The sequence below is a fragment of the Budorcas taxicolor genome, chromosome 12 (assembly GCF_023091745.1).
Source record: "Budorcas taxicolor isolate Tak-1 chromosome 12, Takin1.1, whole genome shotgun sequence".
NCBI lineage: Eukaryota > Metazoa > Chordata > Mammalia > Artiodactyla > Bovidae > Budorcas > Budorcas taxicolor.
In genome coordinates this window covers 11,658,024-11,718,971 of record NC_068921.1, presented here as the reverse complement: position 1 = coordinate 11,718,971, position 60,948 = coordinate 11,658,024, and the positions used below count along the sequence as shown (strand labels likewise).

At 42.0% G+C, this 60,948-nt stretch overlaps 2 protein-coding genes across 2 annotated transcripts in view; both read left to right on the top strand.

The window, feature by feature from the left end:
- Nucleotides 1-510: 510 nt before the first annotated feature.
- On the top strand, nt 511-42,236 carry MTRF1 (mitochondrial translation release factor 1). The gene is made up of 10 exons (XM_052650224.1): nt 511-644; nt 3,114-3,539; nt 8,706-8,797; nt 10,577-10,658; nt 12,223-12,330; nt 20,920-21,092; nt 24,507-24,624; nt 29,261-29,397; nt 36,019-36,117; nt 42,123-42,236. Exons 2-10 carry the CDS (start codon nt 3,122-3,124, stop codon nt 42,234-42,236), a joined length of 1,341 nt encoding a protein of 446 aa, XP_052506184.1. The 5' UTR covers nt 511-644; nt 3,114-3,121.
- Nucleotides 42,237-60,490: 18,254 nt separating this feature from the next.
- The window catches only part of KBTBD7 (kelch repeat and BTB domain containing 7), a 2,083-nt gene continuing 1,625 nt past the window's right edge, over nt 60,491-60,948 (top strand). Inside the window, exon 1 of the mRNA XM_052650297.1 lies at nt 60,491-60,948. This exon is cut by the window's right edge and continues 1,625 nt beyond it. Within this exon, the coding sequence (XP_052506257.1) occupies nt 60,531-60,948 (418 nt within the window). The 5' untranslated portion in view covers nt 60,491-60,530.

The following is a 60,948-nucleotide window of genomic DNA, read 5'->3' as shown; positions in this document are numbered from 1 at the left end:
TATACATTTACAGTCTCAACTAGCCATTAGGCATTTTCTCAGGCAAGGAAAGCTGAAAAGTACAGCTATTAACGTTCAGAATCCTGTAAACTTTCGAATCCTCATTTATAAAAAAAAAATCAGGAATCCCTGCTCTAGTGGCTCCACATGTAAGGAAATTTTTGTTTATCTTCAGCTCTTAATCAGAACTGTAGAGAACTTCCCTTTTAAGCTTGCCTGGAACTGGGAAAACCGAAGCTGCAGCTTCGGCCTAGGGGGTTGGGGGCGGAGCGCCTGTCAGACATAAACTACAACTCCCAGGACTCCCCGGCCGGCGCTCCCGGGAGTCGTTCATTCAACGCGCGAGCCCGCGTTGCCCGCACACCTCCACTGTCCCGCCCCTGGCAAGCCACGCTTTGGGTTCTGACTCCAGATGAGCAAGCCCACGGCCGTCTCGGGGGAAGTTTTCTTGCTGTATCGTTTTCTCTGCTGTTTCCTCTGTTAGCTTATGTTGCGCACACTCAAGAACTCCTCTTCCGCAGAGGAGTGGAGACGCCCGAGGAGGCGGGGTCGGGCTCTAACCCAGACTGGGTGAACCCGGAGGTGAAAGGGATCCGGTGACCGATGGGCTGAAATGTAGTGGATCAAAGGAGGTTCCGACTTCAGTAAGGAAAACTAGTGTCCTTAATTTTTTTTACTACTCACAGTTCATGCCTCTTTTCTGATCGTAAAAGTCTTATTTTCTTTCTCTAGCTTTTTTCCCCCCTGGTGCCTCCCTATGGGATCATTCCTGATACCGAGTAACTCAGCGTAACTTACACGTGGTACTCTCGTGCGGGCTTAGTGTCGCTACTGATTTGCCGAGGCTGAGAGTTCCTAGAATTTCAGATTAATCTTGTTAACTGTTTGTGTGTATGGGACGAGGGGGTGAGGGGTGAAGAGAAGACTTGCAATTCTCAAGTATAGATAACCCTAGAGGGTGAAGGTCTTAGGGTTTACTTAACATTGAAGTTCATGACCTAGAGAGGTATTTTTACTTGTTCAGCCGCTTAATGGTGTCCGACTCTTCACCAGGCTTCCCCGCCCTTCACTGTCTTTGGGAGTTTGCCCAGACTCCTGCCCATTGAGTCGATGATGCCATCCAGCCATTTCATCCTCTGTCCTCTCCCTTCTACTAACTGTTCCTAAAAAGGAAGTCTAGCTAGAAGTGTTTCAACAAAAATCTTTTTGCCGTTTTTTCTCTGTCCTCTTTCAAATGGACACACCTGTGATGGAGACTAGATGTTGCTACCCATCAGGGTTCTTGGCCTCCTTAATCACTAGAAAGTGTTCAGGGGCTAGTCAGGAAATTGAAACAAGGCTTTATTGAGGCCCCTGCTACAGCAGGGGTGAGCCAGAACAAGTTTGCTTGCTTGCTCACTTGCTGGGGGTGGGGAGACAGAGGCGAGCTTGTTCGTGTCCGGGGTCGGAAGGAGGGGTAGCTTAAGTGGTTTGTCCCTCCCTTTGAGGGGTCATGCTCGGGACCATGCTTTTACGCCCAGCTCTTCAGGCTCTTGGGAGGTGGCAGGTGGGCTTTTTGGTCTCTTTGTAGCTAGGCGTCTAGAATTTGCCCCAACTGCGCATGCCCGCAGTTGGGTCCCTTATAGTTCCTTTGTGTTTTGTCGCTCCTGGAGATGTTTGTCCAGGTGCAGGCACGGTAGCCCTGCACCAGCGGGTCCCAGGCCCCAGCCCCCAGCCTGTCTCAACGTGAAGACGAGTAGTAACTCCTGCTGGAGGACTAGCGTTTGTGGCTACTGGACACTGGTGCCCTCTTTAGAATGTGATTAAGTTACATTTTGTTAGCAGAACCCTGCAAATTTTGAGTATTTTAGAGACCATTCTATTTCTTAGGAAATAATGATATGCAAGTTAGCCGACCTGCAATGATCAACTGAACTAATATATTACTATACCTAGCATAGTAGGAACACTGGAGATAATAAAGGTTGATTCTGATAAGTTTTGACCCTTACTTCAAATTCGAACCTCAGGATTCTAGGGGCAAAGTATTTTTCTCAGAACACTTTATCTTCTCCCTTTCTTATTCAATAATCACAATTGTGTACATTTGTTAGCTCTTTTGGTTATCTCTGTTAGAGGGAAGAACAGATAGTTATTGGACACAGCCAAATTCACCTAACTTGTAATTTTTTAAGTAATTTTTCCTTGACTGCAAAAATACTATGTGCTGTATGTATAGGAAATTCAGAAAACACTAAAAAGTAAGGGAAAAAGAAAAAGTATCCATAATCTCACAACGAGAGACCATAGTGTTAACATTTGGTGTTTATTTTTATCTAGTTTTCGTTTTTCAAAATAAAAATCTTCCTCACTTATGAGGGCTTATGTCCCCATAAATCCATGTATTCCATATACTGTAGAAATTTTGAAAACCTAACTGATAATATATTGTTTTTGAATCCGCTTTTTTCATTTGGTGTAATTAGCTTCATTGTCTTTTTTTAAGCCAAATTTCTACATTTTTACTGTTAATGTGTAAAGTTTTTATCTTTTGAATCTCAGCTAAAAGGGAAGCATCTCTGAAGAGAGATTGCATAGTTGGGAATGAAAAACACTGAGCTCTGAACAGGCAACTTGCATTCGCCTCAACTCTGCCTGAAACGGGTAGAATGAATAATCATGATTAAGTTACTTGGCTTGGGCATCTGGGTACCTAAAATTAAAGTATTAGACAAGGAAATAGTATTTCCGTCAAATTTAGAAATCTGGTAATATGTGAGACACCTAAGCTTGCATGGTTATTTTGTACTTATGCTTATTCACACACTCAATTTTAGATTCTGGATGTAAGAAATAGGTGATACAACTTATTCTGTTGATATATTTATTCATTATACTCTTACGCATTTGCCTTAGTTAATTATATATGATGAGTGGGTGGAAAACAGTGCTATCTTCATTTATTTTGTTTGATTCAGAGATTTGAAGAATCGTTTTCCTTTGTGGGTTATTGAATTTGGGGACTGTGTTTGGATCTGGCTGAGGCAGTGAACTGAGCTAGATTGCTTGAGGTTCCTCCCAGTTTTTCTATCTGTGGAGTTGATATTTTTCAACTTGCGCTTATTTTGTTTCAGATGCGGAGATGAATCGTCACCTATTTGCTTGGCTTTTTAGACATCTGTCTCTTAACGGTCACCTCCAGTGTCACGTCCGTCGCCATTCTCATCAGCTTACACAGATCCCTCTTGACACAAGGCTGTGGGTCTTTAGGCGAAACAGGAATCACATTCTCCATCGTCTGTCAAATAAGAATTGCTCCAGGAGATACTGTCATCAAGATACCAGCATGCTCTGGAAACATAAAGCACTACAAAAATACATGGAGGACCTGAATAAGGAGTACCAAACACTTGATCATCGTTTGCATCACGTCTCTGCCAATGAAGGGGACCGGAGGTCCTTGACGCGACGGCATGCCGAGCTGGCCCCGCTTGCGGTCATTTACAAAGAAATTCAGGAGGCTGAACAAGCCATTGAAGAATTAGAATCCATGTGTAAAAGTAGGTAAAAGATGTGTGTGTGTACAAGCACAGGATTGATTCTTTAAGTTAAAGCTGTATTGAACTCGAGCTCTTAAAAAACCAACAAGTAATAAGCCCTACAATTGGAAAGGACAGGACTCTGTACTGTAGTCTGGTGTCTGACAGCTTCTGAAGAGTAACTCCTGCATGAGACTGAGGTCCTCACAGTACTCGCCAAGATGCTGTGAAGGTCTGGGAGACTGGATACTGACCTTTTCAGAAGCTTTAATTTATTGAATAGATCTTTGTTGAGCACTGTCCTAGATGCTACATACCATGGACAAAAAAATACAATATTTACCCCATCAGAGGGCTCATGTATTGTTTCATCACCTTCAGAGGAAACCCTGCACCCTTCAGCCATTTCATCCCAATCCCGCCATCCCTACCAGCCTTACTTTCTGTCTCTACCCAGTTACTTATTTCAGGCATTTTATGTAAATGGAATCATCCAATATGTTAGCTTCTTTCATAAGCTAAGATTGGCCTCTTTCACTTAGGATATGTTTAAGGTTCAGTTTCATTGTAGCATGTTTCTGAGCTTGATTTCTTTTTATTGGTGAATTTTGTCCCATTGTATAGATATCTCGCATTTTATTTATCCATTCATCAGTTGTTGGTTATTGAGTTGTTTCCACTTTTTGGTTATTATGAACAATTCTGTTACGAATACTTGTGTACAGGTTTTTGTGTGGACATACATTGCTGTATGGTAACTCCATGTTTAATCTTTTGAGGAGCTGCCTGACAGGTGGCTGTACCATTTTACATTCCATCACCCATGTATCAGAGTTCTGGTTTCTCCACATCCTCTCCAACCTTTGTGATCCACCTTTGTAATTCTAGCCATCCTAGTGTGTGAAATGGTATCTTACTGAGATTTTGGCTTTCATTTCTCTGATGAATGTACCTATTGTATGTCACCTTTGGATAAATGACTGTTTAAATCCTTTGCCCATTTTTAAATTGAGTTGTCTTTTTTATTATTGAGTTGTAAGAGTTCTTTATGTTACAGATACAAGTTCCTTACCAGATAGATTATTTGCAAAATTTTTCTTCCATTTTGTGGGTTGTCCCTTGAAGCACCACCATTTTTAATTTTGATGAGGTTTATCTTTTTTTTTTCCCCTGTTGTTTGTGTTTTGGTACCATATCTAAGAAACCCACAGTCACAAAGATTCAGATCTGTGTTTTATTCCAAGAGTTTTATATTTTTAGCCCTTATATTTAAGTCATTGATCTATTTGAGTTAATTTTATATACATAATGTGAGAGGTGTTAATTTTCAATTTTAGTATCTCTTAATATTATTGTCTTAACATTTTTCTTTTATAAACAGTTTCCAAAATATATAGAAGTTGAGAAACAAGTATAATGGCTTAACCTGGGATTCAACACTTACTTTGCTATTAACTTTTAGTTTAGTTTATAAGCTTTATTCTGTGTATCATCGTGTTTCATTAAGTCTTAGAGATGTTAAGCAGTATTGCAGCCAGTCACAGTTACACCTGTAAAGTCCTGGATGTCCAAACCCTTACCTTTTTCTGCCTTCTATTAGTGGTCCTGTGAGTTTCTTACCTCTTTTTTTTTTCATATGCGTATGTTTTTAATTTTTTTCTGTATTTATTTTATTGTTGGCTGCACTGGGTGTTTCTTGCTGTGTGCAGTCTTTCTCTGGTTCCGGGACCACTCTCTAGTTGCGGTGAGTGGGCTTCTCATTGCAGTGGCTTCTCTTTTTGTGGAGCACAAGCCCTAGGGCTTGCAGGCTGCAGTAGTTGTGCACAAGCTTAGTTGCCCCGCAGCGTGTGGGATCTTCCCAGACCAGGGATTAACCCGTGCCCCCTGCATGGCAAGGCGGATTCTTAACCACTGGACCACCAGGGAAGCCCTTCTCACCTCTTTTAATGAGTATTATTTTTTTACTCTTTTGCATAATTCCTCTCAAATTTGTAATTATTTGGGAAAGTTGCCTGCACATATTATGCATGTTAGTCACTCAGTCGTGTCCGACTCCTTGCAACCCCATGGACTGTAGCCCACCAGGCTCCTCTGTCCATGGCATTTTCCAGGCAAGAATACTGGAGTGGGTTGCCATTCCCCTCTCCAGGGAATCTTCCCAACTCAGGAATTGAACCCTATTGCACATAATAGGAGCTTACTAAATGTCTTCCAAATTAAACTGACATAAACTCTGTCAGCCATGTTTGTATCTTGCAATATTAGTAGATTCAATTAGTAGATTGCTTCTAAAGTTTCTACTACAATTCTGCTATTTTATAATAGTGATAATAGCTACATTTACTAAGTCTTATTATGAGCCAGGCACTAAGCTAAGTATTCTGCAAATATTAATCTCATTTGAATGCTCACAATGACCTTATGAGGTAGGAATTTTTATTAATATTCCCACTTTATAGATGAAACCAAAAGGTTAAAATGCCAAAGGTCACTTAGCTGATCCAGAGAGGAGCAAGGATTTGAACCCAATCAATGAGATTCCACAGCTGCTACTCTTATTCACTGCCCAAGGATTCGAAGTCCAATGTAGAGTCTACGTCTGTAATATATCTTGTGTGAGTCTTCTCCTGTTCTTTCCACTACTTTATATCTTCGTTATAGCTCATCAAAGACACTTACAATAAATTCCCAACTTGTAGTCTCATCTCCAAGCTTTTCCAGCCTAGTGAGTGATTGCTCAGTCCTGTCCAACTCTTAGTGACCCCATGGACTATGCAGTCCATGGAATTCTCCAGGCCAGAATACTGGAGTAGGTAGCCTTTTGCTTCTCCCGGGGATCTTCCCAACCCAGGGATCAAACCCAGGTCTCCCACATTGAAGGCAGATTCTTTACCAGCTGAGCCACAAGGGAAGCCCAAGGATACTGGAGTTGGGTAGCCTTATCCCTTCTCCAGCGGATCTGCCTGACCCAGGAATCAAACCAGGGTCTTCTGCATTGCAGGCGGATTCTTTTCCAACTGAGCTATGAGAGGTTCCCAGCTTAAGTACAACCTTAACTATACTACTTTCCTGCTGTGAATTTTCAGTAAATCCCATTGCCCGTAAATATAGATTGTTTGGCTTGACATTTAAAAGTCCCCGCAGAGTGACCCCCACCTCTCTGTGTAGCCTTAATTCCCTTTGCATGTTCTATCTTCCAACCAAAATAGACCAATTTGCCATTTCCTGAATATACTCAGACCATCCCATGTCTTTGCTCGTATTCTTAACCCACCAATTTCATCTTCTTGAAATTCAGTCCACTTACAAAGTAATGGCTTGAATATCATACTTTGGCTTCACTCCGCTCTGTAAAGCAAGTATGATTACCTTTCTCTGTTTTGTATTCTAATCTCTTATGTATCTGTCTTAACTTCAGTGCCTTTCCCTGAGCCTCAAGTACAGGGCCTGTGACTTATTTCCTGCAGCACCCGTCACAGGGTATAATAGACTCTTGAATCTGTTGACATTGAATTGAATCTGGTGAAATTGAATTAGGTTGGATTTTACAGTTCAGTAATGAATCAGGTGTTTCTGGTATACCTTTGACCCCGCCGACACATTGAGTCATGGCAGCTGGCTACCGTCTGAGGCTTACGTGCACACGGCGAGGCCAGCTGTGATAATGCAATTCTGCAACAGGCCATTTATAATTAGAAATTGAGGTCAGGGGCTTCCCTGGCGGTCCAGGGGTTGAGACTTCACCTTCCAGTGCAGGCAGTGTGGGTTTGCTCCCTGGTCAGGGAGCTAAGATCACACACACAAAAGGAAGAGATTCAGTTCAGATGGTACCTTATTTAGGAATCTTCCTTAAGGGTCAAAGTCTGGGTTAGACCACCCTGTAGGCCTCAGTGGCACTACTTTTACTACCTATTGTAACCAGGTGAATGTGTCCATCTTTGCCAGCAGACTGAGCCCCTTGAGGCCTGAACCATGTCTTATTCATCCTTGGGTCCCCAGCAACTAGAGCCAGTGTTAAATGTTGAAAGACGGAAAGAGGCATAGAATTCCACCAGACCCTGATGACTTCCATGACTAGAGAAGGATTTTAAAGAGCCTTCTCTCTTTTATGAGTCTTCATTTCTAATTTTTTTAATTATTAAGAATCAAAAACGTCTACCTCATTTAGCACACATCACCACTGACAAATGGAGTCTCTAGGCATCTAATGCAATGGGGTCAAAGGTTACAGGATTCACCCTGTTTGGCCACTGTCTCACTGACAGCTTGTTTTGTGAGAGTTCCAGGATTTAATTTTCGGCTTTGAAATGTGAAAAGAACCACTCTTTCCATAAAGCAGAGGTTGCCAAGATGTGTGGGTTCTTGACCCATGTGGTGTTTTTAAAAAATGTTTACTAAGGATGAGCATTTTTAAGAACGTTCAAAATTTTAAGAGTTCTTATTTTTTACTTAAAAAAGTGGAGGTTCTAGCCATGTTAGATTACTCAGTGTGCTAACCAATTATTGCCACCTTTAGACAAGTAATCACCCCAGTTTACTCTAAAACTTAGCTTATTTGGGTCGTGAAGATGTCATCACCGATTTTTATATTTACTTATAGACATTCATATCACCAGCTCTTTGGAGCAAGATTTTACTTGTTTTCACACAAGTTTTTTGGACATACTTAGCATATACTTTGGAGAAGGAAATGGCAACCTACTCCAGTACTCTTGCTTGGAAACTCCCATAGATGGAGGAGCCTGGTAGGCTGCAGTCCATGGGGTCGCTAAGGGTCAGACACGACTGAGCGACTTCACTTTCACTTTTCACTTTCCTGCATTGGAGAAGGAAATGACAACCCACTCCAGTGTTCTTGCCTGGAGAATCCCAGGAACGGCGGAGCCTGGTGGGCTGCCGTCTATGGGGTCGCACAGAGTCAGACACGACTGAAGCGACGCAGCAGCAGCAGCAAATACTTCATTGATATTCTCTAACTATTGTTGTAATAGTTCTTTTTTATAATCCCTTGCCTTCACAAGATAAAATTTAGCAGATTGAGATTAGGTAGCTATTTAAGAGTTTCTTGGTGAGTATTTAAACATTTTTGCTATTAGATAAAACCTAGTAGATAGAGACTAGATAGCTATTTAAGAGTTTCATGTGAGTATTATTTACACATTTTTACTATTATTTGATGGTTTGCAGGTCTAAATAAACAAGATGAAAAACAGCTACAAGAACTTGCATTGGAAGAGAGGCAAACCATTGCTCAGAAAATCAACATGTTATACAGTGAGGTATGTTTGAAGAGGTAAACTAAACCTAATACTGTGAATATAAAGGGATACAGTTGTTGCTAGATTATGTTTTGGTGCTTAAAGTACTTTCTGAACACCAGTTTTATTAAGTCTTCTCTTAGGATGATTGATAATGTTGGGTTTAGTGCTGTGATTTACGACAGAATGAGATTGAGGTGAAGAGATTGTGATGGCAAAGAAAAGAACAAGCCCCCTACCTCCAGACAAAAGTATTCCAAAGCTGAATCTACTTCAACAAGGGGAGGAGGCCAGGGTTTTCAAGTCTTAGGAAAAGGGAGCAGTTCATGCTGCTTAGGTTAAATATGGAACGAGTCCAAGACTGTAGAGACAATGGGTTAATGTAAGTCTTTGGCCCTTTCTAGCTCAGTGGATGGCTTGTCCAAAAGAAAAGGGAGACCCAGCCCTGCACCTTATATTCCCGTTTGCCATGTCTGCCGTCCCCCTACCTTCAGGCTTCCCTACTCTAGGAAGCCAGTAGATGGGCTTTTGTTTTTAATTGAAGTATAGTTGATTTACAATGTTGTGTTAGTTTCAGGTGTACAGTAGTTATTCTGTTACGTACACACACACACACACACACACACACACACACACACATACATACACATATCTTCTTTCTCAGCTTCTTTTTCATTATGGGTTATTACAAAATTTTCAGTATAATTCCCTGTTTCATACAGTAGGTCCTTGTTGTTTATTTTATATATAGCAATATATATGTATATATGTTCATCCTAAACTCATAATTTATCCCTCCCCCTTTTCCCTTTGATGACCCTAAGTTTGTTTTCTATGTCTGTGCATCTATTTCTGTTTTTGTAAATAAGTTTATTTGTATCCTTTTTTTTTTTTTAGGATTCCACAGATAAGCAACAGTATATGATATATGTTTTTCTCTGTCTGGCTTACTTCACTTAGTATGATAATAATCTCTGGAGGGGCTTTTTGAAGGGTTGAGGAGGATGTGGTGGAGGTATCAATATTTTTTATCCCTGATGTAAACAGCTAGTCCAAGACAGAAGTCAGACGTCTGATTCCTAGTCTAATATTCTCTCCATCAGGCCATATCATTTCTAGCAGAGATGGACTATTTCAAAAACTGTCAGTAGGAAGAGTCATGGTACATGGGTAATTTCAGTTTGATTTGAAAGACCTTTTAGTAATAATAAAAAGAAAACTGCTTCCTAAGAGGGAAATAGGTTACTTTCTTTATTAGAATGTCCCTCTTTTTCTTATTACACTGAGAAAATATTTGAGCCTTATCTTGGGAGTCCTCAATCTACTCTTTAAACAGCAACTCTGCTGAGAAGACAGGGCATGGCCTGGCACTGGCATTTATTGCTGGAGAGAACATGTAATCATATATAAAAAGTCCTCATTTTCTCCAAATGAAGACTTTGAAAGCTTTCTTTCATTAGATGAAAGAAGCTACTGTTCAGGACTACTAGAAGCATAATCTGAAGAAAACTGAATGGAACACTGGACTTTGATCTGAACTTCTGCATTTTAGAAAATTGAGATAATCTGATAGCATTGTAGAAACTATCCCAACAAGTAACTTCATTGTTTAACATAAACTGATTGCTTATCTTAGGCCTAATTGGTGTACTTATTAAAGACAGACCTCTTTTGGGATGATCTGTGATTTTATTGGTTACTGATTTTATTAATATTTGGGAATCTCTTGTCTAAGTTCAAGTAATAACAGCATACCATGGAAACTATACACACTAATACTGATTTTTTCCCCCTTTTCAGCTTTTCCAGAGTCTACTGCCAAAGGAGAAATATGACAAAAATGATGTTATTTTAGAAGTGACATCTGGAAGAACGACTGGAGGTTAATAAAATAATTTTATTGTAAATGATCTTAAAAAAATACTTGAACATTACCTTGATCTGACACACTATAACTTTAAAAGTTTGTTAAATGTGTTTCCCTTTGGAAGTAGTTACTTCTTAACTCCTAAGGGGCCTTGTATCAATACTTAAGGAGGACTTCCCTAAAATTTCCTGGGATTTCTTCTCCTAGAAAAAGCAGAATTTTATGTTTTATTGAAATATAGTTGATTTATAGTGTTGTCTTAGTTTCTAGCATACAGTGATTCAGTTACACCTATATATATATTCTTTTTCATATTTTTTAAATTTGGTTTATTATAGGATATTGAATATATTCAATTCTAGTGTGCTATACGGTAGAACGTTGTTGTTGATCCATTATGTATACAGTATTATATATCTGCTAATTCCAGACTCCTCATTTATCCCTCCTCATCCCCTATCCTGGAGAAGGCAATGGCAACCCACTCCAGTACTCTTGCCTGGAGAATCCCATGGACGGAGGAGCCTGGTAGGCTGCAGTCCATGGGGTCATGAAGAGTCGGACATGACTGAGCGACTTCACTTTCACTTTTTCACTTCCATGCATTGGAGAAGGCACTGGCACCCCACTCCAGTACTCTTGCCTGGAGAATCCCATGGACGGAGGAGCCTGGTAGGCTGCAGTCCATGGGGTCGTGAAGAGTCGGACATGACTGAGCGACTTCACTTTCACTTTTTCACTTCCATGCATTGGAGAAGGCACTGGCACCCCACTCTAGTACTCTTGCCTGGAGAGTCCCATGGGCTGCCGTCTATGCAGCTGCACAGAGTGGGACACGACTGAAGCAACGCGGCAGCAGCAGCAGCAGCATCCCCTATCCCCTTTGGTAAACATAAATCTGATGTCTGTATCTATACGTCTGTTTCTCTTTCCTAAATAAGTTCATTTGAGTCATAGTTTTGATTCCACATAGAAGTGATAGCACTTGAAATTTGTCTTTCTTCCTTTTCTGACTCACTTCATTTTGTGAGATAATCTCTAGGTCCGTCCATATTGCTGCGCAGACGGCGTTACTTTGTTCTTTTCTAAGGCTGAGTAGTGTTCCACTGCACGTGGATGCCAGGCCTTCTTTACCCATTCATCTGTCAGTGGACATTTAGGTTGTTTCCATGTTTTGGCTAATAATGCTGCAGTGAACACTGAGGTGCATGTGTCTTTTTGTATTAAGAGTTTCCCCAGATATATGCCCAGGAATAGGATTGCTGAGTCATATGGCAATCTATTTTCAGTTTTTTAAGTAACCTCCATACTGTTTTCCATAGTGACTCTACCAGTTTACATTCCCACCAGCAATGCTGGAGGATTCCTTTCTCTCCACACATTCTTCAGCATTTGTTATTCGTAGGCTTTTTAATGGTGGCCATTCTGACCACTGTGAATCAATACCTCCTTTGTAGTTTTGATTTGCATTTCTCTAATAATTAGTGATGTTGAACATCTTCTTATGTGCCTTTTGTTCATCTGTATGTCTTTCTTTGGAAAATGTATACTGACTGAATATTTTTAAATTTTCTTTTAGGTGATATCTGCCAACAATTTACCCGAGAAATATTTGATATGTACCAAAATTATTCAAGCTACAAACACTGGAGATTTGAACTTCTGAATTATACACCAGCTGATTATGGTAGGTGTGTTTGAGGATTTTGTCCATAGATGATGCTGAAAATTATTTTTTCTCTGCTTTTGATTAGAACCATGTTGTCTTGTTTTTTAAAACATGTGGTCTATATCTACTAAATATTGTGACATGGACTTATCAATTACAGTGGCTTACCAGAGTAGAATTCTCGCTATAGAAGAAGAGAATGGGAGAGAGAGAAGCGTCCTCTTAGGAAGGAATATGTGAATTAGAAAAACTTTTCCTGTGGAGGGTTGATAAATGCCTTGCCTGGGAAATCATTGTTCTGTTATTCAAAGCCAAGATGTATTAAACTTTTTACTCTAAAGTACTTATAATGTGTTAGATGTTTATGGGAATGCAGAAAAAGTTAGTCATTTATCTTGAGTTTCAAGTTGCTCCCACTCAAGCTGGACTGATAAAAACTTAGACAACATAAACAATAAGAAACTAGTGAAGTCTTTAAAGTTTTAAATACTCAGGTATTTAAATTAGAACAGCTGATAATTCTTTTTTGTTCCATTCTTTTAATTCATCTGGAAGTTTTTTAATCTGCTTGGTTACACAAAAATACACCATGGTAGACAGAGGGCCCATGAGTAATAACCCACAAATGATCAAAGTGGGGAAAGAAGATTCACATAAGTGACACAATCCAGGGAAATGAAAACCAGTGGCAAGCATAGGAAGTGTGTGCTTGGTACAGATTTGAAGTACAGCCAGTGGTCAGGAAAGGGAAAGACCAGGCGAGCAGAGGGAAGGAGTAATCCGAGCAACGGCACGATGGTGGGGAATATCTCGCTGTGTGTGTAGAAGTGGGGAAGCCAGTTAATCGGGATATTTGTGATGAGAAGTGAGAGGAAATAGGTTTGAAAGAGTAGATCTGCCATAGACAAGAAAGCTGAAGAAGCCTTGATTATTAGGGAGCTATTAAACACTTGATTAATAAGAATATCATTTGATAAATATATATTGTAAGAAGATTAGTTTTCCTTTTTATTGAAGTAAGTTGGCTTATAATATTTTTTCAATTTTTGGTATATATCACAGTGATTCATACACACACAAACATACACATATAATTCTCTGTGCTACACCATAGGTCCTTGGTCTTCTGTTTTATGTACATGAAGTGAAAGTTACTCAGATGTGTCCAACTCTTTGCAACCTCATGGACTATACAGACCATGGAATTCTCCAGGCCAGAATACTGGGGTGGGTAGCCTTTCCCTTCTCCAGGGGGTCTTCCCAACCCAGGGGTCAAACCCCGGTTTCCCACATGGCAGGCAGATTCTTTACCAGCTAAGCCCAAGAGAAGCCCATTTTATGTATAGTAATGGCAACCCACTCCAGTACTCTGGCCTGGAAAATATCATGGACAGAGGAGCCTGGTGGGCTGCAGTCCATGGTGTCACTAAGAGTCAGGCACGACTGAGCGACTTCACTTTCACTTTTCACTTTCCTGCATTGGAGAAGGAAATGGCAACCCACTCCAGTGTTCTTGCCTGGAGAATCCCAGGGACAGAGGAGCCTAGTGGGCTGCCGTCTTGTGGTCGCACAGAGTCAGATACGACTGACACGACTTAGCAGCAGCAGCAGTGCATATATGTTAATCCAAATCTTCTAAATCTCTGCCCCTCTTTCCCCTTTGGTAAGCAAAAATTAGTTTTAAGATTATTTTGACAGCAGTGTGAAAGATGGATTGAAGAGGCTAGATTTAAGGCAGATGGCTGAGAGGTTATTAGAGTAACCAGGTGTGACTAAGAGTTAGAATTGGGAGTAGACATATGAGAGACCTTCAGTGGAAGAATGGGCAAAATCTGGTAACTGATGAGAGAAGCTATTGCTTGCCAACTGTGTCTGGCATGCAGTGTGGGTCATTTGATCCTTAAAACCCTGTGAGATGGGTATTGTTAATCCTATTTCACAGATGAAAATCTAGTAAGTAGCTAATCCAAGATCACACAATAAGTAATGGCAGTCCTGGGGTTAGATTTAAGTCCACACTATATCCCATTAGTTTATTCTGACACAAAGGAAATGAGCCACAGGGACCTAATCTTTCTAGCTGAGACGATTGCAGTATTCATTCATGCCAAATGAAATAGAAATTGGAAGGCAGACTCCACTTGGGAAGATCAGTGAAAGTGGTTTTTGCATGATTGTGTGTGTTGTTATAGTGAACATCCGTTTACAAATATCCAGGAAGTGCTGAAGTTGTGTAATCAGAGCTTTGGTGAGAGAGTAGAGTTGAGGAGAGACATTTGATAGATGTTAGAACAGAGATGGGTGCTTCCCTGGTTGCTCAGCTGGTAAAGAATCCACCTGCAGTGCAGGAGACCCTGGTTTGATTCCTGGGTTGGGAAGATCCCTTGGAGGAGGACATGGCAACCCACTCCAGGACTGTTGCCTGGAGAATCCCTACGGACAGAGGAGCCTGGCGGGCTACAGTCCGTGGGGTCATAAAGTGTCGGACATGACTGAGCAACTAAGCACAGCACAAAACAGAGATGATGTCTGATGCTGAGAAAGAATAAGTGAGGGAGAGTCTATAGAGAGGGTACCAAACCATGGAGAATGGCCACATTTAGAAAAATAGACTAGTTGGCAAAAGAAAAAAAGGAGTTAGGCAAACAGGAAAAAGAATGGGGACAGTATATATTGTGGACACAGGAGAGGAGAGAGTTGCGAGAATCAGAAACAGCATTAGAAAAGAGTGTCATCTCTGAGATGCATATTTTGAATTCAACTTTCAGCAATGAAAGGGAATTGCACTTGACATCGGGAGGAGAGATTCTGCTCCAGGGACACAGAGCAGACAAACAGTGGTTGGGAGGTCTTATATTTAGATACACTGACTCCCTAGCAAAAAAAAATAAAACACATTTTTAAAAGTACGAAGTTGAGCTTTCCTGGTGGCTCAGTGGTTAAGACATGGTTTCAATACCTGGTCTGGGAAGATCCCACGTACCACGGAGCAACTAAGCCCGTGTACCGCAAGTACTGAGCCTGTGCTCTTGAGCCCACAGGCCGCAACTCCTGAAGCCGGCATGTAGAGCCTGTCTCTACAGCAAGAGAAGCCACAGCAGTGAGAGGCCCAGCACCGCAACTAGAGAGTATCCCCTGCTCCCTACAGCTGGAGAAGGCCTGTGCCCTGCAGCAAAGACCCAGCACAGCCATGACAAAATAAATAAATCTTTAAAAAAAGAAACAGATTAATGTATACAAAACAGAAGAAAGAAAAAGGTAAAAATCCTTTTATCAAAAACAAAAAAATTGGGGGAATTCCATGGCAGTCCAGTGGTTAGGACTCTCTGCTTTCATTGCTGTGGGCCTAGCTTCAATCCCTAGTGGGGGAACTAAGATCCATGTCTCACCCGCCACCAAAAACAAAACAAAAAAAAAAAAAAAAAGGAAAAAAAATTTAATACTCTACTCATATACCTTTAAAATTAAAACCTAAGAATAAACCTTTATCCATTAAAATTATAAAATATAATTTAATTTATTTACTGTAATGAGCAGAAGACAAAGATACAGATAGGGAAAGACTAAAATAGAGATGGGGAAAAAGTATCTATCTTACAAAATATGTATGTTAAAGTATACGTATGGGGCTTCCCAGGTGGCACTAGTGGTAAAGAGCGTGCTTGCCAATATAGGAGACTTTAGAGATTCAGGCTTGGTCCCTGGGTCAGGAAGATCCCCTGGAGGAGAGCATGGCAACCCACTCCAATATTCTTGCCAGGAGAATCCCGTGGACAGGAGAGCCTGGTTGGCTACAGTCCATGGGGTCGCAAAGAGCTGGACACGACTAGAGAGACTTAGCACAGCATATACATATGTGTATGTACCTACTTGGGAGGGACTGGGGGCAGGAGGAGAAGGGGGCGGCAGAGGATGAGATGGCTGGATGGCGTCACCGACTCGATGGACATGGCTTTGGGTGGACTCCAGGAGTTGGTGATGGACAGGGAGGCCTGGCCTGCTGCAGTTCATGGGGTCGCAAAGAGTCGGACACAACTGAGTGACTGAACTGAACTGAATGTTTAATTGAAATATAGGGAACTCCCAGAGATTCACATAGCAAGATTGGGAAAAAATATACTTAAATGTAAAAATTCACATATCAAATGACTTCAAGTCTTTTAGTTTTGTGATCTTGGGACAGATAGGGAAAATCCTCAGCCGTTACACAAGTAGTCAATACTACGTGATTACAAGATTAGTCTTTGCAAGGTGGTGGCCCTTGACATGCAGTGTAGGTCATCACTGTCATTCTGTATTCCTGATTTCTAGGGGGTTGAGAAAAATGTCTTTCATATTAAAGGGGGCTTCCCTGAGTGGCTCAGTGGTAAAGAATCCACTTACCAAAGCAGGAGACTCAGGTTCAGTCCCTGGGTTGGGAAGCTCCCCTGGAGAAGGAGATAGCAACCCACTCTAGTATTCTTGCCTGGAAAGTCCCACCATGGACAGAGGAGCCTGGCAGGCTACCAGTCCACGGGGTCGCAGAAGAGTCAGACATGACTTGGTGACTGAACAACAACAACAAATGAAATTTATTATGTTCTCTCTTCCCTCCCAACCGATTAATGTTTATAATTATGTTTTGTCATTTTCTGCTCGCCAGCTAGATTCAGGGAGAGGTCATTAAAGTGATGTGGTGGTTGGGACTGCCCTGGCGGTCCAGTGGTTAGGATGCTGTGCTCCCAGGGCCAGGGGCCTGGGTCCGATCTCTGGTTGGTGAACTAAGATCCTGCAGGCCACACGTCGAGGCATAAAAAAACAACTAGCTAAATAAAAATAATGTGGTGGTTAATTTAATGTGTCCAGATATCATACTTTTCACCACAACTGTTGAGCAGTAAATTTATGAAGGGAGCCCTGGCGTCACTGAAGAGCTCTCTGGTAGCTTTCACCTGCAGCCAAGACCTCACAGTGGGAACTCTAGTAGACGAACTGGGAAACCCAAGGGCCGTTGGAGTATTTGGATCTCAAGGTAGCAGTGTTGGCACTCAGAGGCCAAAGGCAATATGGGCGTGGTTACCATAATGGACAGCAGAGTAAAAGGAGCAACTGGAATAGGCTGACTTATGCAGACAGGGCATTGGCTGGTTGACATGTGTCCCTGGGAGTAAAGAATGGAAGCCTGCGAAATTCTTATTTGATCTATATAAGCAGAAAAGTTCTAGGTCAAGTGAACAAAAGTCTAACCTGTGTCATAAAAACAGAAGTCATGGCCCCTTAGTCAGTTCCCAGACTTGAGCCAGTTTGTAGACCTAAAACCCCTTGAATAAAGGCAAGAGTGGGTCATCTTGAGAAAGTCTGTATATGCCAGAAATTTATACTGCCAGTCTTTCTCCCAGGCTTTCCTGGTGGCTCGGACAGTAAAGAATCTGCCAGCAATGCAGGAAACCTGAGTTCTATCCCTGGGCTGGGAAGATCCCCTGCAGTAGAAAATGGCAATCCACTTCAGTATTCTTGCCTGGAGAATCCCATGGACAGAGGAGCCTGGTGGGCTGCAGTCCATGGAGTTGCAAAGAGTCAGACACGACTGAGCAACTAACACTTTCACTTTCCCTAAAGGGGAGTATTAAATACATGATTATCTATAGAACTAGGTCTCATTGAGGACTAAGAGGAAAAAGTACAGTATATAAGGACTGTTAGTTCTGACAGTATAATCATTTGCAAAATGGGGAGGAGAATGGGAAGAGCACATGCAAAAAAGTTTTATAATGTTTTTAGTAATCATACTGGTGGCAGAACTAAACTGGCATTCTGAAACTTGTTTATGAAATATGGGACAAAATAGAAGAGTAATTATGAGATACTCTGATCCTGGTATCCTCTCTGTCTTTGGGAACCAAGATTCTCAGTATGGAAAGCAAGTGATACAGGAGTATTAGAGAAGACATTGTGATCTTTAATTTATATTAAAAGTATCAGTTATCAAGAACAAGTTGTCTGAGATTTTATCCTACTTGCAAGACAGGAATTTAGCAAGTCAGTTTCATGGGTCAGAGACAAAGGATGGTTTATGACTCATGGTAGTAGCAGCAACCAGAATATCAGCATTTTTGTGCTGGTTTCATGAGCTCCATGTCCCCAAAGGCAACTGGAAGAAGGTCAGATGACACCTGCCCACACGGTGGGTTTCAAAACACAAGAAGAATCCTGAGCTTGGGGTTCTCAAGTGCATTTTATTTTGCTGAGTCTCCATTGCCATGCATGCAGGCTTAGTTGCCCTGCCGCATGTAGGATCTTAGTTCCCGATCAGGGATCAAACCCATGTCCCTGCATCGGAAGGTGGAATCTTTTCCTTGGCTGTGCTGGGTGGGCCGCGTGGCTTTTTCTCTGGTTGAGGTGAGCAGGGGCTCCTCTGTAGTTGCGGCGGCTTCTCTTGTTGCACAGCATGGGCCCTAGGGGGTGTGGGCCTCAGCAGTTGTGGCTCCCCGGCTCTAGAGCACAGGCTCAGCAGCTGTGGCGCACAGGCTTAGCTGCTCCACGGCGTGTGGGATCTTCCCGACCAGGGATGGAATCCATGTCTCCTACATTTGCAGGCACTTGTCAAGGCTATGGTTTTTCCTGTGGTCATGTATGGATGTGAGAGTTGGACTGTGAAGAAGGCTGAGCACTGAAGAATTGATGCTTTTGCACTGTGGTGTTGGAGAAGACTCTTGAGAGTCCCTTGGACTGCAAGCAGATCCAACCAGTCCATTCTGAAGGAGATCAGCCCTGGGATTTCTTTGGAAGGAATGATGCTAAAGCTGAAACTCCAGTACTTTGGCCACCTCGTGCAAAGAGTTGACACATTGGAAAAGACTCTGATGCTGGGAGGGATTGGGGGCAGGAGGAGAAGGGGACAACAGAGAATGAGACGGCTGAATGGCATCACTGACTCAATGGACGTGAGTCTGGGTGAACTCCGGGAGATGATGATGGACAGGGAGGCCTGGCGTGCTGCGATTCATGGGGTCGCAAAGAGTCGGAGACGACTGAGTGACTGAACTGAATTGTCCTTTGCTCTAGAGGGAGACATTATCTCCAAAGCTGTTTACTAAACAAATACCCTTGGAAAAAAAGGGCAGGCAGTTCCTTGTTTACAAGATGTGCAGAAATGCAAGAAACTGATAAGGAATTGTTTCTCAACATCTCTGTAAACTCATGAGGTATTTCCTATCTCTGTCCATTGAAAAGGTCTGGAAACAATGACAAACCAGTATTAGTGAATATCCCTAGTTCCCAAATATTGAAAACATTGAAATATTATTTTCCTTCAAAAGGACCCAGGGCTTCTTGGAGAAATGGCTGACTCTAGGTCTTTTTTTTTTTTAAGTCACTCAGTCATGTCCAACTCTTTGTGACCCCATGGACTATACAGTCCCTGGAATTCTCCAGGCCAGAATACTGGAGTGGGTAGCTTTTCCCTTCTCCAGGGGATCTTCCCAACCCAGGGATTGGACCCAGGTCTCCTGCATTGCAGGTGGATTCTTTACCAGCTGAGCCACAAGGGAAGCCCATAGAGTTGGACTATCACCCTTTTACAACCTCTGTGCTACATGAAGCATCAAACATTGTCAAAACCATGAAAACAGAGACAGCCAGACATTGTCTGTCTCCTGTTGTCTTGCCAGAGTTCAATCTAGTTTCTGGATCCAGCTGCCCAGTAGCAGCCAGAACAGAAGGCAGAAAAGAGATGGAAGCATGCCAAGAGTATGCAGTCAGCAAAACCAAGCTGTGGGAAATTTCTCTATGTCAACAGCCCTGGTTCCTCAGTGGATCACTTGAGATGGGTGATGAACTTAGAGACTGAGATTTGAAAGACGTATCAACTTTTTTAAATGGACAAGACTACACTGTAGTGCCTAGGGCAGCACATTAGGTAATAAAATTATAGTAGCGAAGGGAATAAAAAATACTGGTTACCTGAGAAAGGGAGGGTATTGGAGGAAAGGCGAATCTATGGGAGGGCTTTGCAGGTGCCTGATAAAGTTATTTTTCTTAATCTTGAACCATGCATTTGATTCATGTGGTTTTCTACATCTGTATATTATTTTACAATAAAAAGATTTTTTGTAAACAATATGTTCAATAAGAAGCTAGCTTAGGCCTTGTGCTTATTTTCCTGCTTCATAGACAAGCAAAAATTAAATTTCAATAGATTCTTGAAAGCTTAGGAGGACCTACAGAATTATTCATCATTATCAAATTGCTGTGTTATTGAGCACTCATATATGGCATCAAATTAGCCTAAGATCGCATAGGTTCAATGCAGAAAATGTCCCAGTATTCTTTTTTTTCTAATACTATTTTTATAAAAGTGAAATTTGTTCATCGTATAAAACTTTGCAACAAAAACACTTAAGATGAAAAACATGCTGCTGTTCTGTTCTCCAGAGATAACCATAAGCCATCGTTTGGCATGTTCCCTATTACACATGCACACACTTAGGCTGGGAAACGTCTTTGGGACCTACTTTCTGTTCTCATCTCAGGCTCTGTTTTCACAGAGGCCTTTCATGGAGGCCACTTAAGGTCTTGATCCCTTCCAAAGTAGAATTTATTATCACGCTGGAACATGTTTTTTCATAGGTGGGCTACATCACGCGGCGGCCCGAATTTCCGGTGATAACGTCTATAAGCACTTGAAGTACGAAGGTGGGATTCACCGGGTTCAGCGAATCCCCGAGGTGGGGCTGTCATCCCGGATGCAGCGTATTCACACGGGAACGATGTCGGTGATCGTCCTCCCCCACCCAGATGAGGTAACCCCCTGCAGGAACCCCGTACCATTATCCGTGAAGATCCCCCGGAGTTTCACTGTCCACGAAAAGCTCCTGTGCGTTCTGTCTACTTACAGAATGCTTCTGCACCCTAAACGTGTGAACTTCTTTCCCCCCACGAAGCAGTCCCTTCATTCTCTGTGGACAACGAGTGACCGTCCTACAGTTCAGCTCAGCTCACGTCTGACACCGTCTCCCTGGGGAAGTGGCTCAGGTTCCACAAGCTGGACTCAGCCCCATAGGACAGCTGCCCCTCCCACATCAGAGCCAGAAGCGAGACCAGGCTGTCTCCTGTGTTCCTGCATCCGGAGGGTCCCGTGACCCCCTCCTTAGTCTCAGTAATTTACTAAAGGGGCTCACAGAACAGAGGAAAACAGTGTCCTTACCAGCGCGTGCACGGAGTCGTGTCCGACTCTCTGTGACCCCACATGGAATTCTCCAGGCAAGAATACTGTGGTGTAGGTTGCCATGCCTTTCTGCAGGGGATCTTCCCAACCAAGGGATAGAACTCAAGTCTCCTGCGTTGGCAGGCGGATTCTTTACCACTGAGCCACCTGGGAAGCTCACACTTACTAGACTACTGGTTTATTACAAAAAATATAACTCAGGAAGGGCCAGATGGAAAAAACTGAGGACACAAAGAGGTGTAGGGCTTCCATACCCTCTCCAGGCTCGCCACCCTACCTTGCAGCTTCACATGTTCACCAACCTGGAAGCGCTCTGAACTCGGTGCTTGGGGCACTTTTATGGAGTCTTCCATACATAGATATGATTGGTTACATCAATAGACTTTGGGGATTAATTCAACCTCCAGCCCCTCTCCCCTCCCTGGAGACTGGGGTGGAGCTGAATGCTCCAGCCCTCTAGTCCTGTGTTTGGTTCCTCTGGCCATCAGTCCGCATGCTGTGGTTATCCAGGATTTTCCACATGTCACCTTATTAACATAAAGTCAAATGTGGTTCAAAGGGGCTTGTTATGAATAACAAAGGACACCTTTGTCACTCTTACCACTTAAGAAAATATCCAAGGGTTTTAGGAGCTCTCTGCTGAGAACTGAACAATATATATTTCTTACCATAAATCACAATGTCACAATTAATACTTAACTCCAGTTGTTAGTTTCTTCAGCATCAAAAAGTATCTTTATAGCTATTTTCTTAAACCAGGATGCTATCAAGTTTCACTTATTGCAGTTTGTTGTTATAACTCTTTATGCCTGAAACAGTCTTCCAACCTTTGTTTTTTTTTTAATGACACTGACATTTTGAAGAGTCTTGCAGAATGTTCCACATTCTGGATTCGTCTGACTGTTTCCTTATAACACTCTTTAACTTGTTCCTTTATCTCCTGCATTCTATGAAAAGTTGTATTTAAATATTCCATTCTATTCGGATTGTACATTTAGAGCAAGAATACTTCGCAGGTGTCGTTACATTCATGTTGCGTCTCATCACAAGTCATAGAATATCAGATTCCCCCACTTTTAGTGAGGATCACCTTGAGCATTTAGTGAGGTTTGTGACCAGAAAAAAAATCCTGATTGTGAAAGTGTATTTCTCCCTTTATAATAAGAGAATAATCTAAGTAATATAATAATATAGTAATATAAGTAATATATCCTATTCCCAACAACTTTTCGTCCATGGTCTTTAACATCCAGTAGTGATCTTTGCCTGAATTAGTTATTTAGTTTGGTGTTTCAAAATGATGATTTTCTAATTTCATCATTCCTTCTGCATGTATTAACTGGCATTCTTTACTGTGAAGAACTTTCCTCCCCACTGCCTTCTCGCCTCCTTTCTTCTCTTTCTCTTTCCATTTTTATTTTACCTCATTGTAAACTCACATATTGAATGTTGTATGTTTGTGACTTCATTATAGACTTATGGATTTATTTTTTAAATTCAATAAGATATAATCACTATTATTTTTCTTTTTGAAAAAATTGAGGTGTAGTTGACTTACAATATTGTTTCAGGTGTACAACATAGTGATTCACTATTTTGAAAGGTTGTACACCATTTATAGTTATCATAAAGTATTGGCTTTCTTCCCTGTGCTGTACAGTATATCCTTATAGTCCATGTATTTTATACATAAGAGTGTGTACTTCTTACTCCCCCACATCTATTCTTCTCCTCCCACTTTTCCTCTCCTCACTGATAACCACGAGTTTGAGTCCATTTCTTTTTTTGTTATATTCACTGCTGCTGCTGCTGCTGCTAAGTCGCGTCAGTCATGTCTGACTCTGTGCGACCCCATAGACGGCAAGCCCACCAGGCTCCCCCGTCCCTGGGATTCTCCAGGCAAGAACACTGGAGTGGGTTGCCATTTCCTTCTCCAATGCAGGAAAGTGAAAAGTGAAAGTGAAGTCGCTCAGTCGTGTCCAACTCTTAGCGACCCCATGGACTGCAGCCTGCCAGGCTCCTCCGCCCATGGGATTTTCCAGGCAAGAGTACTGGAGTGGGTTGCCACTGCCTTCTCCATAGGCTTATATATTGACTAGTGTGTTTTAATTTTTAGACTCCATATATGTGATACTATACATATTTGTCTTTCTCTGTTCGACTTATTTCACTAAGCACACTACCCTCCAAGTTCATTTATGTTACTGCAAATTGCAAAATTTCATTTTTTCTGGCTGAGCAGTATTCCAGTGTGTGTGTGTGTGTGTGACATCTTTATCCATTCATGGATACTTACATTGCTTCCATATCTTGGCTGTTATAAACAATACTGCTGTGAACACTGGGGTGAATATATCTCTTTGAGTTAAGGTTTTTATTTTCAGATATATACCTAGGAGTGGAATTGCTGGATATGTTGGTTCTATTTTTAGTTTTTTGAGAAACCTCCATGCTACTTTCCACAGTGATGCACCAATTTACATTCCCACCAACAGTGTACCGGGGTTTCCCTTTTTCCATATGGTCCCTGACATTGGATGATAGCCATACTTTCTGATGATGGCCATTCTGACAGATGCAAGGTGATACCTCACTGTGGTTTTGGTTTGCGTTTCTCTGATGATTAATGATTTGGAGCATCTTTTCATGTGCCTGTTGGCCACTTGAGTGTCTTCTTTGGAAAAATGTCTATTCATGTCTTCTGCCTTTTTTAAAAAATATATTTTGTATCTAATATAGCTTTGTGGGATGATAGATAATAAAGCTTTTGAAAGATTGCATAACTCAGCGGTCTCATAAATCAGTGTTTAAAATAGCATCTGTTGGAATAGGGTGTTTATGGTTCTTTCTTTGTTATAAGTTATTTCACCTCTTAGTCAAATGGCTGTGATTTAAAACAGTACAGTTTATGTGAAAGACCTTGGGATCAATTTAATATTTAAGTATTTGTTCAGTATGGAATCTACTCATGCTATACTTTTGGTTCTAGGTCGACGTGAAAGTGGACCCTAAGGACTTACGAATAGATACATTCCGAGCCAAAGGCGCAGGAGGGCAGCATGTTAATACAACTGATAGTGCTGTCAGACTTGTCCACATCCCCACAGGTAAGCTAGTCCTTCTGCCTTTGTACTTTTAACTCTTTTTTTCACATCTTATAAAACTGTCCGGCATTTAGAAAGAGTTTTAGGTTAGTGTCGATGACACTGGAGGGACTTCCCTGGTGGTCCAGTGGCTAAGACTCCACACTCCCATTGCAGAGGGCCCAAGTTCAATCCCTAGGCAGGGAACTAGATCCCAAATGCCGCAACTAAGATACTGCATGCCACGATGAAAGATCCCTCGTGCTGCAAGTAAGACCCAGAGCTGCCAGATAAATACCTAAATAAATAAATACATAAAAGATTTTCTTAAAAAAAAAGGTGACACTGGGTCATGGGTTCAAAGTCCCCAGTGTGTTCATATTCCCTTCTGTTGGGACAAAGTCCCTCCTTGGCTGTGTATATACATTTAAGAGTGAGGTTCTAAACACTCCTCAGCACATGGGCGCCACTTATCCAGTAATAAGTTTCAACAGTCAGGGAGTGGATCAGCTTTTTTATTAGGGCCCCTGAAATGTCAGCATTTGTAGAACTTTTTCTCCTGGGTAGTTTTCTCCTAAGAAGGCTCGCCCAGGATGCACCTGACGGTAAAGTCAAGGTCTCCCCGTTCAATAAGCAAACTTTCACTTAATCTTCCTTTTCAGTCTTGTGCCTCACGCTTGCCTTCCTTTGTACCTTTGAAGACTCAAGTCTGGAACTTTCCTTATTTCATTCTCTAAAGACTGTACCTCCTGCCTCCTACAGACTGAGGGAGGGGACTTGAAAATGTAGTTGTTATATAGACTTTCTGTGTCTAGTCCCCAAATGGTCAGCTCCAGTCTCTGGGCGTCCTCATTATAGTGCTTCATTAAAGGTCTTAAGGATCTATACCTATATATTTAAAATATATACCTATATATATACCTATATATTTAAAATAACTGTTCCAGTTATTTTAAAATTTTAGGTAGTGGTTACTTCTGGGAGGCATGACATAGCTTCTGGCTTGGAAGGGGGCAAATGGGAGGTTTAAAGGGCATTTAGAAATATTCTTTGTGGCTCAGCTGGTAAAGAATCCGCCTACAGTGTGGGAAACCTAGGTTTGGTCCCTGGGTTGGGAAGATCCCCTGGAGAAAGGAAAGGCTACCCACTCCAGTATTCTGGCCTGGAAGAGTCAGACACGACTGAGGGACTTTCACTTTCAGCAATATTCTATTTAAGCTGCGTGGTACATATATATTCTTTTACATTATGTATATTCTTCCCTGTGTGGAGTATACAATTGGCCCTTAAACAACATGGGTTTCAACTGCATTTCGTTGTTGTTTAGTCACTAAGTCGTGTCCGACTCTTTAAAACCCCATGGACTGCAGCCCGCCTGGCTTCCCTGCCCTTTGCTATCTCCCAGAGCTTGCTCAAACTTATGTCCATTGTGTCAGTGATGCCATCCAACCATCTCATCCTCTGTTGTCCCCTTCTCCTCCTGCCTTCAATCCTTTCCAGCATCAGGGTCTTTTCCAGTGAGTCAACTTTTCCCATCAGGTGGCCAAAGTACTAAAGCTTCAGCTTCAACAACAGTCCTTCCAATGAATATTCAGGACTGATTTCCTTTAGGATAGACTGCTTTGATCTCCTGCAGTCCATGAGACTCTCAAGAGTCTTTTTCAACACCACAGTTCAAAAGCATCAGTTCTTTGGCACTCAGTCTTTTTAGTCCAACTCTGACATCTGTACATGACTACTGGAAAAACCATAATCTTTGACTCTACAGACCTTGGTTGGCAAAGTGATGTCTTTGCTTTTTAATACACTGTCTAGGTTTGTCATAGCTTTCCTTCCAAGGAGCTAGAGTGTTTTAATTTCATGGCTATAGTCACTGTGCAGTGATTTTTGGAGCCCAAGAAAATAAAGTCTGTCACTGTTTCCAATTTTTCCCCTTCTGTTTGCCATGAAATGATGGTGTTGGATGCCATGATCTTAGTTTTTTGAATGTTGAGTTTCAAGTCAACTTTTTCACTCTCCTCTTTTACCCTCATCAAGAGGCTCTTTATTTCCTCTTCACTTTCTGCCATACGGGTGATGTCATCTGCAATTCTGAGGTTATTGATATTTCTCCCAGCAATCTTGATTCCAGCTTGTGATTCATCCAGTCCAGCATTTCACACGATGCAGTCCACATAAAAGTTAAATAAGCAGGGTGACAATATACAGCCTTGACATACTCCTTTCCCAATTTCGAACCAGTCCATTGTTCCGTGTCCAGTTCTAACTGTTGCTTCTTGACCTGCATACAGGTGGAATTCCCTTACTTTCCCTGTGATCCAGGGAATGTTGGCAATTTGATCTCCGGTTCCTCTGCCTTTTCTAAAACCAGCTTGAACATCTGGAAGTTCACAGTTCACATATTGCTGAAGCCTGGCTTGGAGAATTTTGAGCATTACTTTACTAGCGTATGAGATGAGTACAATTGTGCGGTACTTTGAGCATTGTTTGGCATTGCCTTTGTTTGGGATTAGAATGAAAACTGACCTTTTCCAATCCTGTGGCCACTGCTGAGTTTTCCAAATTTGCTGGCATATTGAGTGCAGCACTTTCACGGCATCATCTTTTAGGATTTGAACTAGTTCAGCTGGAATTCCATCTCCTCCACTAGCTTTTTCATAGTAATGTTTCCTAAGGCTCAATTGACTTCACACTCCAGGATGTCTGATTCTAGGTGAGTGACCGTACCATCATGGTTTTCCAGGTCATTAAAGCCTTTTTTATATAGTTCTGTGTATTTTTGCCACTTCTTTCTAATCTCTGCTGCTGCTTTTAGGTCCACCTTTTCTGTCCTTTGTTGTGAGGATCCTTGCATGAAAGGTTCCCTTGATATCTCCAGTTTCCTTAAAGAATTCTCCTTGTGTTCCCCATTCTATTGTTTCCCTGTGTTTCTTTGCATTGTTTACTTAAGAAGGCTTTTATCTCTCCTTGGTATTCTCTGGAACTCTGCATTCACTTGGGTGTATCTTTCCCTTTCTCCCTTGCTTTTCACTTCTATTCTTTTCTCAGCTCTTGTAAAGCCTCCTCAGACAACTACTTGCCTTCTTGTATTTCTTTTCCTTTGGGATAGTTTTGATCACCACCTTCTGCAGAATGTTATGAACCTCCATCCATAGTTCTTCAGGCACTCCGTCTGCCAGATCTAATCCCTTGAATGTATTGGTCACCTCCATGTATGATCATAAGGGATTTGATTTAGGTCATATCTGAATGGCCTAGTGGTTTTTCCTACTTTCTTCAATTTAAGTCCGAATTTTGCAATAAGGAGCTCATGATCTGAGCCACAGTCAGCTCCAGTCCTTGTTTTTGCTGACTGTATAGGGCTTCTCCATCTTCAGCTGCAAAGAATATAATCGATCTGATTTCGGTATTGACCATCTGGTGATGTCCATGTGTAGAGTTGTCTCTTGTGTTGTTGGAAGAGGGTGTTTGTTATGACCAGTGTGTCCTCTTGGGAAAACTCTGTTAGCGTTGATCCCGCTTCATTTTGTATTCCTCCAAGGCCAAATTTTCTATATTCTAGGTATCTCTTGACTGCCTACTTTGCATTCCAGTCCCCTATGATAAAAAAGACTTCTTTGGTGTTGTTCTATAAAGTCTTGTTGGTCTTCACAGAACCGTTCAACTTCAGCTTCTTTGGCATTAGAGGTTGGGGGTATAGACTTGGATTACTGTGATGCTGAATGATTTGCCTTGGAAACCAACCGAAACCATTCTGTCATTTCAAGATTACACCCAAGTACTGCATTTCAGAATGTTTTGCTGACTATGAGGTCACTGATTCCTAAGATGTTGACATCCACTCTTGCCATTTCCTGCTTGGCCATGTCCAATTTACCTTGATTCATGGACCTAACATTCCAGGTTCCTATGCAATACTGTTCTTTACAGCATCAGACTTTACTTTCAGCACCAGACACATTCACAATTGAACATCGTTTCCCCTTTGGTTCAGTCTCTTCATTCTTTCTGGAGCTTATTAGTAATTGCCCTCTGCTCTCCCCCAGTAGCATATTGGACACCTTCTGACCTGGGGGACTCATCTTCCAGTGTCATATCCTTTTGCCAAGAATACTGGAGTGTTGCCATTCCCTCCTCCAGTGGACCACATTTTGTTAGAATGACCTGGGTCTATATAAATGCAGATTTTTTTTCAATAAATGTGTATTTGTATTATAAGTTGAAACACCTTATTTAGATATCAGAATCTAAAGAGCCATCTAAAGCAATTACCATCATAACTCGTGTACTTTCTGGTGTGTACTTCATTTAAAATGTTTTTCATTCTTTTCCTGATTAACCTTTCCCCCTTTAAAGCATTCCTCAGTTCTATCTTCTTTATCAGTTTTATTGTGATATAATAGATACCTCAGGGTTTCCCAGGTAGCTCAGTGGTAAAGAATCTGCCAGCAATGCAGGAGGTACCTGTTTAATCCCTGAGTCAGGACGATCTCTTGAAGCAGGAAGTGGCAACCTGCTCCAGCATCCTTACCTGGGAAATCCCATAGATGGAGGAGCTGGGTGGACTGCAGTCTGTGCCATCACACAAAGAATCAGACGCGTCTGAGCGACTGAGCACGTGCGCACGCACTCTTTACCTCTGATCCCTGTTATTTTTCAGGACTTGTAGTGGAATGCCAGCAAGAACGATCACAGATAAAAAACAAAGAAATAGCTCTGCGTGTGTTGAGAGCTAGACTCTACCAGCAGATTATTGAGAAAGACAAGTGTCAGCAACGAAGTGCAAGAAAACTGCAGGTAGGATTTATTGAATGAGATAACTTAATGGCTCTGTACAGAAAGCCATCATCTTGTGTAGGAAAATGGAGTCAATATTCTTAATCTAATGGAAGTACCTTGGAGCACTGGAAAACATGTTCATTTGTAAATAGCAGTAATTTAATACCGGTTGGTTATGGCTAAACTCAGACATGCCAGTTTGCAAATAAGGAGAGGAGATACATATAAACTAAAAATTATTTCCCAGTTGTGTTCTGTGTTTATATCATAGTTATCTTTAAGAGGAAATCAGTGTAAAAGACAATTCTCTAGAAATTAAGAGACTTTTCAGGTTTTTAATTTAAAACCTTGCTTTTACTATAATTTTATGTGGAATCAAAAATATATGGCATGCAAAAAACTGGTAATAGTGATGTGTCTGGGAACACATTCTTCTGATGTGTCTGGGAACAAAGAATAGAAAAGAGATTTATTTTTTGTTTATGCTCTTTTCTACTTTTAAAATTTTGTACTATGTATATTTATATTATTATTTATACAAAAATACACATAGATAAGTTTTAAGCAAAATGAATAAATGTCATTGTTTTAAGTAAAGCAAGTGTTGTATGATTTTAACTTCTGAAAAAATAAAGTTTGTCTTTGAGAGAAACTGGAAGAGACAGTGGGACCCAGAAATAACTGTGTTTCTGTGTTATTTGCAGGTAGTTATACTTCAGTAAATATGGGAGATTTTGTGGCCTGTTAAGATACTGAAATTATATAAAACTAAACATCACTTATTCTTTTCATGTAGATGTCCTAGTCTTTCACACTTTTCCCCTTTTCATTTATTTCCCTTAGTAACTTGCAGATAGTAAAAGTGACAGGATAAATAATATATCAATCTTAAACACTACCAGCTCTGCCACATTTCATGAAAGACATTAGGGTTTTTTCAGTTCAGTTCAGTTCATTTCAGTCGCTCAGTCACGTCCGACTCTTTGCGACCCCATGAATCGCAGCATGCCAGGCCTCCCTGTCCATCACCATCTCCTGGAGTTCACTCAAACTCAGGTCCATTGAGTCGGTGATGCCATCCAGCCATCTCATCCTCTGTCGTCCCCTTCTCCTCCTGCCCCCAATCCCTCCCAGCATCAGAGTCTTTTCCAATGAGTCAACTCTTCACATGAGGTGGCCAAAGTACTGCAATTTCAGCTTTAGCATCAGTCCTTCCAAAGAACACCCAGGACTGATCTCCTTTAGAATGAACTGGTTGGATCTCCTTGCAGTCCAAGGGATTCTCAAGAGTCTTCTCCAACACCACAGTTCAAAAGCATCAATTCTTAGGCGCTCAGCTTTCTTCACAGTCCAGCTCTGCCGGGGTCCTGCACCGGCTTGGATCCAGGGTATCCGAAGTGTGACGGTGTCGGCAAAGAGAATGATTTAGAGAAAGAGAGAGAAAGAAAGAATGTTGTAGATAAGAAAATAGAGGAGAGAAAGAGGCTGATAATCCTTGGTTTACATAGAAAGCCAATAAAACCCTGGGACAAGGAGTTTGCCTTGTTCACGAAGGCCACAGGTGCCCTCCCGGTCTCCTGAGGGAGTGAAGACACAGAACGTCTTCCCGTTCAGGTCTTAGAAACCTGGGCAGATAAGTGAACGCAGGGAGCCTCTATGTTCCAAGGGATCAGCCTGATAAAGAGAGTAAGAGAGAGAAAAAAAAAAAGACATGGGGTGACCAAGCTTCTTTGGTGAGTGAGGCCCCTTGTTTTTATTTTCAAAAAGGACTTTTATACCTCAACTTGTACATAGAGAGAAATGAAAGATGCAAGGTCATACAGAGTCAGCCCAAACATTCCAGCAGTTTTGCCCTTATCAAAACCAGGATTTTTTCTGCAAACCTTTCCCACAAATGATGTTGTGTACATTATCTTCTGGCCTTGGAGGCCTGTGAACATTTTATGACCCTCTTTTGATAAAGGCTGCTCAACCAGAAAACTTATTTTTTCTCAAAGTGTTTTTTCTTTGTATTTCTAATCTATGTCAGCCTCAGAAAATGCCAAACAGAGTTACATTTCTCACAGAGTAAAGGTGCAGTGAGTTACAAGAAAGAACCAATTAGCTCAAAAGTCTGATGTGGTTAATTTCAGGGATACACTTGTTTTTCTTACATTTCAACCATGTTAACTAATGCACTCCCAGGTGCACAGTGGATAAGAGATATGGGAACTTAGCAACAAGCATTGGCCCAATAATGAAATCCTACACCAGCACTACTCTAATAACTTTTAACTCTTTGAAAGGCTCTATGTTTTAGGCTTCCCGTGCCTCTCACAGTTGGGAGGCTGTGAACAATCACATGTATAGCTGCAAGAGTCTGGATAAACCTGTCAAGCAAGCTAGAATGCTAACAGAGGGGGTTTGATTTGAAAATATTCCTCTCATGTCCAGGAGACTTATTAGCTAGAGCCCTAAGTTGATTTTCTCCAGAGAAAGGTGGTCAGGGATAGCCCCCTGTTAATGTCAGGAGAGTTGGTGAAAGACACAAAATAGTAGGACAGACAGATTCTGGTTTTGGGGTAGATGTTCGAGCTGGTCTAGGGAGCCCCTCATGTCCTGAAGCCTTGCTTATCAGGTCTCTTCCGCATGACCTTGTCATGGGTGGGATGGCCCGTGCTGGTTCCTGGCACAACTCTCACATCCGTACATGACCACTGGAAAAACCATAGCCTTGACTAGATGGACCTTTGTTGGCGAAATAATGTCTCTGCTTTTCAATATGCTATCTAGTTTAGTCATAATTTTCCTTCCAAGGGGTAAGCGCCTTTTAATTTCATGGTTGCAATCACCATCTGCAGTGATTTTGGAATTCCAAAAAATAAAGTCTGACACTGTTTCCACTGTTTCCCCATCTATTTCCCATGAAGTGATGGGACCGGATGCCATGATCTTCGTTTTCTGAATGTTGAGCTTTAAGCCAGCTTTTTCACTCTCCTCTTTTACTGTCATCAAGAGGCTTTTTAGTTCCTCTTCACTTTTTGCCATAAGGGTGGTGTCATCTGCATATTAGGGTTTTTTTTTTAATATTTATTTATTTATTTGGTGGCACTGGTTCTTAGTTGCAGTATGTGGAAACTAGTTCCCTGACCAAGGATCGAACCTGAGCCCCCTGAGTTGAGAGCAGAGTCTTAGCCATTAGACCACCAGGGAAGTCCCAGACATTGGGTTTTACTTGCCATTTGACATTTTGGCATCACACAGTAATTTTCAGAGTAAGTATTGGCAATTGGCCTTTCTTGCAGATTTGGGGGGTTGTATCTACTTCAGTAGTTTGGTTTGAAACGCCAGAAAAGACCTTTTTGCCTCCCTTTGTCCATCTGTGTGAAGTTTTTTAGTAGATGTTTCTAATGCTTAGGAGTTTTTCCTCTGCCAGTATATATTGGAGCTTTTCTATGGGAGGCATTGTGCCAAGTTCTGAACCCTGGCTCCACCTGGCACCTGAAGAGCTTTGCAGATGCTGAGATTCTGATATAATTGATCTGGGTGGGATCCTAGGCACTAATATGATACTTTGGGATAGTGGTTTCCAGACCTGGCTGGTTGCAGAATGGATGGCTTGGGGAATGTTTTAAGAATCAGTTCAGTTCAGTCACTCAGTCATGTCCAACTCTTTACGACCCCATGAATCGCAGCATGCCAGGCCTCCCTGTCCATCACCAACTCCCAGAGTTCACTCAGACTCACATCCATCAAGTCAGTGATGCCATCCAACCATCTCATCCTCTGTCATCCCCTTCTCCTCCTGCCCTCAATCCCTCCCAGCATCAGAGTCTTTTCCAATGAGTCAACTCTTCCCATGAGGTGGCCAAAGTACTGCAGTTTCAGCTTTAGCATCATTCCTTCCAAAGAAATCCCAGGGCTGATCTCCTTCAGAATGGACTGGTTGGATCTCCTTGCAGTCCAAGGAATTCTCAAGAGTCTTCTCCAACACCACAGTTCAAAAGCATCAATTCTTCGGCGCTCAGCCTTCTTCACAGTCCAACTCTCACATCCATACATGACCGCAGGTAAAACCATAGCCTTGACTAGACGGACCTTAGTCGGCAAAGTAATGTCTCTGATTTTGAATATGCTATCTAGGTTGGTCATAACTTTTCTTCCAAGGAGTAAGCGTCTTTTAATTTCATGGCTGCAGTCACCATCTGCTGTGATTTTGGAGCCCCCAAAAATAAAGTCTGACAGTGTTTCCACTGTTTCCCCATCTATTTCCCATGAAGTGATGGGACCAGATGCCATGATCTTCGTTTTCTGAATGTTGAGCTTTAGGCCAACTTTTTCACTCTCCACTTTCACTTTCATCAAGAGGCTTTTTAGTTCCTCTTCACTTTCTGCCATAAGGGTGGTGTCATCTACATATCTGAGGTTATTGATATTTCTCCCAGCAATCTTGATTCCAGCTTGTGCTTCCTCCAGCCCAGCGTTTCTCATGATGTACTCTGCATATAAGTTAAATAAGCTGGTGACAATATACAGCCTTGACGTACTCCTTTTCCTATTTGGAACTAGTCTGTTGTTCCATGTCCAGTTCTAACTGTTGCTTCTTGACCTGCATACAGATTTCTCAAGAGGCCGGTTAGGTGGTCTGGTATTCCCATCTCTTTCAGAATTTTCCACAGTTTATTGTGATCCAGACAGTCAAAGGCTTTGGCATAGTCAACAAAGCAGAAATAGATGTTTTTCTGGAACTCTCTTGCTTTTTCGATGATCCAGGGATGTTGGCAATTTGATCTCTGGTTCCTCTGCCTTTTCTAAAACCAGCTTGAACATCAGGAAGTTCACGGTTCACATGTTTCTGAAGCCTGGCTTGGAGAATTTTGAGCATTACTTTACTAGCATGTAAGATGAGTGCAATTGTGCGGTAGTTTGAGCATTCTTTGGCATTGCCTTTCTTTGGAATTGGAATGAAAACTAACCTTTTCCAGTCCTGTGGCCACTGCTGAGTTTTCCAAATTTGCTGGCATATTGAGTGCAGCACTTTCATAGCATCATCTTTCAGGAGTTTTAAGAATATATTACCCATAATTTAGTATTTCTTAGGTTAGGCTGTGGAATCTTTCAACTATTTCCCAGATGCTCAGCCATACTTAAGAGTTTAGTTTCATACTGTTTGCTTTGTAAGTTGTAGGAATGTCTTTTTTTTTTTTTTTAAGTGAAAGTGATATACTTGTACCTTATATTGCGTAGCAGCTATGCTTCAATAAAAAATTAATAATACAATAAATTGTGAAGTCAAAAGTGAAAGTGAGTGAGACAGAGTATTGTGTGCCTTGTATGTGAGGGAGGGAGGGCAGGTGAGCAGACGAGACTGTGAATAACCACCGCATAAGGTAGACTGGTGTGCCGTGAAGAAGATTCCAAGTGCGTGGGGTTTCAAAGGAGGAAGATAATATATTTTTCATGTTGGGACCAGAAAAGTCAAGATGGTACAAGAGTGCTAGGAAGCGCATTCCTTGAGGTGATGTTTTAGCTGAGTTAACAGACTTGCACATAATAATGAAATGGCATCAGTTCAGTTCAGTTCAGTCGCTCAGTCGTGTCCGACTCTCTGTGACCCCATGAATCGCAGCACGCCAGGCCTTCCTGTACATCACTAACTCCCGGAGTTCACTCAGACTCACGTCCATCGAGTCGGTGACGCCATCCAGCCATCTCATCCTCTGTCGTCCCCTTTTCTTCCTGCCCCCAATCCATCCCAGCATCAGAGTCTTTTCCAATGAGTCAACTCTTCGCATGAGGTGGCCAAAGTACTGGAGTTTCAGCTTTACCATCAGCCCTTCCAAAGAACACCCAGGGCTGACCTCCTTCAGAATGGAGTGGTTGGATCTCCTCGCAGTCCAAGGGACTCTCAAGAGTCTTCTCCAACACCACAGTTCAGAAGCATCAATTCTTTTGAGGTTCACCTTTTCTCAGAAATAATATTGGGAAAGTTGGCCACATTATGAAGTACAATTGAATGCTGAGTTGAGTTGTGAGTGCTTAGTAGTCAAGTAGCCAAAGAAGGAAATTGACAAAAAAAAACCCAAAACACTGTGCTTTAGGAAAACTAAGCAGGGCAATGCAATGTAAACAGGGAAATGGAAGATTAACTTTTACAGGAATGTAGTGAAAGTAATGAGCCCTTGAATGACAATAAAAATGGCAAGGGCAGGATAAAATAAAATTTGGAATTGGGGAGAAGTGAGATGATTTGAAGTTCCTTTCAGTGTCTCTATCAAAGCCTGCCAGATAGTCAGCCCCCATGAAATGTCTGTCAAAGTGTATAGGATGTCAAGTTCCCTACTTAGATCAAAAGGAACATTGTGGGGTCATTTACAGAAACCACAGGAAGAACTGACTGATATAGAAAGATAATTTGGTTTTAAATATTTGGGGTTTGAGGTATCAAAGAAACATTCATTCTTATCCCATAACTAAGCTTTACAAAACTGTAGTCTTCAACAGTAAGTTCTGCCCATTCTTATTCCTGGTCACCTTGTATCTTTGAATTTAGAAAATAATTATACTGTTAAAATAGAAAAGTAATTTGCAAGCACTTTTTCCATTGTGATAAAGATAATGATACAGGTAAAATATGAATTGTTTTTTGTTATGGCACAGGTGGGAACACGAGCCCAGTCAGAGAGAATCCGGACATATAATTTCACCCAGGATAGAGTCACTGACCACAGGATAGCATATGAAGTGCGTAATATTAAGGTAATAACACTGAGTATGTTTCATATGCCTTTGATTTTTGAAGAAAGTACAGTCAAATTCTAGAGTAATCTTTGAAATAGTACCATGTAACTGAGTTTATGTTAGTACCCCAAATCTGCAAACAATTTTCTTAGTTTGCTGATAAGAAATACACTCTTTATGCCAATATGAAAAAGCTGTCTTTTAAATTCAAAATTCTGTTATGCAATCACAGTGTATTAATGAATTTTCAGTATATGTCTATCAGTTTTCTATTGCCATATAACAAGTAACAGCAAATTTATTGCCTTGAAAGAATGCCTATTTATCATCTCAGTTACTGTATGTCAGAAATCCAGGTATGACACAGCTGAGTTCTCTGCTCTAGGTCTCACAAAGCTGAAATCAAGGTGCTGGCCAGCCGGCCTGCCTTTCTAGAGCTTGGAGTCCTCTTCTGAGCTCATGTGGTTGCTGGCAGCATTCTATTTCCTTGAATTTTAGGATTGAAGCCCCCATCTTCTTGCTGGGCATCAGCTGTGTGCCGCTCTCAGCTCCCAAAGGCTGCCCGCAGTTGCTTGCGGTCTAGTCCCTTCAATGGACCTTCTCCCAATGGCCTTTTTAAGGGATTGCCTGTTTAGGTCAGCCCCACCTGGAAAAGCATCACTAATTAGTCATCTGATCACTGGAGTGATCATCATCACAGCTTCTGCCTGCTCTTAAGGAAGGGGATTTTGCCAAGGTGTGGACGCCAAGGGGCGTCTTAGAATTCTGCCTTCCACAATGTGTATCATTAGATTCAGGTGTTACAATGATGCTTTCAGGGAAAAGACCCTGTCAGTTTGATTTGAACATTAACCTAACTAAATCCCATGTCACCAGGATCATTGACAGTAATCCATTAATGACAGCACAGAAAAAAAATTTTTTTTCTTCCACATAAACTGGTTCCCATAAAGGACTATGTGGAAAAGGCAGGAGGTAGAAGGTTTTGATCCTTGTCCTTGCTAACATGTGATACCTCGGGCTTCTTTCACTTGATTCTGTCTCATTTTATACACAGAATTAAAATCCTGATTTTACAGAAGAAATATCTATGGTTTTAACATATTTAGAAATTTCTGTGTGTCTTATGCCACTTCCTCTGTCTTCTCAGCAATTTCAGGCCATCTTGCATAGGAACATAATAGCCTGTTGAAAAGGAGAAAATATTTACCAACTTCCCTTTCCTCAGGAAACACACAGTAGTAATACCCAAACATGTTTGGCCATATTGTTCTAGTTACAACATAATTTTTCAGTTGTTTTTCTTATAGTGGTGATGGTTTACCATGAGACAGCTACATTGTTGTGACCTGTAATATTTTTTAGAAGGGCACATAGGTGCTCAGCAGTGTATTCAGTCATGAAACAGAGGTTAACTGGTTTTTACAGTTATAAAATATATGACTTTGTCCTAAATACTAATATGTTATTACTAACTAAACTAGCATGCTAGCCTCAGAAAGAACAAGGACAGTCATATTGGTATGCTCTACTAATCACTAACCAAGTTAAAGGGAAAGAAAGAAAATGCTCCGTATTAGTGAAGGGAAAAGGTTTGAATATGGTATGAAAAAAACATTGTTGAGGTAAAACATTAAAATCTGTGGAGAAGGGAATGTCAACCCACTGCAGTATTCTTGCCTGGAGAATCCCATGGACAGAGGAGCCTGGTGGGGCTGTAGTCCATGGGATCACTACGTCCATGACTTAGCGACTAAACTACTCAGACTCTTAAGGTAATTTCATTGTTGGTAACCTGATATTAGGATGTTTTCCACATTACTCATTTTTTTTGGTCCCAGCTGAGACAGAATCTCATCAAATCCTGACATCTCTCCTGGGGGAGAATGTCCCAGACCAAGGGGGTGGGCAGGTCTTGCGGTGAGAGCAGTTACTAAACAAAACTCCCTCTGTGCTCGTTCTGGTATTGAAGTTAAGAGGCAAGATGACGGGCAGCAGGATTCCTTCTCAGGATCACGTTTGCTGCCATATCAGTTAATATCAGAGCCCTTTAATCTGGAGGGTGATACTGTAACTTGATTGAACTAATTCGCTTTTAATTATTGACAGCTGTTTTATTTATACCCTCCCACATACAGTCCTGGGGACCACTGTAAACGTCTCAGACGACTTGTATTTTTGTATTACTACGAGATTTATTTATATCCCTGTAAAGAGAACTGTGAAAATCACTCAGTTGTGTCGGATTCTTTGCGAGGCCATGGACTGTACAGTCCGTGGAATTCTCCAGGCCAGAACACTGGAGTGGGTAGTCTTGGACTTTGACAGACATCCTGCTGTGTATTTGAAACAGGAAAGTCACAGTGTTTCTTGTGTATCAGCCTTCCCAGGTAGCGAAATGGAGGAGCAGGAAAGTCTGCCGTTCGCCACACACACGAACAGCCACTGACCTGGAGCGGAGGGTGTGTGGGCAGTGAGTGGCACACATGTGTGGCTTCCAGCTCTGCTGCCAGTGGGGACTCAGAGGGGCACAGAGGGAGGAGGGTCCACGACCCTCAGCCACCTGCCAGACTGAAGGCTAGGAGCAACTTGATATAAAATTGGGCAGGATCTTCCCTACCCGAACCCCTTCTCTGTTAGACCTATTCACTTACAAATGGTCCCTCTCAGGGCTGAAAGATCTGTTGCCTGAGGCTAGCGGAGAGCTTAACCTCCAGTTTCTACCCTGTGGTTTCTCAGCATCTGTTGTGTGAGCTACTGAAGTGACCTCTTCCTCCCTCTGATTAGAAGCTCACCTGGCATTTTTTGGATTAGAGAATTCTTATCTCTGCCTTGTCATTTTGGGAATTTTGAATTTCTTTCCTTTTGTTTTTAAGAAGTAACCTAAACTTTCCTACAACACTAAATAAAATGGTACTGGTCCTGTCCTTCAAAAAAAAAAATATTAAAATCTGTACACAGGACAGAGAAAGAAACTACTCAGACTGCATGATTTAGGAACTGAAGAGTTGTATTGGTTGGCCCAAACGTTTGTTCGGGTTTTTCCATATGGAAAAAACCCATAACATCTTATGGAAAAACCCAAACGAACTTCTGGGCCAACCCAACAGATGACACAGGAAAAGTGATAAAGGCCTTAGCCCCAGGGCAGCTGCTGTAGGACTGAATGGAGGAGTGGAGAGGAAAGAAAGTGGGCGCCTGAGGGTCTCTGCTCAGCCATCGCTGCCATTCTACAGCCAGACCTCCTCCCTTTTCCGTGCACAGAGTCCCTCATGAAGGGCCCTGTTCTTCCAAGATTATGATCTTGACCCAAGACAATAATTGATTTGTTTGGTAAGGAAGTCCAGACAAGCCCCAGTCAATGAGCTGCTTCCCAGGATTTTTAAATTAAGACACGAAAATACTCCTTCTCTCTTGTGGATGAAGCTGAAATATGTAAAGCTTACAAGAGGTTAGAAGCTGTATTTCCAGCCATGGCAAGAAGCAGTCTTCAGTGAGGGAACACTGGAAGCTGATATATTGATTTTTTTTTTTTTAATATATGCATTTATTTATTTGGCTGTGTCAAGCCTTAGTTACAGCACCGGGATCTTCTTGTGGGCTCCAGAGCATGTGGGTTTAGTTGCCCTGGGGCCTGTGGGATCGTAGTTCCCCCACCAGGGATTGACCCATGTCCCCTGCTTTGGGACGGGGATTCTTAACCACTGGACCAGCAGGGACGCCCCACAGCTGATGTAGTGAAAGGAGCAAAACTGGGAGAACGGGATACAGAGAATCCTGATGCTATTGTTAGTGATTGGGGTTCTTGGCCTTCCCTAATCAATAGAAACTGAGTAGACGCCAGACTAGGAATTCAGGTAAGGCTTCATTCAGGCCCCTGCTGCAACACAGTTGCGGCAGGAACAAATAACAGGTTCCCTTACGTACTCTCTTCTGGATGCAGGGATGAGCTTGTTTTTTATGTGGGGTGAGGGTCGGGGTGGCTTAGGTGTTTTGCCTACCCCTTAGGTGGTGGTATGGTGTTATGTAGAGTACCAAGCTTTTTTTTTTTGCTCCAAGCCCCTCAAAAATTCACAGTTGGGTTTTTTGGTCTCTTTGTATCTTTGGGGTCCAGAATTTGCCCCAGCTGCCCACGCACGCAAGTTATTTTTAGGCCCATACAGTTTCTTTGTATTTTGTTGGAGAGGTGTGTCCAGTGCTGCAAGCATCGCAGCACTGCAGCAAAGGGTCCCAGCCCCCAGGCCTATCTCAGTATGAATTCCCACATAATTCATACAAGAGACGTGGGTTCGATCCCTGGGCCAGGAAGATTCTGTGGGTCAAGAAATGACAACCCACTCCAGTATTCTTGCCTAAGAAATCCCATGGACGGAGGGGCCTGGAGAGCTACAGTCCATGGGGTCACGAAAGAGTCGGACACGACTTAGCTACTAAACACCACCACCATCATGTAATATATTATTTTGTATTTTTATTATGTTTCTGAAAGTCCCTGTGCAGATTCCTTAGCATCAGCCTATCTCCTATCCTGTATTCCAGTTACACTGGAAATTTACTCTTGCCCTGGGTGTTCATTGTACTATTTCCATACCTCTCTTCATACTCGTTCTTTTGCCTGAAGTGCTCTGTTTGTCTCTGTTTGGAGAAATACTATTCTCTTTTTAAGATCTAATTCAAAATGTTCTTCCTTTTTAAAAAATTTTCTTATACTGTATTATGCTTATGTGTTATCGAACTCTCCCACTAGATTGTAAGCTTCTGAAAGCTGGAAACTACAGCTCCCTCATCTTTGATCTTTGTAGCACTAGCACTCCGGTTAATCCAGTTGAACTCTAAATGTGATGTGATTATCAAGAGTAATGACCCTTTTAACATAATTTTCAGATGATGAAACCACACTGGCAATAATCATAATAATTTGAGCTTACAGGGCACACTAATTTTATAAGCAATTTTCAAATTATGTTCAAAATGGTATATAAATCAGTTTTAAAATCTCATCAAGTTTAATAGACATTTTATTATATGCTAGTGTTTTGTAGAATACAAAGATAGTAAGGCATATCTTTCCTCCTACGGTTTAATTTGAGAGATATATGTGTACACTTAATCTGAAATTTAACTTCAAGACTACTCAGGAAAGACTAAACATAAGAGTGGTTCATGCCTACATCTAAACTTTGCATGGTCTGTGTTCCACATGTCCACATTAAAATATTTCTGTTAAGTGAATGTCTGGATTTTGAGCGTTTCCAAAAGAGGAGGCTCTGCTAAATCACTAATCCCAACAACTCTGTTACACAGAAACTTTATAACACAAGAAAGGTGCTCATAGTCAGTATTTTACTCATTTCTTAGAGAAACTTCAGGGAAGACTGCTGGGAAGTCTTAACTGAAACAGTTTCCACCCAGTGGAATTATTCGGAGGTTTAATAAAAGAGGGGCTTTTTTCCTTCAACTTTTTATTTTGAAAGTTCAAGCACACATGTTTAACGATTAGCTCATATATATATTCCTAGACCTAGATGCAACGCTTGTTAACATTTTGCTATTCTTGCCTTCTCTTCCGCCTCCACTTCCTCTTTCTATGTATACACTTGTGTTGCAGCTGAACCACTAGAAAGCAAGTTGTAGGACTCAAGACACTTGTCCCCCAAATATTTCAGCATAAATATTTTTCAATACACAGGACTTCCATATTTTAAAGCCAGTGTGTTCCTAATTTAAGAAAAAACAGAACTATTATAAAGCACTTCTGGATTAAATATTTGAATTTGGAAGACTGGCTAATTTAAAAATGCTAATTTAAACTATTAAAGGATTCACTTTTTACATAAAAAGTCAGTATTAACTAGGGAATCCTCCCAAGTTAACAATTGTGTTCATTACATTATAGATTAGTAATCTTTTGTTGCTATTAAATAATGATTTTAAAGAAACAAAATGCATACATGCTTAATTCTTTGTTGTGTTTCTCCTTTATTTCTAGTAATCAAGTTTTCATGATAACTGTCTTTTACCAGGAATTTTTATGTGGGGAGAAGTGCTTGGATCAGCTAATTCAGAGACTACTTCATTCAGCGGATGAAGAAGCCATTACTGAATTTTTGGATGAAAACCTTAAATTAGTCAAATAAAGTCGGGTTTATAATTAATTATTATAGAAATGAAATGGGCCTATATCAAGAAGCAGACCAAAGCAAGGAAGCCTTTATGAAAGTTGATAAAGTGCAGCTAAAAATACACAGTACTCACAAAAATATTTTTTTAATGAATCAAGTCATATTTCTTGACCTAAGAGTTTTATTTTAGGTTTCCTGTACAGTCCAACTCTTCATGTAGAACTGAAGTATGCATCATCGGAAAGAGAAAGTATTGAGAACTGACTGTGATTTAGAGCAGATCATTTGTTCTCTGTATATACCTTTTTTTTAAACCGTCTATAAATTAATTTAAACACATTTTAAATCTATTACTTCAGGACTTTGCCCATGGTAAAATCTAGTGATATAAACTGATAAACTTCCTTAAAGACAACGTACCATTATTCAAGTCAGTGTTAGGACTTAAACTACTACTTTTAAATAAAAAAAATAAATAAAAGTTGTGAAGAATATAAGTCGATAATGATGAGCGCTAGTATACAGATGGTCGAGCTCTGTGAGAGCTGAATGAACTCTGTACTGTGCAAACTACAAGTCAATATTTAAAGCAGACTCTCTGGCTTCTGTTTCTTATTGTTCTGACTTAATAAACATTCACAAATGTGATATAATATGAGTAATTCAGTGGGGTCGGTTTTGTGCTGTGACATGTAAAACCTAGTCCTTACCTTAGAAAGCTTCCAGCTGAACAGGGAACCAAAATATGCCACCAACCCTAATTCAGAGTAATCATTCTTGGGAAGTTTTTTGAGTGAAAAAGAGAGCGGTTGTTATTTTAGACAGTTCCTCAGAAAGAAACTATATGCCAGAAAAGACTGGTTAAAATAGAGTTTTAAGACCAATTGAATTATTTGGAAATAAAAATGAGAGGAAAATTTTTTCTGAAGTTTTTATTTTGAAAATCAAGTACTCAGAAAGTTTTACAAATAAATTTAAATAATCAGGTCAATGAATTGTCTAGATTCAACGATTGTTAATATCTTGTCATATTTGTTTTTTCTCTTTCTCTGATTCATACACATACAGTGGTTGTTGAACTATTTAAAAGTTTGTTATTATTTTTTTTAAATTTTATCTTTTGGATGCATTTCACAGCATATGGAATCAGTTCCTCAACTAAGGATCAAACCCAAGCCCCCTGCATTGGCAGCATGGAGTCTTAACCACTGGGCCACTAGGGAAATCCCTGGACTATTTAAAAGTTAGTTTCTGATCTTATAACACTATTCCTAAATATTTTATCACATCCTAAGAATAAGGGCATTCTCATACAAAATTATAACTCCATTATCACACTGAAAATTGAAAATGCTAGTCACTCAGTCAGAGTTGTGTCCAACTCTGCGATCCCATGGACTGTAGCCCACGAGGCTCCTCTGTCCATGGGATTCTCCAGGCAAGAATGCAGAAGTAGGTAGCCATTCCATTCTCCAGGGGCTCTTTCCAATCTGGGTCTCCTACATTGCAGGCAGATTCTTTATTCTCTGAGCCATCAGGGAAGCCCACAATACACACTAATTGTATATTAATAATATAATAGTTGTATTATATGACCTAATAAAGTGAAGTCGCTCAGTCATGTCCAGTTCTTTACGACCCCATAGACTGTAGCCTACCAGGCTCCTCCATCCATGGGATTTTCCAGGCAAGAATACTGGAGTGGGTTGCCACTTCCTTCTCCAGGGGATCTTCCTGACTCAGGTATTGAACCTGGGTATCCCACATTGTAGGCAGACACTTTACCGTCTGAGCAACTATTGTATATTAATAATATAATAATAATTGTATTATATGACCTAATAGCTATTACAAATTAAAATTTCTTCAATTATCCCTCCAAGTTTTTTAGCTGTTTTTCTTTGTTTTGTCCAATCCAGGATATAACCAAGATTCACACATTACATTTGCCAGTATCTCTTTAGTTTTTTAATTATCCCCCAATTTTTTCCTCACATGACATGGACGTTTTAAAGAGTCCCACAGGGTTGTTTTGTAAAATGGTCTACATTCTAAAATTGTGTGGCTGTTTGCTCATGCTGTTGGTAACTTTCATCCCCTAAATGTTCTATGGGCTTCCCTAGTGTCTCACCTGCAATGAGGGAGACCTGAGTTCAATCCCTGGGTTGGAAAGATTCCCTGGAGAAGGGAAAGTCTACCCATTCCAGTATTCTGGCCTGGAGAATTTAATGTACTATAACGGCAACCCACTCCAGTAACATTGCCTGGAAAATCTCATGGACAGAGGAGCCTGGTGAGCTGCATGCAGTCCATGGGGTTGCAAAGAGTCGGGCACGACTGAGCGACTAACACTTATTTACTTACTTAATGTAAAATTATGTCTCAGTTCAGTTCAGTTCAGTCGCTCAGTCGTGTCCGACTCTTTGCGACCCCATGAATTGCAGCCCGCCAGGCCTCTCTGTCCACCAACTCCCGGGGTTCACCCAAACTCATGTCCATCGAGTCGGTGATGCCATCCAGCCATCTCATCCTCTGTTGTCCCCTTCTCCTCCTGCCCCCAGTCCCTCCCAGCATCAGAGTCTTTTCCAGTGAGTCAACTCTTCCCATGAGGTGGCCAAAGTACTGGAGTTTCAGCTTTAGCATCATTCCTTCCAAAGAACACCCAGGACTGATCTTTAGAATGGACTGGTTGGACCTCCTTGCAGTCCAAGGGACTCTCAAGAGTCTTCTCCAACACCACAGTTCAAAAGCATCAATTCTTCGGCACTCAGCTTTCTTCAGAGTCAAACTCTCACATCCATACATATACCACTGGAAAAACTATAGCCTTGACTAGACAGACCTTTGTTGGCAAAGTAATATCACTGCTTTTGAATATGCTGTCTAGGTTGGTCATAACTTTCCTTCCAAGGAGTAAGTGTCTTTTAATTTCATGGCTGCAATCACCATCTGCAGTGATTTTGGAGCCCCGAAAAATAAAGTCTGACACTGTTTCCCCATCTGTTTCCCATGAAGTGATGGGACCAGATGCCATGATCTTCATTTTCTGAATGTTGAGCTTCAAGCCAACGTTTTCACTCTCCTCTTTCACTTTCATCAAGAGGCTTTTTAGTTCCTCTTCACTTTCTGCCATAAGGGTGGTGTCATCTGCATATCTGAGGTTATTGATATTTTTCCCAGCAATCTTGATTCCAGCTTGTGCTTCTTCCAGCCCAGCGTTTCTCCTGATGTACTCTGCATATAAGTTAAATAAGCAGGGTGACAATATACAGCCTTGATGTACTCCTTTTCCTAAAGATGAGTTAAATTCAGATTAAACACGTTTGGTAAGACTGCTTCATAGATGATATTGTGATACTGTATCATATCAGGAAGTGCCTGCTGTTAGTGATGCTAAGTTTGGAAGCTGGCAGACTCTGCCTAGTAATGGAAATGGAGCAAGCTCTCCATGCTTTCTTTAATAATGAGTATATCATCTGCAGGGTAATACTTTGTCATCATAAACATTTGATTTCTCATTGTGCAAGGCAGCTTCTGAAATGACCCCAGAGATCCCTGTTCCTGGCATTTCACACACTTGTGTAATCTTCTCCCCTTGAAAGTGGACCAGATTTACTGACTCTTTTTAACAAGTAAAATATGATGGAAGTGGCGGGATTGTCACTCCTGATACGAGGCTGTAGAAAGACTCGCTTCTGGCTGTTTCTGCCTCTCTCTTGGGTCACTTGTGCTGCTGGCAGCAAGATGCTGTCATTAGCAGCCCTGTGGAATAAGCCTCATTGTTTGGCAAAACCGAGTCCATTGGTCCAACAGTCCTCAACAGCCTGCCAGCTGGCACACAAGTGGACTTGGAAGGGGACCATGCACCCCTAGTTGTGTCCTGAAATGACTGTGGACAGTCTTAACTATGATTTCAGGAGAGCCCTACTCCAGGATGTGACCCTTAGACACCTCAGACACCGAGTCAATCATGGTTTCTTGGTTTCAGCCACTAATAGGGTAATTTGTTACAACCCAAATATGTAACTGATACACCCCATGACCTTTAATCTCATTGTTTAACCTCAAGGAATGATTCTTGCTTTGCCTGAGACATCTGTTACATTTGGAGTTACAAAACGGTGATGTTCTCAGACTTTCATTCCTTCTAAATGTATTAGCTGGCATTCTTTTTTAATTAATTATTTATTTATTATTTGGCTGTGCTGGGTCTTTTTACTGAGCAAAGGCAGTGGGAACGGGGCGGGGGACGGCAGGGCTACTCTTCCTTGCGGTGTGCAGGCTTCTCATTGCAGTGGCTTCTCAGGTTTTAGGCTTGTGGGCTCAGTAGATGTGGTGCACGGGCTTAGTTGCCCTATGGCATGTGGGATCTTCTCGGACCAGGGATCAAACCTGTGTCCCCTGCACTGGCAGGCGGATTCTTATCCACTGTACCATCAGGGAAGTCCAGAAACAGATTTTTGTTTTCAGGCATGTTACATAACAGATAAACGTTTATTTAAGGAAATGTAAATATCAATAACCTCAGATATGCAGATGACACCACCCTTATGGCAGAAAGTAAAGAGGAACTGAAAAGCTTCTTGGTGAAAGGGAAAGAGGAGAGTGAAAACGTTGGCTTAAAGCTCAACATTCAGAAAAATAAGATCATGGCATCTGGTCCCATCACTTCATGGGACATAGATGGGGAAACAGTGGAAATAGTGTCAGACTTTATTTTTCGGGGCTCCAAAATCACTGCAGATGGTGATTGCAGCCATGAAATTAAAAGACGCTTACTCCTTGAAAGGAAAGTTATGACCAACTTAGCATATTCAAAAGCAGAGCTATTACTTTGCCAACAAAGGTCCATCTAGTCAAGGCTATGGTTTTTCCAGTGGTCATGTATGGATGTGAGAGTTTGACTCTGAAGAAAGCTGAGCGCCAAAGAATTGATGCTTTTGAACTGTGGTGTTGGAGAAGACTCTTGAGAGTCCCTTGGACTGCAAGGGGATCCAACCAGTCCATTCTGAAAGAGGTCAGTCCTGGGTGTTCTTTGGAAGGAATGGATGCTAAAGCTGAAACTCCAGTACTTTGGCCACCTCATGGGAAGAGTTGACTCATTGGAAAAGACTCTAATGTTGAGAGGGATTGGGGGCAGGAGGAGAAGGGGACGACAGAGGATGAGATGGCTGGATGGCATCACTGACTCGATGGACATGAGTTTGGGTGAACTCCAGGATATGGTGATGGACAGGGAGGCCTGGTATGCTGCGATTCATGGGGTCGCAAAGAGTCGGACATGACTGAGCAACTGAACTGAACTGAAGTGTTAACACATCATGTGAAACAAGGCAAAATGAAGATTGTCTGCCTTAATGTTTTTCATTAGTCTGCCTTAATGTTTTCTCAAACCTTGCTGTTTATACCAGTCACTTGGGAAACTTTCCATAAGGCAGATGCTGATTCAGTAGGTTTGGGGCCTGTGATTCTGCATTTCCAACAAGCTCCCAGGTGATGACCAACTATCATCATGGCCCACAGACACCACCTGGAGTAGCAAGGATCTGGGACATCTGTTAGTTAATAATGAATACTTTCAGTTGATCTATACTTTATTTTTGGACAATGGGATTCATTCAGTTAAATTCACAATCCTACATTATGCAGATAGACCTTTAGTCCCCCAAACTACAAAGGTAAACTTGACATTTTTCACTGTAAGTAGAAAAAATATTAGGAGTGGACCTTTAACCATGCCCTCCTCCAGGGGATCTTCCTGACCCAGGGATCAAACCAGTGTGTCCCGCATCTCTTGCTGGGCCTTTCAGCCAAAGATAAATCAGGGTTCTTGTAAAACAGTCTAAGGAGCCACAGCTCATTGCCTCGTATAATCAACACCTTTAAAATAGCAAGGAGTAACGAACTTTATTTAACAAGTACATTTTGGAACTTCCCTGCTGTTTCGGTGGCTAAGACTCCGCACTCCTAATGCAAGCTGCTGGGGTTTTGGAGAAGGCAATGGCACCCCCACTCCAGTACTCTTGCCTGGAAAATCCCGTGGATGGAGGAGCCTGACAGGCTGCAGTCCATGGTGTCGCTGAGGGTCGGACACGACTGAGCAACTTCACTTTCACTTTTCACTTTCATGCATTAGCGAAGGAAATGGCAACCCATGCCAGTGTTCTTGCCTGGAGAATCCCAGGGACGGGGGAGCCTGGTGGGCTGCCGTCTATGGGGTCGCACAGAGTCGGACACAACTGAAGCGACGCAGCAGCAGCAGCAGCAGCACCAGCAGGGAACTAGGGGGCTTCCCAGGTGGCTCAGTGGTAAAGACCCTGCCTGCCAATGTAGGAGACACTGGTTCGATTCCTGGGTGGGGAAGACCCCCCTGGAGGAGGAAATGGCAACCCACTCCAGTATTCTTGCCATGGACAGAGGAACCTGGCAGGCTGCATGCAGTCCATAGGGTTGCAAGGAGTTGGATACAACTGAGCAACTGTGCACCCACTCATATGAGGAACTGGATCCCACATCCTGCAACTAAGACCTGGCCCAGCCAAATAAATAAATATTAAATAAACAAACAAAACTTAGAGATAGTTTGAAATTGAGTCAAGGGACCTAGGATCACCAAACTACTACAAAGAAATTGTTTTTAAAATCATTTGTCTCTATTGTTGGGGGGCAACAGTGATTAGGAAACATGCGTTGGCAGGGGTGGAGCTTCCGGGGTGCTGGTAATCTTCTATTTCCGGGCCTGAATTAAGGCTACATGGCTGTATTCATTTTGTAATAACTGTATTTATAATTGAGTTATTTTGGACAGTTGCATTCACCTGGTGTAACTACCAGCCCAATCAAGAAGAGAACATTTCCACCACCCCTGAAAGTTTCTTTGTGTTCCTTTCCAATCAACAGAACAATCTGTTACCTACACCCACTCCCCCAACAGTGGCTGCCTCTTTCATGATTTTGATTCATCAGAACTTATTTTCATTGTTCTGGAACTTCACATAAATGGTCATAGAGCATATACTCCCTGTATATCTAGTTTCCTCTGTTCAAAGTTTTTGATATTCAATTTACAATTGCAGGTATCAAAGATTGTTTCTTTTTACTTCTGAGTGGTATTGCACTGTATGAATATACCACAATTCATTTCTTTCATTCTATTGATGCATATTTGGATTATTCCCAGTTTTGACTAGTATGGATAAAGCTTCTATGAAGATCTTTGGACAAGTCTTTTTTTTTTTTTTTAAATAACTTCATTTATTTTTGGCTGTGCTGGGTCTTTGTGCTGAGCGTGCTTTTCTTGTTTCAGCAAGTGGAAGCCGCTCTGTAGTTGCAGTGCTCAGACTTCTCTTGTTGCGGAGCACGGGCTCTCGGGCACTTGAACTTCAGCACTTGTGGCTCCTGGGCTCTAGAGCACAGGCTCAGTGGTTGTGGCGCATGGGCTTAGTTGCTTTGCTGCAAGCTCAGGGATCGAACTCATGTCTCCCACATTGGCAGGTGGACTCTACCACTGAGCCGCTGGGGAACCCCTGCACAAGTCTCTCCAGGCGTGTTTTAATTTCTCTTGGGCAGATGCATAGGTGTGAAATTGTTGGGCGTTTAACATTCAAAGAAACTACCGAACAGGTTTTAAAACGGATATATCAATTTATAGTCATAGTATTAATATATGAGGGTTCCAATGGCTCCCTATTATCACCGACATTTAAATTGTTGACCTTTTTAAAAAAATTTGTAATTGAAGGATAATTGCCCTACATACAATGTTTTTGTTGGACAGTATTGTTGATCCTTATTTTTAATATTATTGATCTTAAGTTTAGCCATTCTAGTGGATGTGCAGTGTTTTCTCATTGTGACTTTAATTTGCATTCATCTGATGATGCACAACATTGAAAGTTGAACAGCTTTTCATATGTTTGTTGAGTATAATATGTATTACAGATAGTTTTTCCTAGTCTCTGACTTGCATTTCTATTTTGTTTTTCACTGCTTTTTGATGGGCAAAGCTGTAATCTTGTTTGTTTGTTTTTTTTTTAATTTTTACTTATTGAGCACACAGAGTAGTCAAATTCAGAGACCTGAAGTAGAATGGTAGTTACCAGGGATTTTAGGGAGGAAGACAGAGATATTATGAATGGGTACAAAGTTGCAGTTTTGCAAGATATAAACAGTTGGATGGTAGTGATGGTGGCAAAACAAGGTGAATATACTTAATGCCAAAGCAATGAAAAATTTAAAAATTGTTAAAATGGTAACCTTTATGTAAAGTGTATTTTATAGAAATTAAAAATTGTTTTAAGTGTTTTTCTCCCCAGCTGGTGTTCGTGCAGGAGGGAAAGCAATCATCGTTACTAACAACTTAATTCTCTCTGGTGTACCTGAAAGACACCCAAGGAAGGTACAGAAGAGATATTGGGGTCCAGAGCCCCACTTAGTTTAATGTCTCTGTCCTGGAGTAATTCCATTAGACCCTCATCAGTTAATTAGAAAAGAAAGACAGTTTGACTAAGAGTTAGTTATTCTTTTGTGTGTTATTCACCGATTCATGTACTAACACTAAAGATTTAATTCACTAGGTTATGGTAACACATGGCAGGCAAACTAGCAGCAGGAGCAGACTGGTTTTTAAGTGAAAGTTCTCTAACTTTAACCCCTAACTTAACTTTAAAAAAAATCTAAGCACTTGATTCTGAATATTTAAATGTTGATCTGTCACATATAAACAGTTTGTACAGCATAAACTACTATATTATTTCAAGGAATGTGTAGGCATGTATGAATACCATGTTTTGAGGATCTTGGGTTTTTGTACAACGCAAGGTATGTTTGTTTAAATAGTTTAATTTAGAACTCTTTGGAACGTCTTAGTAAAGACAATTGTAGAATCTTCAACTGATTTTTGGAAAGGATGTGAAAGAAGAAATATGAGTAACCCTCTTATTAAGAAGTTATGAAAATAATTTTGCTCCCTAGTTGATGAAGTGTTGATTAGGTGAGATGTCACTGTATCCGTGAATGTGCCTGATTTGCCCATCTAAGACCATCAGAAATGCTGTTCTCTAGGACCTCATCTTTGTCTAAGATATCCTAGTGAACCTACATATCATTTAGTACTGAAAATACTGTAATACTCTTCAGAACCTTTGAAAAGAAGTGTGGAGGAGCTGGAAGGCTTTGAGCAGACACGGAAAATGTATTTGCTCCACTTATGACGAAGGTTGGGAGCTGGAACGAGCATAACGGAGGGTTATGAGCATTCATCGAGTGCCTGAGGCTGGGAACGGATGACGAAGGATCAATACGCCCGGCCTTGAAGCATTCAAAGGCTTCCTGCGAGCAAGGACTGTTGTTTCACGATAAGACTCCCTTTAGAGTTTTGCCAAAGTCACGTTATGTCTTGCTGCTAAGTCGCTTCAGTCGTGTCCGACTCTGTGTGACCCCATAGACGGCAGCCTACAGGCTCCCCTGTCCCTGGGATTCTCCAGGCAAGAACACTGGAGTGGCTTCCCATTTCCTTCTCCAATGCATGAAAGTGAAAAGGGAAAGTGAAGTTGCTCAGTCGTGTCCAACTCTTAGCGACCCCATGGCCTGCGGCCTACCAGGCTCCTCCATCCCTGGGATTTTCCAGGCAAGAGTACTGGAGTGGGGTGCCATCCCCTTCTCCGATGTTATGTCTTAGGTGGTGGGAACTGTATTTTATGCTTGAATGCTGTAATGTTTATCTGGAATGGCTACGTGCAAGTCTGCCTTATGCTCTATTCCCTGAGAATTATAAAACTGCGCAGCTGGATAATAAACATTGTCAGTCCACTACAGGCTGTCCCTGAGTGTTCCTTTCAGAGCACGGTTTTCTGAGCCTTACAACTGGTGCCCAACGTGGGGCTCGAAGCAGCAGACTGGTTTTGAACAAGGACTGCACTCCTGCAGAAGCGAGGTAAGCAGGATGGGACATCAGACAAGTAAGATTCCTTTTGTTCATCTCATGCATCATTTCTTGAAACAATACGGGGTTAATATACCTGAAGAACAGTTAACTAGCTGTTACCAGACGGTGGTTAAATATAATCCATGGTTCCCGGAGGAAGGAATCTTGGATTTACAAACTTGGACCAGAATAAAAGACAATGTTCTAAAAGCCTATAGACAGGGGGTAAAAATTCCCCCACAATGATGGGTAACCTGGTCTCTTTTACCAGGGACGGGGGAGCCTGGTGGGCTGCCGTCTCTGGGGTCGCACAGAGTCGGACACGACTAAAGTGACTTAGCAGCAGCAGCATGGAACAACTAGAGGGCTTGGGAGGAGATTGAGAGGTTGAAACTGTTCGATCCCTGCATGAATATGAATTGGAAGAGAAGGATCTATTAGAGGTTTTAAATCAGAAAAATGTAATGCTAGGGCAGATTATGAACAAACAGGAGTCACAAGCTGCCTTGATGCCGAAAGCAGCTAAATAAATCAACTTTACCAGAAGTCCCTGATCCGCTTTTACCTTGCTTTTCTCGAGCTCATATTAACAAGCCTTTAACCCCTGCCCCTCCTCCGGCCTTTCCGCCCGCTGCGATGCTGTCCGTTGCTGCTACTGCTCCCCCATTTCCTAGCATTCCTCCTCGGGACATGCCTCTTTGTGCATGGGCTTTTCCAGTCCAATTTAATAATCCTCAACCTGGACATAATCAGTGGCAATCACCTGATTTCAGTTTGCTCACGCAATTCCAAAAGGCATGTACGTTGTATGGACCTACCTCACCCTTAGGGGCTAAGCGGATCAGTGGCTTCATGCAGATTTTTTTTACAGTTGCTAAAATGGTTATGACTCCACAACAGCTACTACAGTGGCAAATGTGGGTCACAGATGACGCCAAATTAATCTTGCAAGAACAGCAAAGCAGGGGAAACCCTCCTGGACTAAATTTTGAAATTCTCACCGGCACCGGAGCTATGGCTGAAACTGCTGTGCAATTACAATTTGTGCCCCTGCCCATGTTGTACTGGATTAAGGAAGTAGCTATCAGAGCATGGGCTAAAATCGACAGTTCTACCTCTGATGGATCCTTTGTAAAAATACTGCAGGGACCAACTGAAGGAAATCAACCCTGGGATTTCTTTGGAAGGAATGATGCTAAAGCTGAAACTCCAGTACTTTGGCCACCTCCTGCGAAGAGTTGACTCACTGGAAAAGACTCTGATGCTGGGAGGGATTGGGGGCAGGAGGAGAAGGGGATGACAGAGGATGAGATGGCTGGATGGCATCACGGACTCGATGGATGTTGAGTCTGAGTGAACTGCGGGAGTTGGTGATGGACAGGGAGGCCTGGCGAGCTGCGATTCATGGGGTCGCAAAGAGTCGGACACGACTGAGTGGTTGAACTGAACTCAACTGAAGAATATGCTGTTTATTGGTAAATTGAAGGAGGCCATTGATTGCAGTCTTAAGGATGCATCTCTGTGAGAAATCATTTTGAAACAATTTGCTTTTGATAATGCTAATGAAGATTGTCAGGCCATTATCAGACCCATTAGGGAGCAAGGAAGAGTTATGGAATATTTGAAAGCTTGCAGGAATGTGGGGACAATTCAACATAAAGCTAAAATAGCCGCTCTAGAAACCTTAAATGTTTCCCAAAAATCCAAAGCTAAATGTTTTAATTGCGGCAAGCCAAGACACCTGCAGAGGCAGTGTCGCCTGCCTCAACAAACAGGTTTTTCTCCTGACAAAGGAGGGGCTATTAAAACTAAGCCCCACCCCCATCCCCCACCCCCGCCACGCGGGCTCTTGACCAAGGTGTAAAAAGGGGAATCATTGACTGAATGAATGCCACTCTAAATTCGATCAACAAAGCAATGCCTTACCCGTCCAGACACCTCCTTCGGGAAACTAGGACAGGGGTTTTCCTCTAGCCCCGTTAACAAGGAGGACAACCAAATATTACTGAATTAACAGCGGCTACCAGACATAGCGCATGTGTAAACATCCCTGCTCCCCGAGATATGGAATTATTAATGGTAAATAACCCTATGAAAATCTTAACTGGATATTTTGGCCCTATACCAAAAAATACTGTGGCCTCCTGTTGGGACGAAGCAGCAGCACCATGCGCAGGATAATTGTACATACCGGAATCGTTGATGAAGATTACATGGGTGAAATTGCAGTGATGCTACATGTGACTCGCAACTTGTATTTACAAAAGGGTGACAGATTTGCTCAGCTATTGCTAATACCCTATGTGCCCCCACTTAATAGAAAGGAAGATACCAGAACAGGTGGCTTTGGGAATACTAACATTACTGTAGCCCTTTCAACTGTTATAAAAGAAATTAATAGGCCCATGTTAAAATTAAAAATCAGAGGAAGAACGTTTGAAGGAGTGTTAGACACTGGGGCGGATATCTCCATCATAAGAACAGAGGAATGGCCTTTGGACTGGCCTGCGGTTTTAGCCTCACACCCGTTGGTGGGAGTAAGAACTGCAGATGCAGCCCAAACTTATGTTAGTTCATCTTACTTACAAGCCCTGGGCCCTGATCAATTAGTCGCTTACATTAAACCATACATTGCCCCATTACCATTAAATTTGTGGGGAAGAGACTTTCTACAACAAGCTCAAGCGACTATACAATTAAATGAAACTTTTTCTTAGGGGTCACTGAGATAAAGCCACTGAAGTTAGAACGGAGGTCTAGTAAACCTATCTGGACAGCTCAGTGGCCCCTATCAAAAGAGAAACTGTCTGCTTTGCATACTTTGGTGGCTGAACTACTACAACAAAATAGAATAGAAACTACTCAATCACTGTGAAATTCACCAGTTTTTGTCATTAAAACGAAATCAGGTAAATGGAGAATGCTAACAGATTTAAGGAATATCAACACTATAATGATTCCTATGGGAGCATTACAGCCAGGACTCCCGAGCCCTGCTATGGTTCCTAAGGACTGGGCTGTTATGATTATTGACTTAAAAGATTGTTTTTTCACTATACCCTTACATCCAGATGACAGGCAACGCTTTGCCTTCTCAATACCTTCTATTAATAATCAATCTCCCGTTCAACAGTATCAATGGAAGGTCCTACCCCAAGGTATGATGAACTCCTCCACGGTCTGTCAATTCGTTGTTGATAAAATTTTGCAACCCATCAGACAGCAATTTCCTGAAGCACATGTCATTCATTACATGGATGACATTTTATTGGCTTCTCCCCCAGAATCTCAATTGAGTTTATTAGGTAATGAGGTCATAACAAATTTAACTAATCATGGACTGCTAATAGCAGAAGATAAATTGCAACACCACTCCCCTTTTAAATATCTTAGATACCTTATGGACCGCTCCACTGTAAAGCCACAGAAACTCTATCAGATGGGGTAATTTACAAACACTTAATGATTTCCAGAAACTTCTTGGGAATATTAATTGGCTACGACCTACTTTGGGGATTCCCACATATGCTTTACAAAATTTATTCAAATTATTAGAAGGTTCCTCTGATTTAAACAGTCCCTGACAACTTACTCCTGAGGCTGAGAAAGAATTACAATTGGTAGAACAGAGAATTCAACAAGCATTTGTTTACCATATTAATTACAATTCCCCTTTTCAGATATATGTCTTTGGTACTAAGATATCTCCTACTGCCATTATAGTGCAGGATAATCACCCCATTGAATGGGTATATCTCCATTCCAAACAGACTAAACGCATTGTTTCCTATATAGACTTGATAGGGAAAATCATTTTTCTTGCACGCTCTTGTTTACGCGCTATAACTGGATATGATCCTACTAAGATTTACCTACCTTTGCCAAAAACAGAAATTGATAATGCTCTCCAGGTATCCACTACCATTCAGATAGCCCTTGCCGACTATTCAGGGGAATTGTTGGCCAACCCACCTAAAGGAAAATTATGGAATTTCTTGCAAAATACTTCCTTTATCATCAATAATATTATTTCTGAACATCCTCTCACGAATGCACCTAACTATTTCATAGATGGAAATAAGGCAGGATGGGCAGCCATAATAGGTCCCAACCTGCGAAAAAAGAATTAAAAGTCCTTATCAATTCATTCAAAAAACAGAATTATTTGCTTTATATTGTTTACTTACTCTAATAAAAACCCCATTGAATGTTTTAACTGATTCTCGCTATGTAGCACATCTTCTTCCATCCTTTGTAACAGCTCATTTTATATCCAATGAAAGTGATCTTATACATTTGTTCTTATTAATTCAGCAAGAAATAAGAGCTAGACTCCATCCCTTTTTCATTACTCACATTCATGCTCATTCCCATTTACCAGGACCCCTCAATCAAGGCAATGATTTGGCAGATCGCCTCATTGCCCCTATATTTTCTTCCCCCGAACAGGGACATCAGCTCTTCCATACCAACGTTAATAGATTACACGTTCAGTATAAGATACCGTTACAAATGGCTAGAAAAATTGTTCAGGACTGTACTACATGTGCCCCCTTTCATTTACCCACTAGTCCCCAAGGGACTAATCCTAGAGGCTTACAAGCAAATGAATTATGGCAAGCTGATTTTACACATTACAAACTGCCCCCTTTTAAATTGTTATTTGTAGTCATAGATACCTTTTCTGGCTTCATCTGGGCAGTTCCTTCCACCACTGAGACCACTAAAGCTGCCATCACAGCTCTTCTGCAGTGTTTTTCAGTGATGGGGATCCCTGCCTCCATTAAAACAGACAATGGTCCTGCTTTTACAGCCAATGCTTTTCGTGATTTCATGCATCAGTGGGGTATTTGCCATCTTACTGGCATCCCGTACAACCCTCAAGGCCAAGCCATCATTGCACGGGCCCACTGTACACTCCAGCTCGTTCTTAATAAACAAAACAGGGGGAATAAACTAAGGGACCCCTATGGACCTAAAGCCATCTTACCTATAGCCCTTCTAACAATCAATTATTTGAATTTGCCTCTACACAGTCAGGAAACACGAGCAGAGCGACATTTTTCTGATTCACCCTCGCGTATGCCTGAACAAACTGCCATTTGGGTTAAATGCCTTGATCAATGGCTGCCAGGGACACTTAAGTTCCTAGGCAAGGGATATTGTCTTGTCATTTTAGATGATGGAACTGAACAGTGGGTCCCACTCAGAAAAGTCAGAAGACGGACAGGCCTTGCTCCACACCCCCCGACCGGTAACAGCAATAAAACAGAAACTGCAACAGATGACATTGAACGACAGCAAGAAAATGAAACGTCCCCGGCATAATGCGCCTTTTCCGACCTGGGCGCAAATGAAAAATCTGTCAAGATGAGCTGAGGATACTCTGTTGATGACCAACAGTGAGGTAACACCGGAAAAACTGTTGCTGGCTATGATGGCCGTTTTAACCTGCGCTTCTGGGGTAAGTGGTAATTACACCTATTGGGCTTATATCTCCAACCCACCTCTCTTACAAGTGGCGGATTGGACAGGATCATCTCCTGTGGTTTTCACAAATGATAGCTTACATTTTCCTGCCCACTGGTCAGATCTAGAACCACGAGTAAAAGAAGAAGGAAAAACAGTTAATTTAACAAATACATCCAGTGCTCCCCATCTGTTTTGGTGCCCTCCCTTTGTGTCTCTGTCTGTATCCACAATGGTGGGCTTACTCTTTCTCAAATGGCTCTTTCCGTCTTGGAATGTTTGCTACCATGACCTTTGTTCTCAACTGGACAGAGACTACCTAGCGTGGACAAATAGCCAACTTCACTCACTATCTATTTAGGCCTTCTGAGCCTCCTTGTGACAACGTATTTTGGAAGAAAAAATCGTCTGTGCCGGGAATGGACTGGTCCACCTGTAGAGGAAGGTCTGGAAAAGTCTCTGTTCATGCCAACATGACTTTTGTAGGCTGGGGGCCTCATGGACTCTTTGTGACACATGCCAATGGTATAATGTTTCAGCACCACATTTTAACAGAACACAGACAGGACTCTGGCATCGACGTGATGAACTTTTGAACTGGTACAATGGAGGTCTTTCACTTCCCAGACCCCGGATAATCAGTCCTGTCCTAGGGCCTGAACACTGGCATCTTTGGAAAATTCCTGCTTGCTTGTCCCGGTTTAGTGTCTCATATGCTTATGCACATGTTTCCATCCCACAAAATTATACTATTGAGTATAATTATACTGGTTATGTTCATGCTTGTGTAAATGCGCCCTATCTTTTTGCTATTGGACAATTTAGGAGTAATGGCTCAATTCTGTCCTGTACTGAATGTCGTTTGTATATTTGTTTAAATCATAGTGTGCCAATTAATGTTACTAAAGACAGTGTTTTTTTAGTCCGGCAAAGGACTGACTTGTGGGTTCCAGTCCAGATCTCTGAACCCTGGTCAGGTTCCATGTTGTTGTCTTTTGTTCTGAGAGAATCCCTAAAAAGAAGCAAACGCTTTCTGGGCTGGATCGTAGCTGCTGTAGCGGGTATTATTTCAGTTGGAACCGTTGGTACAGTTTCCGGAATGGCATTGTACAATTCTATTCAGAATCATGATTTGCCGGGAAAAAAGGACTCTCATGATCTCTGGGCCCGGCAAGCTCAGATAGATCAGCAAATTCAAACACGCTTAGATGACTTACAAGCCGCCCTTATGTATGCGGGGGATGATCTGCATGCTGTACACGTACAATTGAATTGCGGTGTCACTGGAACTTCACTACTTTCTGTTTGACCAATATGCCCTACAATACCACTGAATATCCTTGGGAACAAATAAAGTTACATCTCTTAGGGTCAAAATCAAACATTAGTCTAGATATAGAAAAATTGAAGCAACAAATCACATCTACCTTCAGCAGCGTTCCCCCTGTGTTATAGAACACTGACTTCTTCCACTAGTACCTCCTTTCTAAATCCAAAAAATTGGGTACCCCATACGATGGCTACTTCTGCGCCGATCTGTTTATTGTTTGTTCTTGTTCTTGTAGGCTTCCGCACGTCATGTGCCGGAGCCACCTCCGCCCAAAAAACAGGAGTAACTATGGCTGCAGCAGTCCTTGCTCTTAAGGAAAAAGGGAGGAAACATGGAGGAGCTGGAAGGCTTTGAGCAGACACGGAAAATGTATTTGCTCCACTCATGAGGAAGGTTGGGAGCTGGAACAAGCATAACGGAGGGTTATGCGCATTCATCGAGTGCCTGAGGCTAGGAATGGATGACGAAGGGTCAGCACACCCAGCCTTGAAGCATTCAAAGGCTTCCTTATGACCACCTGTTTCCTGGGAGCAAGGACTGTTGTTTCACGATAAGACTCCCTTTAGTGTTTTGCCGAAGTCATGTTATGTCTTAGGTGGTGGGAACTGTATTTTACGCTTGAATGCTGTAATGTTTATCTGGAATGGCTACGTGCACGTCTGCCTTATGCTCTGTTCCCTGAGAATTATAAAACTGCGCAGCTGGATAATCAACGTTGTCAGTCCACTACAGGCTGTCCCTGAGTGTTCCTTTCAGAGCGCGGTTCTCCGAGCCTTACAAGAAGCAACAGTAAACACAAAGTTTTCTTTGTAGAAATTGCTCATGGTTTCGAATAAGTGGATGCCTCATTTTTCATAAATTCTAAATGAAAAGCCAACAGTTACTCAACATTTGTATTTTAGTCACAGTGTAAACAATTATTGATCTAATCAACAAGTATTTATTGAAGCATCCTATGTCCTATGAAATTTAGATCATTCCATTCTCCCAGAATCCTATGAAATACTATTATGCCCAATTTCCAGACAGGGAAAAGTTCTGACAGAAAATTTACACAACTGATGAATATTAAAACGGGACTTCCACTCTAGACTTCAAACCCACAGCTCTAAACCATCAAATCTGGAATAAACGCTCGCTGATTCTGTTAGTTAAAGCAGTAGACCCCCAGAAGCCTCGCGATATTACTGGAACTACTGATCCCAACATGCACAGCGGCTCCTGTGAGGAGCCTAAGCCGCAGAGTCCGCGGGGTCCCGGCATGCCTCGAGGCGCGAAAGGCAACCTGGGAGCTGTAGTTCTCCTAGGCACCTACCGGTATTGCCAGCGCGGCGGTGGCGGACCGCTTGGTTCCAGTTTGTAGGTCCTGTGAGGGCGAGCTGAGGCGGAGAAAGGGCGTGGAACTGGAACCGGGTGAGTCAGGCACTGTCTACGCGATAAAGGGAGGCGGCACCGCGGAGCGGGGCTGACTTAAATCAGCGCGGCAGTCTTTTCAGGGACACAGCGGTCTCGGCGTCAGCGAAAAGAGAGCGAGGAGGCGCCAGAGCCCGGTTCTCGTCCTTCTCTCACCGCCGCCCTCTTCACCATGCAGTCCCGGGAAGAAGCTCCGCGCTCTCGCCGCCTCGCCAGTCCCCGCGGCGGGAGGCGTCCCAAGAGGATTTCCAAGCCCTCAGTTTCGGCTTTTTTCACGGGCCCGGAGGAGCTGAAGGACACGGGCCATTCTGCAGCCCTGCTGGCCCAGCTCAAGTCCTTCTACGACGCGCGGCTGCTCTGCGATGTGACCATCGAGGTGGTCACCCCCGGCAGCGGGCCTGGCACGGGCCGCCTTTTTTCCTGCAACCGTAACGTGCTGGCGGCCGCGTGTCCCTACTTCAAGAGCATGTTCACCGGCGGCATGTACGAGAGCCATCAGACGAACGTGACCATGCACGACGTGGACGCCGAGTCCTTCGAGGTGCTGGTCGATTACTGCTACACCGGTCGCGTGTCATTAAGTGAGGCCA

Bases quoted from the DNA above. Each gene is read 5' to 3' on its own strand.
- MTRF1 (XM_052650224.1), top strand. From the start codon at position 3,122: ATGAATCGTCACCTATTTGCTTGGCTTTTTAGACATCTGTCTCTTAAC. The intron at 3,540-8,705 runs GTAGGTAAAAGA...GATGGTTTGCAG, and splicing joins ATTAGAATCCATGTGTAAAA to GTCTAAATAAACAAGATGAA. The intron at 21,093-24,506 runs GTAACCCCCTGC...TTTTGGTTCTAG, and splicing joins TCCTCCCCCACCCAGATGAG to GTCGACGTGAAAGTGGACCC.